Consider the following 71470-nt stretch of genomic DNA (forward strand, 5'->3'; position numbering starts at 1 on the left):
TGATTGATTGATTGAAATATGTATTAACAGTTTGCAGAATTACAGTACATTTCAAGCACAACTCAATACAAAGGAATGACCCAAAAGCATTACACTTGTTTGCAAGAGGGTCCACCTTGTTCAGTTTCGAATTGCAGCCGTCCGTAGGTGCCCTTTGAGAGCGGTTTTGAAGGAGTCAAGGGATTTGCATGTCTTAATGACTGTTGGTAGGGCGTTCCACATTTTGGTGGCATAGGAGCGAAAATAATTTAGTCCCTTGTTTGTGCCGTATCTGGGTTGCACATGGTTTGTTGCACTCCCTCTGGTGTTGTGGTTGTGGACTTCGTTAACATTAAGGAAGTATTATTTAGACAGGTACATGGGTATCTTGGTGGTGTATCGAATCTTGTGGACCAGACCCATTGCAAGATGTTGTAGCCTACTCTCCCTCTGTCGTCGACCCTAAGCCATTCCAGCCTGTCAAAGTAGGCAGGGGTAAGGTGGGTTCGGGGAGTGAGTCCAAGTAGGAGCCCCCTGATCAGTTTGTTTTGGGAAGTCTGGAGCCTTGTTTTAAGGGCCTTTGAGGTGCTTTGGTGTGCTATGCATGCACCTCTTGGTACAAGAGGTACATGCATAGCACAGCACACCAATGAAATACGGTAATACGTTTGTTGACCATGCAGTATAGCCTACAAGTTGGGACAATAAAACGTTATTAAAACAGTGGGATAACTAAACTTCAACTAACTTACCAATACCAACCCCTCAATAAATTGCAATAAACTGCTATTTATCACCATCATCCTGTAGCCTATGCCATTGGTTCTCAAAGTGGGGTCCCGGCGAGTCCCCAGCGAAATGCATTAACACAACAGCATCAAAATCAATTTAACCATAACCACTGCCAGCTGTGAGCTTGGAAATCTGCTATTTAAGGATTGTAACAACACATTAATAAAGTTTGAGAACCAATGCTGTATGCGCAGCCCAGTATGCGCAGCTATTAGCGCAGGGTCGATTCTTGAACACGCCGGTGTTACGCGCGTGTGTGTATCTTATAACTCTAGTCTATGGTGTGTAACTGTGTATGTGTGTGGTGATGATGTCATCGAAAGAGAACACGCGTGGATGGCGCATGGTTTTCTTGAATGCATTGCCTTCTCTATTTGCAGCCGCACAATCTAGATAATCACTAGTTGTTTTTGTTTTGTCGAATCGACTACAAAACGTGGTGTGCAACCCTCAATGATATTGTCAATGGCCTGCGTACACATTCACAACACACACACACACACACACACACACACACACACACACACACACACACACACTATAATAAACGACCTCCATAGCATTCCACTGAACAGAGGATTGTAAACTAACCCGTTGCATGCAAATCCTGGCAAGGATTTTCGTGGAATTTGGATTCCCATCTGGTAACTCTATGGGTATTACACTTATTTGTTCTGCTCTGTCTTGTCTTGCCCACCAGGTAGTCACAGAGACTTTAGTACATATTCATAACTTGGCATAATTTCACTATTCTATTTATTTATATACATTTGTCAGGGAAATTAAATTAGATAGATAGATGTAGTGATATATGTAATGGTATCTTTGGAGAACATCTGATCTGATCTTATGATGAATTCCTGTTCTGTTCTTTGACTTTAACTATATAGAAGTGTCTATTTGTACGTCTCTAAATGTTTTGATGAATTGAACAAGGTGGACCCTGTTGTAAACAAGTGTAATGCTTAATTGGGCCGTACACTCACAGTTAACAGTCTTTGTATTGAGTTTGTGCTAACTGCTAATACATATTTCAATCAATCAATCAAAAAAAGACACAGACCTGTCAGTCACTGTTCACAATCACAGTCATAGCATTGTTATCCGTCTAGAGACCGGTCTGATCTATTTAATGTGTGAACTGTGAAGCTCTTGAACCACTAACTGATCTCAGGACAGGTCACGTACACGTAGAGTGGACACTTGAGACGTCTGGGGAGTCGGACCCCAATGTTTGTTTTTGTGCTGATCGACCGATTGATTGAAATAGCCTACTCTATGACAGTTTGCAGAAAAAAGAACAGGAAAGTACAATTAAATTGTACTTTCAATACCTTGTATTGTTCAACAATACAATTGGTCTCTGATAAGAGGATTTATTTTAAACCCAAGAAGGCTTGTTTCCAGGGTCCTTCACATGAGTTATATTTTTCCCCAAAATGTAAAATGAAATAAAGAATACATGTATGCTTTATACAATAATTTAAACATGTTTGTTGTTTGGACAAATAAGTGAGACCTATAGGCCTTAAAATAAGTCAACAATTTGCTACAAATTTCCAGAGCCCCTGAAACTCCTATCCGTGCTTTTTCAAAGAGCCACAATTTACAACCTGCCATCGATCTGCGTGTCAGGGCCCTGCGGTGCAACCAACCATTTCTACGGACTATTTATATTGTTGTTGTCATTGGTAAACACGACCCAGCCTGCCTGCCCATGGTCGCCTATCATTGGTCGGACGCGACGCCCGTCGCGGTATTTCCGCCCGTTTGGCCGTTTTTGATTGGCCGATGCCTCTTCTCTTTCTCTCTGTCGCGGCGGTGGGTCGGAGCCGCTGTGTGTCCCCGGTCTGGCACGTTCCTGCTCTAAAAATTGTTCAACGGATTAAATTCGGATCCCCCGTTTTTTAAAAGAGCCCCCTAAAAAAATATTTACTCCCATCCCCACTAAATTCCGAGCACGTGCTCACAAATTGTGGCCTCTATCTTCCCATATTCAACCTAAATTGAGAGCAGCTAGAAGATGGCGGTGGTAAGCGGGATGTCGGGGTCGGCAGTAGCCCGGCTCGAGGGCCGAGAATTCGAGTACCTGATGAAGAAAAGGTCGGTGACGATCGGTCGGAACTCGTCGCAGGGCTCGGTGGACGTCAGCATGGGACACTCCAGCTTCATCTCCCGGCGGCACCTGGAGATCTTCACCGCGGGGGAGGACGGCACCGGCAGCGGGGATTTTTATCTCCGATGCCTGGGGAAAAACGGGGTGTTTGTAGACGGGGTGTTCCAGAGACGAGGGGCTCCACCTCTCCAGCTGCCACGGATGTAAGATTAAACAATATATACATTGATCAATTGTTTGTGTTTTGGATCGGAAAGAATATCAATGAGCCACGATCAGAAAAACGGCGTGCGGATCGAACGTCCTCTCTTGTGTTATTGTTGTGTGTGTTGTTGCTGTGCCGCTGCACGTGTTGTGTCCAAGCAGCAACACCCAAACACGCTAGCCGGAATGCTAACATAGTAGCAAACAATTGAAGCTGTTTACTTCGTGTAACTAACTACTGACCCGCTGCTGCAGTAGTAGTAGTATTTCGTTTACACACACAATCACATATCGTGATTTAACGTTGTGTAGTGTAGTTAATAGTAAGCCGCGTGCACTGTGTTCTAGCGGCTAGTAAAGGAGTGCAGTCAGAGTCAGACAGTCAGTGTGTGGACCGTGTGTTGAGCTGGCTCAATGTCAACCCTGGCCTCATGTTGGCTGGTGGAGTGTTTACACTGCTGGCTGCGTCCTTGCACAGGAAGCTCCTAGGTTCATTTTCAGTTTCAGCGGTGTGAAAGAAGGATTGATTGAAATATGTATTAACAGTTTGCAGAATTACAGTACATTTCAAGCACAAACTCAATACAAAGACTGTCAACTGTGAGTGGACGACCCAATTAAGCAATTAAACGTAAAAGTAGACCACAGTGCAAAAATACAAGTAAAAGTCCCCCTTTTTTTAGTATTGGCATCAAAATCTGTATCTAAAGACTAAAGTAATATGAAGAATGTCCCATTTCACAATCGCAATGTAATTATTGATGGGACCTTGACGTTGCAGCTGGTAAAGGCAGTCTTTGTGCTAATGAATAGCTTAACCAGTAACAACAACAACAACAATGCATTGTTTATCAGATAATGTATGTTTTATATTCATAATTAATCTGCAGTGTAACTACATTTGTCAAATTATTGTAGTGTAGTAAAACGTACTACATTAGCCTCTGATGTATCCTAGTGATATTGTAGTATAAACATGAACGAAACATGGAAATACTCAAGTAACTCAACTAGAGTCATTGCACTTGTGTACTTGCACCATTGGTTATTTTAAATGAGAGTTAATAAATGTGACCAACATTTTAATGTGCATTTTAATTTATTTTCTTTTTTAACCTTACCCTTTCTTTCTTTTTTTTATTGAATCCCTGCAGTGGAAGTATTTTGCTGTAACATGAATGCCACCAGTCAGCAAGTGGTCCAAATATATCCTATTAATAATAAATAAGACATGTTTAGACATGGCTTGTTACATAACAGCTGTGATGGACATCCATATTTAAATCCTGTCCAAATGCCCCCCACATAGCTTCTGTTGACACTCAACTGGCTTACATGTTGCCAGTGATATCATTAGGGTAGCTCTGGTCCATAGCTCTAATGCGTTGCATTTAGAGCTATGTTACTATCGACTTCCGCCGCGCACATGAATGCAGACCAGTCTCTCGTCTTTAGCGTAAATAAAAAAAACGTTTTTGCTACTCACCAAAACAAAGGCGGGTTGTGTCATTAGAGCCCCCCACCACACGTATAAACGTAACTTTTTGGCCAAAGGAGGATTTTGTTTCCACCGGGAAAAGAATACTTTTAGTTACTCCACTGCGCCTTCTACCGATATTGCCCAGAGTATTGCCTCATAGAGAATATTTTTCCTCCAGTGAAAAAAACCCCCTTTCTGGCCAAAAAGTATGTGTGGTGGGGGGCTCAGAGTTGCACACTTGCACACAAGATTTAACATCTTGTACATCGATTTATTAAAAAGAAGGTCAATGTTTCAGTTACAATAGCCTTTTCAAGAAAAGTCCTTCTTTTATGCAGGATGGGCTTTTTTCTTTGGAAATGGACCTTCGCAAACAGGGTTTGCAAGGGCAATATTTAAATACTATATCGATATATCGTAATATGGCATAGGTGTTGGTCTTTTCCTGGTTTTAGTCACTTATTTTATACTTTAACAATTGTAAAATAGTCTTGTGATCTTGTAGACCTGCTAATGTCTGAAAGTCTCATTTGGTCCAAAAATATTGTGATATTTGATTTTGTTCATCACCCTACTGACCCTAGTGTGTGTTGTCTTGATTTGTGTTGTCTAAATTAGATTTATCAAGCATATAAGCATTTTGTGTGATTGACTAAAACACACGTTTAATCTTTTCATCCCCCCCACCCAGGTGCTGTTTTCGGTTCCCCAGCACAAGTATAAAGATCACGTTCACAGCCCTGTCCACTGACAAGAAGGAACGAAGGAACGTGCCGGAGTCGCCGGTCAAGCCCGTCCAGCCACAGATTTCACCGCTAACCATCAACATTCCAGACAACATAGCCCACCTCATGAGCCCCTTGCCTTCACCAACCGGTACCCTTAGGTGAGACTGAACAGAATTCTTAACATCAGATGGAAATGCTAGCTTTCTCTGTGTGCGTCACCTCCTTCATTGTGCCACACACAAGTAAGACTCACAAGGGACTCTTGTTCATTTCACAGTGCGGCAAACTCTTGCCCCTCAAGTCCACGGGGGGCAGGACTGTCCAGCTACAGGATGGGCCGCGTCTTGACCTCTGACCTTATAGGGGACAACTCCCAATCAGAAAATGACAAAGAGGCCTCAGGTGGAGACAGCCCCAAGGTATGAGAGGAACTGCTGTGGTGTGAATTAATCTTCCTTCATATGTTTGAAGGGGTTTAGAATGTGTGTACGCAATGATAATGTGAAGATATCAAGGGACATTGAATGTGTGTATTTGTGGTGACATTGAAGTCTAAATATTACCCAACACCAGTGAAAACCCAGACTTTGGAGCACAAAGCCTAGTTGATCTTTTTAACTGTGCGTAAATGAATGTGTGAGACAGTAAACTTGTAAACGTTTTTTAACATTCCCTTTTTTTTTTCTTTCCACAGGATGACTCCAAACCTCCGTATTCATATGCACAGCTAATAGTTCAAGCTATCACCATGGCCCCAGACAAACAGCTGACACTGAATGGAATATACACTCACATCACCAAGAATTACCCCTACTACCGGACAGCAGACAAAGGCTGGCAGGTCAGTGTCTCCACTCTGCTAAGTCACACTTCTTCCATTTTCTTGTGGTACAGTGAGCTATTTCAGTGAAATGCATTGATTTTGGGGCCTATAGTTTCTTAAATGTCTGATGTGCCAGGCTCTGTCGCACTTCAACATTCATCCAGTTGTCATGGCTTTCATTAGATCCCATAATTAATAACAGTACGTGAACATGTTTTGAAAAAGATTCTTCCCTGGGGTATGCTGACTGGACTCTGCTCCAACCATGCAGCGTCCCCAATTCAAAGACCAGTGTTACATTTCTCACTACTCTTTCTTAATTTCCTGTCTCTGCTGTTCTATGTTAAAGAAAGAAAGGGAGGAAAGACACAGAAAACAAATAAGACAGTCAAAGGATGGCGTAGCCTCCCTGCCCAATCTTTTACTGTGAGTGCAGTTGTTGAACACAAGTACAACCAATAAAATCACAATGCAGTGGTGAATCACACCTGTGTGAACTGTATAACTATACGTTATTGTTGTAGTTACTGTATTGTCACTGTGCTCTGTACTGTATTGTAGTGTACTGTGCTCTGTATTGTACTTTGATTATATTTGGAAAATAAATCTTTGAAAGATGACAGTTACTGGGGGGATGGCCCGGCTCCGTCAAGCCTTACCGCGTTCGAAACGGTCGAGAAATGACATGTTTACCGTGTTGCCGCTTTCCATGCTGGGACAGACAAAGGGACACACATAGCTGCGTAATGGAGCGGAGGCACCGCTCAAAAACTGTCTTGTGTGCATGTCAACTAGTGGGACTGTGCCCGTCTACAGTCCCGCCCCCTTTCAGAACGACGAGGGCCCAGGAAATAATTCCCCATTAATTTTTCCCCGTAGACATAAAAAAAAAAAATACAGTACAGTACAGTAGGTAACTCTGTCCTTTCTCAACCGTTTCGGATGCGGTGCGGCTCGCCGGAATCGGGCCGGCACCCTTGGTGCGTTCCAGTGCGTCAGGATCTCACTGCTTTGTATATATGTAACTTCCGGTGCGAGATCTGGGTCCCATGACAATTAAATGAGGACAGGAAGCGAAGACCGTATGGTGGACTCCATGTTGCTCCCTGGAAGGAAAGAAACATGCGCAATTGAGACCAAGGAAGCTGAACACAGAAGTGTTGGCTGCATATAGCCCATTGCGCATGTTTGTTTCCTTCCAGGGAGCAACATGGAGTTCACCGTACGGTTTTCGCGTCCTAACCGTGGGTTTGTGCAGACTTCATGCTGCATTGACGATATGGCCATCTTGCCAGCAAGGTGCTAACTAGGTGCAACTTCCCATAGACAGTCACAGCCCATTCATCCAAACGGAAAAGTCCTATCTAGAATTCACAAACATTAGAGCTGTACAGAAAGCTTGAATTATCCTCTTTCAATCTGTAAAGTTTTTGTTTCATAAATTCAAATGTTATGAGCTACTTCCTGTCATGAAATTCCGTGCCGGTTCTTTTTTGTCTGAAGTGTCAGAGTTTGGGAGTGCTCGTTGGATATCGCTCAACAGCCATACCACCTGTTTTGAATTTGCACATAATTCAGGCTTTACTAAAAACGAGTGCTTCAAAACTCCAATACTTGTGTGAATGGGCTGTCTATGGGAAGTTGCACCTAGTTAGCACCTTGCTGGCAAGATGGCCGCGGTCTGAATATTGTCAATTGCCTCTGTTTCATGATGTCGTGCACACAAGTGTCAGGAGCTGTTATGGTCTACTGTCAAGGAGACCGACAGACGGAACAGTTAAAAGTCTTGGCCATGCCGTGAAGAAAAACATTAAATGATTATGTTTGCTTGTTTTTTCCTGGTCTTCTAGAACTCAATTCGCCACAACCTGTCCTTGAACCGTTACTTCATCAAAGTAGCGCGGTCCCAGGAAGAGCCGGGTAAAGGCTCGTTCTGGAGGATTGACCCATCCTCCGAGAGCAAGTTGATAGAGCAGGCTTTCAGGAAGCGCAGGCCTAGGGGCGTACCCTGCTTCAGGACTCCGCTGGGACCCCTATCATCCAGGTAAAGCTGGAGTCACCCGTCTGGTTAAAATAAAATAATAGTGGGGAAGAATGTCAGCGTTGTGGTTGCTCCTTGTGCAAAGAATCAAAGCGTATCTCAGTTTCTTTTTGTTTCCCCCCCTTTTCATCCCAGGAGTGCTCCTGCCTCTCCCAACCACACAGGGGCGCTGTCTGCTCACTCCAGTGGGGTCCAGACCCCAGACAGCCTGTCCAGAGAGGGCTCCCCAGTTCCCATGGAGCCAGAGCCCACCCCCCCACCGCCAGCACCCGCCCCAACCACTACAGTCCAACCCAAACTCGCTGTCATCCAAGAGGCTCGCTTCGCACAGAATGCCCCTGGTAAAAGACCAGAGCAGTACCCTACCCTGCATGCCATACCATTTATACCAGACACACGCTTGTTTTTGATTTGTGGTCACAAAAATGGTTGGCCACGCTATCCAAGTTGTTTCCATCATCAATCGTTCATGATTTACTTTATTTTTTTCCATGTGAAAAAAACAATCAAATCTGCACACCATCACCACCATACCTGCACCATACCCATCGCAGGTATTTTCTTTTATTGGTAAATAAATGATACCCATGATGTGTGCGGATTTAATTGTTTTTTGGGATTTTGTGACCACACATTATTTCAATATAACTATACTTTCAAGACTATGAGTACTTTGTGTAGACTCATTTCCCAATACAGAGGAATATTCTATACTCCAAAAAAATATGCTTTATCTACCTTTCAACCTGGTGCCCCTATTTTAGACGCGTCATTATAGATGTCATGAACATTGTATATACATTTTTATTTTTTTTTAATATCAAAGAATTCTGAAATGTAAAGAGAAAAAAAAGGTCATGGCGCGTTGCGAGCATGTAAGATCTATTTTGACTATGAATGAATACATGGTGTGCCTTGATATTTTGACTTGCCCCATTGGCGAAAAAAAAGAAAGTTTGAAAACCAAGCATTGAAACGTGTGTCCTGTCTTTTCTGTGTTGAATACAAACAACATAGCCAGACCTCTTCTGGAATTCCTTACTCCCTTCCCTTCAATAGGCTCGACGCTGAACAACCAGCCGGTCCTGATCGCCGTGCAGCGCCAGATGACGCCTCAGACCGCCACCATGAAGCCTGTGACCTACACCATGGCCACGCCCACCATGGTCACGTCCGCCAACTCCAACTCCGTCATGCAAACGGTGCACGTCGTCCACCAGATCCCCACGGTCACCATGACGACCGCCGCCATTAAGACGGAACCTCAGGAGAACGGAGGCGGAGACCACAAGGATATCAAAGGTTTGGTTTGGTTCCATCTTCCTTTTCTTTTTGTTCCAAGGGGTGGTCCGGTCACGTTTTAACCCGAGTGGAATAGTAAGAGAGTGGCGACACTAGTGTAACAATAGAATGCGGAAGTGCTCGAGAACAAAGCGTGTCGCCACTCTCTTAGTATTCTCGGGTTCTAACTAAGTGTACTGTTAAAGCGTGTCGTCATCCCAACTCAAACACTGCATCAGCCGACGATTAGTCACTAATTAGTTTTGTTGTGTCACAGAGTAGAAATTGGAGCCTGACCAGATGAGTGGTGCAACAGCGCCTCCTGTTGGTACCTTAAACATACATAGGGACACCAGGGTCGGACAAAGCTGGGCATTGGAGTGGTACTGTCCCTGGCGTCTTGGTTGTGTGTAACTTGTTACTGAAACGGCACTTTTTGGGCAGCGGTGTCTTGCCCCAGTGGTTGCACATTCTGGATTTCATACAGTCGGAAATGTTTGATCGTATCGCCAACACATGGGTGAATAATTATTATTGTATGTTGAAAGGTCTTGGTTTTAGAGCTACGACAAGGGACTTATTGTAATGAATAAAGCATTTTAAACGATGTGTATGGGACGGTATGTTAAATACGATATACCTACTATAATGCAGCTGTTGGTGGTCTCCCTACTGGTTGACCGTGTCGTTGTAGTTTTGGACATCATTGCAATTACCTCTGAATGATAGAGCTTCAAACCGTTTGCCATCGACTTCAGTTGCCACATGCAAGTCATTCTAAATCTATTTCTCTCTCTCTCTCTCTCTGTAGTAAAAGTGGAGCAGGTTCCAGCCATCGCTACCTCTATAGGTGGAGGTCGCATCATCCAGACCTCTCAGGCCACACCTGTTACAACTGTTACCATTGTGCAACAAGCCCCGCTTGGCCAGCATCAGCTTCCAATAAAGGCCATCACACAAAATGGGACGCACCTGGTTCCCATCAGTACTGCTCTTACCACAGGTAACAAACGGCTGGAGGATTTGGATAAAGCTGTATGTCTTGTTGACCGTACTTTAGTACGGTAAATAATGTGATGTCACAAGACCACTGCGAAAGCAATACATAAAACGTTAGACAGTACTTTGCATGCACATGCATTTTTATCAATCCGTTTACCGAAAACTAAATGAAGTGCTTCTTATTTCACTGAGGAAATTCTTCATGGAACATGACAGCAATTCCTTACGCATGCCATGTTGCAGATTGCGGCCTATTTATTGTGAATTTTAGCACCTGACACCATGTCTTATACTGAACGGTAGTGGAGAAAATTTCAAAAACTTCAAAAATGTATGTCCAAACGCTGGCTGCTGTAGTCTGTTCTAGTGTATATATAAAAATAAACATTTTGTTTTCCTCTGCCAGCCGTGGCGAACCCTCTCCATCTCCTGGCGACCCACGCATCGGCCTCTGCATCCCTTCCTACCAAGAGGCAGAATGGAGACCAACAGCAAGACCAGCCCGACAACAAGAGGGTCAAAATGGAGGATGCCGGGGCGGATGTAACCCCCGCGATTAACGACAACCCCGACACGGACAGAGACGGAGATGGGAGGGCCAGGGAACAGGCTGTCAACAACTAGCTCCTCTGACCTCGATACTGACCCCTGCTATACTCCTTTGAGCCTAATGAATCTACTATTCCATCTTAACTCACTCTTCAGTTCTCAACCTCCCTCCCTCTTCCGACCCTTTCCTGGCTTTCATCTACTCCAAGGTGCCAAAAGGAGAAGACGTGCAAAATAGACCTATGGACTACAGAATGTGTGATGAGCCGCCCCCCCCCCCTGGGTATAAAAAAAAAGACATGGAAAATGGAAATATGATGCAAGAACTTAAGACCAAAATGAAAAGTGAAACGAAACAAAAATGAAGAACGAACGAAGTTGCTGATGTTTGTGACCCCCCCCCCCCCACGCCGATCTTCGAGACTTACCGATAACGAGAAGCACAGGTGGTTTCAATAAAAGAAATAACTTAAAAAGAGAATGAGACTTAACACACGGTTGTAGAACAACACAAAAAAAAGGACCTGACATTAGTCATGTAGCCAAGCATGGTGCTTCATATATACTCCATCGTAAGATGGTGTCGCTCGAAAAAATAGATGATCTATAACTCCGAAGCGCGTCGCAGCACATTGAGGGCCTGTAGATCGGCTATTTCCGGCAAGTGGCACATCGTATGACGGAGTCTAAACGAAGCTTAACGATTCTCTCTGCCGTCCCCGCAGAGAGAGGCCGACTTGGACGGTATGGTTTCCATGTTTTTTTTTTTGTTTTTTAGTTTTTTTTCTTTTTTTTTTACTCAAGACGTGCTCCCCAAGGAAGGGAAGGACCCAAAACGCCATCGTCCCGGTAGCATTGCGGACGAGCGCTGTGTGTGTGTGTCTGATAGAGAAAGGAAACAGAAGACTGGAAATCAAAATGACAAGTGGTGCGTTCCGCAAAGGGAAGCGTGTGTACGTGAGGACATTCCCATCTTCGGCAGCTAGTCTCCATGTTGACCTACCTAAATACAGTTGTGAGTAGATATGCAGTATTCCGTTGTACATGTGTATCTTTGGATCTTTTTTGAGTGTTTCTCCGTTTTTTGTTTTTGTTTTGTTTATTCTCCCCCAGAGGCACAGATATTCTAGTAATAATTAAGACGACACTATCAGCTATAAGTGGGGGGGTCTTAAAAAAAAATCATTTAAATGACACCTGATATTTTGGGATCTTTTTTTAATTATTATTTGTATGTGGACTCTTTGTTCAGTGAAATGAATGTAGTCTCCTTTTCCTTAAAGAAAACACTATATGGAGTGGATTGTTCTTTTCATATATTTTTTTTCTTCTGCTCAGTCAAATGCAAAAGAATCTTTATCACTGTACATCTACAGATTTTTTTCATATTTTACAAATATCCTAAGAGATAAAAAAGTATATTCCCATGCGTATTTGACCATATGCTTCTTTGAGCTTGCATGTTACGGATCTAGAGACTATGTACTTGAGCAGATAACTGAATATGGAACTGAAGATTAGACTGAACCTATGCTATATGATTCTGACCAGTGCTGCACTTACCCTCATTGTTATTTTTCTTTGTTCTTTCTTTTACGTTCTCCATGTCATCGTTGGCTATTTTGTTTTTTTCTTTTGTTTTCTTTTGTTTTTTTTTCTTCTCTTTTGGTGTTGAAGCTGGAAGTCTCCTTGTTCAGTTATTTTATTCTGTTCAGGCTAAGAAGTCTATTCAGATTGTATTCTATGTTTCACAAGGAAAACAAGTGATAGATGTTTGTTCTGCTTAAGTGGGTAAATGCTTTTTTTTATAAATTAATTTAAAACATCTATCGCAACTTTGTCTGTGTTATTTATTTGCACAAACGTACAAGAGGGAGGTGCCTTTGCACTACAAGTGTGAAAAGATGATTCTTAAGCCCAAAAGGGTAAAACGGGAGTAAATATCCTGTTCTTTAACCTTCCCTACAATTTACCGGATTGAGAAATCTTCTAAAACCTTAATGTTTCCAAAATGGTGAAAATAGCAGAACTACAAGCTACACTGGGAGCTTGTAGATATTCCCTATTTGTATTATTTTAATACAAATATTTGTATTCTTTTAATCCAAATAGGGCTTTAGCACTTTCTTTGGGGGAGGGGGGGGGGGGGTCTCGACAGTTGAGCTGAAAACGTTTTGAGTACCACTGTTCTAAGCCCAGACTGCTGTAGAAAGCAGGGGACGTAGGAGGAAGGCTTTTCTTTGCATGCCAGAGAGGTTGAAAATTTGTATTTTGAACTTAAATAGCATTTGCTGTTCAATAAAGAGTGAACAAACTTCAGCAATGAGTACTATCGGATTGTAGAGCTCTTTAAGATTCATTTTAAGGAAGCCCTTTTAAGCCCCATTTCTTCTTTGTCACACTATTGACATTTTACTTTTTGTACTGCTACTTTAAATGTACTTATTTCTGAGATGTAGTGGAGTAGAAGCAAAGGTATTGAATATTGAAAATACTTAAGTAAAAAATATTTGTGCTATAAAGTACAGTAATTGAGTAAATGTACTTGGAAATTATGGAAATTGCGGAATTATTTTTTCATTTTTTTCAAATCCTCAAAAATGATGAAAAACGGCGCGCTATAGTATGCCGTACGATATGGGCTATAGCCCATGGTCCAAAATGATGAGAAACGAGGATAACTTTTTTTTCAAAATTTCAAAAAACATGGGCTATAACCCATCGTTTTTGTCAAATTGCGGAAATGGTAATTGCGGAAATGGAAATTGCGGAATTTTCTTTTCATTTTTTCCAAATCCTCAATGATGAAAAACGGCACGCTATAGTATGCCGTACGATATGGGCTATAGCCCATGGTCCAAAATGATGAGAAACGAGGATAACTCTTTTTTTCCAAAATTTCAAAAAACATGGGTAGCCTTTTTAAATTATTGGGAAAAAATTTGGAAAAATACAAATTATCATGGTGTGGCATACTCAAGTGTACATGGAATATCCTTAGATGACTTTTGTACAATTGTAAAAGCAGACATTGCAATTTTTATTGGAATTTAAATGTAGGATCTTACAATCATTTATGAATTTGTCACAGAAATGTTTTGTGCAGCATCATTACAGTAGTAGCCAATGACCGCCAAGCACTGTATGAATATTGTGTAATATGTAGTGTGAGTTAACACTTGCAAATGTACAATCTAAAGCAGAAAGCAACAAATAAATTGCATTCCCAGAGCTGCTTACCGTCCAACGCACAACCTTTGATAAAAAAAAATGAAATGCTGGTACGTTGCGTAGAACGTTTCGCTTTAAGCGGAACTAAAAGGACATGAATATGTGAATCTTGTATTGAATCTTGGTTCACTGGACGGGGTCCTTTCTATGACTACTGGCTCGCATAAAGCCCTTCAGACCCCCCCCCCCACCCCATTTAATTAGCTGAATGTGTTAACCACTTAAACCCCATGGTTGAGCGGAGTCCACCAGGGCTCTATACTAGGCTATTTTCCGTTTTGTTATTGTGGGGAAGGCTTTTGCTGAGAATAGCCGATAGACATTGCAAGCTCACAAACTGAGCATGCGAAAGCATTCCCCATAATAAAGATGCTGGGTTTTCAGTGGCTAATGGCTGTCTAGAAGAAAACCAGCTTATCACTTACCGGTATCTCAGTATCAAGACTTTAAAAAGAAAATTGTAAACAAATAAGAGTGACATCATATAATTGAGTGGACAGCTACTTCTGGCCAACAAAGCTACGTATCAAAAAAGGGAACAATCAAGTCACACGCAGATATCTTTGATTTAATCAATCTATTTAGACCAATTACCGGTTCAATTAACAGTGAATGAACACTGCAAATTATTGAAAAGGTATGGTTTGCAATGTTACCAAGGTTTGTTTTCTGGTATCTATATGTTTTGCTCCTGATGGGACAAACTGAAAGAATGGTTGTTTTTGGTTTGTAGGCCTTCCCATTTAGAAAGCGCTCATTCTTAAGATCCCCAAAAACAAAACAAAAAGTGTCAAAATCAATTAAAGTGTATATTGCACATAAACAGCAGACAAAAACAAATTGTTTTTTTCCTGTTAATATTCTGTACAGTTTTAAGCAGTTACATGGTCAGTCTGGCCGCAGTTGTGTTTATACAGTAAATATAAGCAAAAATGTAATAATACTGGGATTTGGATTTTACAAAGCAGAACCACCCGAGTCATTGGACTCGGGTGAACAATCTTAAGAGTTAACTCATATTTTGAGCCAAAAGTGTGACTTGGTCAATGGAACACCATCAGAATAGAAGGAAAGGGGGCCATTTCAGGCAGTCAGTTAATTCAGGTGCAGTACTTTAGACAGTTTTTGGTTTAGACTAAGTCATTGGTTTAGACCAGTCATTAGTCCTACAACTACAACCTATCTCAAACACTCACCCTAAACCTAACCTCCCATGGGGCAGCACACCTAAAACCTAACCTTAACGCATGACTAACCAATGACTAGTCTAAACTAAGTATGCACCCCAGTCAGTTAATTCTAATGGCCCATTTATTCTCCAATAAAGAACTCTACCGTCAACTCTACTTCATTTTTATCCGCTAGAGGGCATGATAGAGTAACAACGATCCGGTAGCATTTGGCAGTGTCCAAAATCACTCAATATAGGTGCACTAGGTATATAGTGATTATACCATTTGGGGTGTCCAAATGTATCTAGTGATAATTACATGTTACTTAGTAGTGGACTCATCGTATCCCACAATGCACTGTGAAAAGTAGGATACAACCGATGGTCACTATTGCGAACTCGTTAAGAAGAACAATGCCGTTCATAATTTAGCCGATAGTCCCCGGACCCCTACATAAAACTACCTATATCGTTTGGGAGTAGAAGTAGTGAATGAGTGACTTCAGACACTGCCCGTCTGTCTTGCAGGGATCACCACTTCCCCCACAGTTTGCTACGGACGGGGTAGAATCTTATGGATGCATTGCATACATTTAGCATTCGTAAGCTTTCAGACAACGTTCAGAGAAGGATGAAGTAAGTGCAGTATAAATGGGCCTTAATGCTGCATTGCCAACCGCTGATGTCGTACAGTTACATTTATTTGTATGTATATACACACGCACGCACACACACACTTATATGGCAATATATGTACACGCATACATCCAGTCTCAGCTCAGAGGCACTCCCTATAGTTAGGTTAGGTGGTGTTAGTTGACAAAAATCTTTTTCTCCTATATATTTCTTTTATCCATCTACCTATTAGAATCTACAATATGATTAAAAAATAGCCATAATAATCCATTGCAAATTCCAGTCCGGAAGACTTATTCAAAAACAAAAAAAAGCAATACTTTGTCCTTTCAAAAAATAAGTTTCCCTCTTCTTCTCCCTCTAGTGTTTTATTTGGGAGGTTTAAAGTCAGTGAGTGTTTGTATCCCTGTTGTCTTCCAGAAAGTCAGGGTTCCAGAGGCAACTTATCACATCAGTTCACATCCGCGAAAATCACCAGTTTCTGTTGCCATGTGCATTCGTCCTTGCAGTGCACATTTACTCCACAGCTGTGCTTCTCCTGTCTTTAGTTTTTCACCCCAATCTGATGCTCTTCTACAGAGTCAATTGAGATGAGGAGGGATGCGACACACGACCTCTCCTCCCTCCAAAAACAAAAAGGAAGAAAAGTCAAAGGTCATATCTTGTCATCCGTCATCTCCAGGAACTGGGCGTAAACATCTCTGGAACACTCCCCTTTCTGGTTGAACAGGAACTTGTAGTAGCTGCCATCAGCGCAAATGGCTGAGGAGGGAGAGATAAGGAGAAGGAAGAATTAGGTTAGCCCAGGCAAGCGAGTAAGAGTGGAGACTAAAGCACTTACGCCAACAGACGGTAGACCAGACACAAATCAGTTTACGATTTTGATTACTCCAGCTTGGCCAGGCGCTCCAACAAACACAATTGTGTTCGTGGGTGGGACGACTGGGATCCCAACAGGGCTGAGTGTTCCGTCTCTGCACTTGCGACGACTACTACAGACCAACAAGAGGGATTGTCTAGACTCTGAACGTGCACACTTTGGAGGGCATTCCACATATCACCTAAATTCGGAGAAAAACGCAGCTAAAGATTGCATGCGTGCGAGTTTGGGGATTTTGATGACTTTGCTTAGCTCAGCCTAAAATATGGTAAATGTAATAGTATTAATTCTGGATTAATACTCATGTTTCCCCGGACTGGCCGGAAAAAAAGACTGTTGAAGTGCTCTTGAGCAAGGCACTGAATCCCTCCGTAACTGCTCCAGTGGAGCTGCTCAGCGGTACTAGGCAGCTTTTAATGTGTGTGCGTCTATGTAATCGTGCAGGACATTGCTGAAAAAGAGTCTGTGTGCTAAGCATACCTACACTGGGTAAAAAAAAATACACTTTGTCGTCCCTGTCAACAAATCCCATTCTGTATGACAAAAATGAAAGGTTGAAAAAAAAGGTTTGAAAAAGGTTTTCAGTTGAAACTCTGTCAAATTGGTTTAACAACATATGTAGCCATGAGAGTCATACATCATAAATGCCACGGCCTTGTCCCAACATGGACCTACCTATGACAGCATTGGGCTCTGTTCCAAAGGCACACACACAGGGGGAGCCTGACGGAACCTGGAATTTGGAGAAGCTCCACTTGGAGCTGAAGTACTTGGGAAGAAAACTGGCCGATGCCAAGCTGAAAATAAAAAGCAATTACAATTACACCCCACCAGGTTATGTTCTTTGCTGCTATTCATTATGTAAAGGATAATGTACAGCGATACAGTGTACAGTTGGCGATTTCAAAATAAACCCAACAAGGTGACACAGGACCAATGCAGTGCCACTTAATACATTTCTACTACTACTAAATCAATAATACTTTACACTTTACTTTACAAGCTTCCATAGCAACGTAAACAGAGGCAGAAAGAATTACACGCTGTGTATGAAAATGTTCTTCTCGATAAACATAATCAATAAAGTGAAGTAAAATAATCAATATTTGCAGCCCTGAATGATATGAATGAACCTGAAGGACCAACCTGGACTGTTTATTCCTTTTGGGGTCCTCCGCTGCAAAAATATGCACTGTGCCATGGTCACTGGACACACAAATAAGGGATGCATCCTGGTTGAAGTTAATGCTGTGTAATACAAAGCAGAAGGAAAATAATGACATCAGTCTACAGGCCTTCATCAGCTTATTCCTACTTTACAGCAGACATCTAACAGAGTAGTAGGGGTGGGTTCTGGGATTCGCAAAAAAAATACAAAAAATGTCTTCAATCCCTGGGGGTGGTTTGCATCAGTCGAATAAAATAAAATTACTTCAATTAATCAAACTTCAGGTTTGAATTCTATATTCGGAGTCAAGATAAACGTATCATTGCCTACCACAAAAAAGTACCTTGAATTAACAAGGGAACCTGGCTAACATGAATTCAAAGATAGCAGCCTAACCATAACATTATTATTACACAATGAATGAACTTTTGTATTTATTATTACACAATGCAAAATGATTTGAATGAACCTAACAGTAGACGAACCTATGTGAGGTGGCTTTGTGAACAGAATCTGTCCTGATACTGGGAAGTGGGAACCATTTCAATATTGGAACTGAGAGCTGTGTGGTGGTTGCAGAACCAAAATTAACCCATTTAGGCCTGACTTCGAAAAAAGAAAAGAAATCATGTTTAGCTGACTCATTGTCAGCTAAACATGCAATGAGTGAATCGCTACTTCCTGTTCTTCCATTTCAGAAGCAACAGATAAAGATGACAACATTTGGACTTATATTCGGTGTGATGAAGGCTGTATAGCCGAAACGTCTGTCTCTGCTATGTTGTAACATCTGTGCCCAGAGTCACATTGTTTATATGCATGTTTTGTTTGCTATGCACTATTTTCATGTATATTATTATTTTCACCAATCCGCTGCGCTATGAGTTTTTCCTAATTATCTGCTGGACTATATGCTACAAGAAGCCAGTGAGATGCATGTGTTGCCATAGCAACAGGCAGTGATTGAGAAGCCCCACAGCTCACCTGGCTGATGGAGTGATGGGCAATCAGAATCTTTGGGCCACCTGGAGAGATTGACTCTGTCAGTCCAGAGTGGAGGTGCAGAGAGACAGACAGGCTACTGCCGTGGGCAAGAGGAATATTTCCCAAGTCTTGCCAGTCTTTCCTTTTTGGATTATTCCCTTAATATTGGATTATACCTTTGGATTTAGAGACCTTCTTCCCATTCCTGGAGTTTGGATATTGGATATTCGACCAGACTCTACCAAGGAGTTTAAGGTGGCCAGAGGAGACTGGCCACACTCTAGTCTAGAGACTGGTTTGGATTTGCGTTATTTTTTGGACACCTGAGTTTAGTTTTGGACACATTGAGTTTAGTTTGGACAGTGCTAGAACACTTGGACTTCACACCCCTACCTTTTGAGAGTTTTATTTTATTTTGATTTGATTAAGTGAACATTTTGTGATCGAGAACTTGATTTTTCTTTTGATTTAATAAATCACAGTTAAGCTTATTTGCCGATTTCTTTAGTGATTCTTATTCTGAACTGACCCACCACCTCCCTAATTTTTGCTATAATTGGTTCCTTTGATTGTTATTATTGTAATCGTTATAATGTAGAAAATACAAAAATAATTGAAATTTACTTCACTGTGTGCGATCCATCACCTCCGTTTTTCATGATGTTATTTTGAGTGGATAACGCACCAGACGTCTAAGGCTGTCCCCGAACATTCGGGGTTCGAACCTTCACTCGTTAGGGTTGGCACTCGCATCTTAATTAATGGGCTTGAACCATTCAGTTTTTTTGGGGGTGTTTATTATAATTTTTCCCCTTTTTTTAACTCAAATATTTCTCGGCGAGAATGCGATATGCATAATACGAGTACTATGTTCATGTTGTGGTTACATGTTAAGATGTTATTAATAATCAGGGGGGCACACAACCGATGCGCCAGTGCGCATACGTCCTCAATGTTTTCTGCACGTAGATCAAAGCCATGCAAGGCGCATTTGCACACCAACAGCTGAGACAGTTACGTAGAGAAATCTGACAGGCATTCAATAGGGACTCAAATGTGATGTTAATGTCCTGTAAGTAGACTTAGAAATAAAACTACTGTTGACTAATCATTACATGCGTCTCTTATTTTGAAGAGGAAGTTAGTGCACAGGAAGTGCACAGGAAGTCCGTTTCAGTTGTAAACAAGCTACTATGACACTTTCCCAAAGTTACGTGCTTCCCCCCCCTCAATGTTGAGTGTTCAATACTCACCAATAAATGTTAGCCGTCTGTGAACCTCGTCTCAACTCCTGGATTAGCTGACCCGCGGAAGTGTCAAAGATTCTTATCAGAGTACCCTATGGAAAGACAATACATATGAATAAGCCACATCTCAGCGACAAATGAGATTAAGAACACAATAGCCTAAAACATAGAGGTGTGTGTGTGTGTGTGTTTAAAAGAATATCCGCCCCACAAAAACATGCAATTGCTAAGAATATTCCAAAGAATATTCCATGTTTGGCGTACTTTCTCTGATGCAGTAGCTATCCTTGTACCCTGCAGATTTAGTGCGATACAGCACAGCACCCCCTCATGGGCAGGGATGTCAACAGGGGGCTTTTCCGTATTGGCTAAGTCCACAATCTGCACGTGCCCAGAGTGGGTCCCAGGGAACGCCAGCAGAGAGTTGTTGCTATTGGGACACAGTACACACAGACCTGAGGAAAGGAGACGGAGGCAAATTTAGATGACGTTGGAAGCGGTTGAAGTGTATTGCGTTTAGATTTTTTTTTCCCCCTCCAAATACATGGATGGCATTGTTGTTATGCAGTGAACCCGTTCATCCGTTTACTCACTACATGGCTGTTTGTCGCATGTCTAAAAGAGGCCTGTACTACGAAGCAAGTTCAACATACCCAATCTACGATATCTTTTCGTTATCTGGCTTTACTAACCTTAAAAACCACAATCATGCTAAGCAGTCTCGCAAAGGTAGCTATCAACTTGGTAAGTCAACCCAGGATTTTCTCAATCTAGCCATAAGCGCGTTCACATAAAAAGGGGTCACGGGCCACGGCATATGATATGACCAATCACAAACATGGACAAAACTACTGGCAGTGGCAACAGAGAGGCATACTTCACAAAGAAAACTATAATATTAGCCAATTCAAACACAAGCCACACAGCTCAAGCTGCCAAATGTAAGACTGTGAATGCTTAAGTCAATAGGCTTGTAATGTCACTGCAAATAAGAAATAGCTAGATAAAGTGCTCCTCGGGGCACAGGTCTTCACCAGGCCAGGTCAGGTTGTGGCCTCCTGGTGGCGCTATAATAGGCCAATGTGAAAATGGTGCCATTTCTTCTTGCCTTGTAAGACGGCAATTGGATGATTTGAGGCATTATGTTCCAAAAATGTGTGTTTGCCAAAATCCACCTGTTGGTGGCGCTATAACAGGCCAATGTGAAAAAGGTGGGATATATTCCTCAGCCTAGTAGGAAAGTTCGTAAATTGCATGCTGCGTTCATGACAATAAAAGAAATACCAAGTTCCCATAACATTGGTGCTTGTTCAACACGAAAATGTAAATGAAATACCTTGTAGATTATAGTAGAAAGATCCACATCCGCATTTTTATTTAACACGTTTCAAACAACACAGCCTCTTCCACTGGCCCATCATTTAGCATATACTGTATGTAGATCTGACAAACTACATTTGTGTATTCCGTAAAATTAATGTGTGCTTAGAGACAATATACATATATTCTTATTCCTTCAGCTGCAAATCCTGGCCGTGTAAAAGAGACTTGGGCGGGAGCAAATAATACATAAATATAATCATAAGTAAAGCGGAACAAGTAGGCTTATGTCTTATAAGTACAATAGGGGTTTAACACTTTAGCAGTCTCTGTTGTGCAATGATATGGGTATACAAAAGCAACATGAAATGGTTTAGTTATTGCTGGCAGCCAACAGCTCATGGTTCAAGAACATGACACAGATAACCTACTCTCTCTCAGATTAAAATATTTACCTCTATAAGAAAAGTCACACCCGTGTGAAGTGAGGGGCGCTCTTATCATCATACATCATTTTAATGTTTGTGTAGGACAAGGTTTGTGCACACTGCACACACACCAAAAGCTGAACATAGGAGGGTCTAGCGGACTAGCGCCCCTCAAAAATGTATAGGAAAAGCAAAGGGTTTTGAGACCTGCACACAATGTGCGCAAAAGCACCACAGGATTGTCTATGAATGGTGTTGGGTATTCTCCAAGAAAACTACAGTAGTAGCCACTAGCCAGTGCTTTTATACATGTTTATCTGTTATCTCGGAGGTTAGGTATGAGTTACCATGGTGACGGTACCCCGGTAAGCATTGAACGCCCAGTCAACTCGTATTCATGAAAACCCAGGGTTAAACCCCAACCTGCCTGTACCCTGCCATCCCCAAATCCTACTTCGCATTACAGGCCTCGGGTTGTTTCGATGTTGGAGATGGGACAGCAGAATGGACTGACCTTTGGGGTTATAGCAGGTCTCGAACACATGCAGCTGATGGGGGTTGTGGGTGAAGGTAAAGACTTTTATCATTGAGTCTAGGACCACCACAATCCTGAGCACAAAGAAGCAGCAGTGCACACAGCATTTCAGACAAAATGTGTAAAGCAGAATGCACACAATTGTGAATTTTACTTTGGGTGGGATATCACCCAATTACAGCCAGAAGGGACTTTAGAGCAGTGGTTTTCAAACGTTGTGTGCCCAAGGCACACCATTGGGCAGCCGCAAGTCAAAATCTCAAGGGACGCCCGAATTCAAACTATTCATACCAAACACATGTCCAAATTCTATACAATGAACTGAATATTTTAATGACGCATCCCTATGATGTGTCATTAGAATATTCAGTTCATTGTATAGAATTTGCCTCTGTATTGGGAACGGAGTGTGCACAAACTACTGATATAGTCAATTAAAAGATAATAAACCTTTTGTGTAGTCGTATAAATATTTGCAATAATGTGTGGTTGTCACCAAATCCCAAGGCACACCCAGACTTGTTTCACAGCACACCATTTGCGAACCACTGCTTTAGAGGATAAATGATGAGTAAATTGACGTGGTCTGTGTATTCTTATATACATTATACAATATATATATCGTTATGGACACATTTTAAGGATAACACTATCAGTACAACAATGGACACAAACTGTCAATCTCTACGGATGACACTTTCAAATCTAATGGAATATAATGTTTGACAGTGACTGGGAAGTGTGTCTCTCAGCCAGGCTACAACGAACGTGCAAATGCAATGACAGATTTTGTTCCCAGATTACATTACAGAAGTCCTGCTTCAGTGGACGTTGGAATTGTTACTCGTCACAAATATTGATCACGTTCACTTTGATCATATAAAATGGTCTAGTCCAACACATCTCATCTGTATTATTACTGCATCATGGCCTAGTAATCTCAGTACTACACCACTAGTACAATTATTTGTAATAAATGGCTGCGGACTCAAAGTGTCTGAACAGATGCATGAAGAGGTTTGTGTCATTCTCTCCCATCTGTTGAATAATGCAAACACTTGGAAGGACAAGCAGCCCAATTATGTGGGAACTGTTACAAAACATCAGGGTTATTGGAGCGGGAGTTGTACCTGTCACGCCGAAGCTTCACCGCTTTGACTTCTGTTGAGAACTCAATCTCAATAACCGTCTTCTTCTTCAGGTCATCCCAGATCATCACTAGAATGACCAGAACCAGAGACATTAATTTAGTCATACGCCATAATGACACAGTTTCATCAAATGTAACTACTATGTGCCTGAACCAGCCTGAGGAGCTGCAAAGGGGAAGAAGAAGAAGAGGGGGGGGGCTAAACTAAACTAAAGCAAACCACTATAGTAACATACCTTTGTTGGGAGGATACTTGGGCTTTTTTCCTCCTCCAACAAGTGCTAGATAGTTACACCTAAATAGCATCTCCACATGGCCGACACCACCCTCCAGAAACTCTGAAAGACAAAAGACAAATGTTTCATTGCCAATCTCACGGTGACAAGCGAGCCCAGGCATTTTACAATCCAGGAAGCAACACGGCCAAAAAAAGAGATCAAACTGTTTGGAATTGACTGTGCCAGCCCCAACATCTAAATCACATTTTCAAACAAACGCTTATGATGATTTGATTGGAGGCATGAGGATTTTTTAAATGTCGAATTATCTCACTCTGCAGTCCAGACCACAATGACAAGTTGACAAACCCCTGAAACATTCCACACAATGAAACAAGCCTCTTGGTGTAAAGCGTGCACACAAGACCACGGGAAAAGAATCAGTTCATGCTGTAAACGTTTGACCACCAGAACCATCTGCATGTGAGTCAGCACTAAAAAGCCAGGGCTGCGTCTGACTACTAGCGTAGTAAAACTCCTCGCCTCACAGTAGTTTGTTAATTCCCCAGAAGTACATCGTACGGGTTACTTTTGGAACTGGTCACGTGCTGAGTCACATGTGCAGGCATCTTTTGTGGAATTATTAACTTCCCTTTATAGACTTAGAAATATCCAGATCAATTCTCATCGAGCACCGGAAAGGAAGTACCTTGTGTCTTGCCGGCGAGTTGCTGTGTTCCTGTATGCATCAGAATTGCCTGGTTTACTATTGTTCTACATACATACATCAGAAAGACTCTAAACTTAGCTGCCAGTTGCTGAAAAGGGCTGCCAACGACTAACAATGTTGAACGGCGTGACAAATTGTACTATTGTAGTGATGGAATCCGAAGGCTGAAAGAGCAAGCTCTCAATGCTGGCATGATCCTACTGGGACTGTAAATACTTAATCGCCGATAAGAAATGAGTCAGGACTCAGTAGTCGTTAACATTTAATAACTAATCGTAATTAATCGGAAAATTACGCGGTTTTATCATTGGGTGGTTTTCTGTGAATGTAATGCTGTGCGCAGACAGCATTACATTCACGAGTGGCCGAGGAACACACATACAAAGATGCCATTGCCTGGCCCTGTATCGTCAATGGTCAAATACATATTTGATTAAGGAATATAATATGTCTTTTGTATTATTTCTGTATATCAGCTAATGTAGATTTGTATGTTGGGGGATATTAAGATTCTTAGATTTTTTATTACAAAAACGCTGCTTATCAACTAACCGGTTAATCGATCGATAACCTTGTCAAAACTTATCAATTAACTATTAATGCATTAATCGATAATTCACATTCATCCTACACATACTGTGTAGGTACTCAAACTAAAATGTTTCAAGACATTGAATATTGTTTATGCACCACCAAGGCATCCCTAATTTGTGTATGTCATATAGGTAGAAAAATTCAAAGACATTTCAAAATAGCATATCTACAAGGTCAAACAACGCAGCATTATGATACGCTTGTATCATAGCTTGTAGACTGGCTATTTTTGCTTATTTTTTATTTTATTTTTTTGTACAATTAAGGATATAGTGCTTAATTACATGGTTAAACGTTTGCTGACAAATGCTGTGCTCTTTACCTTGTTTCTCCTTCTCTTTAAGAGGGTCCGTGTTGTACACACGAAATCCATTCTCCATTCCACAGGCAAAGCACCCTGAGAGCACAACATGAGATCAACCAAATCGCTTTTGTTATTAACTTTAAACGTTTGTCACATGGAAACAAACACAAACATGTATTCATCAGAGATTCATCGGTTTGCCTTCACCTATTAATTACTTAATATGTCAGAGCACTGTGATGCTTCAAGGTGGTCATGTGAGGTCACACATTTCACTGGCACCTATTTTTGTTTACGGTCATATACAGACTACTGCCACTGACGTAAATATATACCTTCTGCAAAGCACATATGGCACACAGCAGGGTTGGGTAAGGTGAAATTACTTGTAGTCAGTTACTGAATACAAATAGCATTCGGAATACTGAACATTACGCAATTGTTGCACCTTCATAGTCAAACAAAATGAATGGACGCAGTCTCACAACTTTGAGTTCCACAAACTCATTTTCATCTTTAAACATAACATTTTCAATGCAAATACAAGACATTGAATATGCAAGAACACATTGACTGTGCAATCTGTTTTGTGGGCCTTACGGGGCAGAGAAATCTTGCATGTCAGTTTCAATTATAATATAGGCATTGAAAAGATGCACTTTTCATGATAGGCTAGCATTGTTCATTGTCCAAGAAAATGCATCATGCAGCACAATACATTTAAAAGGATGTTGGACAAAAACAAAACAGTGAAAAGGTCTTTGGCATATATCTGATAAAGATATATATATATCTTTTCAGGTCAAAACATTGTAGGAAAAAGCTTTCGCACACCTAGAAATCAGGCATATGCACAGGTGCGTAGGCCAGTGGACATCAATGGAAGGAATGAAAATACACCCGCACACTGCATCTGCTCGGTACATGAGTATGTTCTTTTAATAATGCAACGTTTCGGTCCCTCCGGACCTTCTTCAGGCATCGGTCAAAACATTGTGCAATGAAATCCACTTGTTTGGGAGCATTTAATAGCACCGTTTATGTTTACCCCATAACTAAAGCGTGACCCATCAACATCTCCACCAGCAGTGACCCCTGAGTGGCTGAACCTTCGTCTTTCAGGCTAGGCTCCTTACCTAGGCTTTTGAGCCTAGGTAAGGAGCTGAAGAGGCTTCACGATGTCATCTGTCTATCTAGATTCTACTAGATTCTAGTAGAAGGGGTCATGGGTGTGGGGCCAGCTGAGATGTGGATATGATTATGGATATGATATTGGGAGCAGCAGGGGTCTGCATTGAGAAAGAGGACACAGATTTTCCTGATGAGCTAGTCTCAGTGGGAGTGGGTTGAAAATTGCCATATTATAAAGTTATAATAAAAATATGTAATCAAACTTACTTGACAACGTCATTACATATTTTTAGTTATGTTAATTGGGCTGATTATTGTTACTTATTTGTGTCATAATAGCAGGCTAATCCTGATCAACCCAACACTGACACAAATAAAAGTGGCGAGACAACGATACATTTCAACTGTAATCACTAGCAGACACATTTAGACAGTAAGTATCACACTAAAAAGGCAAAAAACTTCACTAAACACTAAAACTTCCATTTAAAAGAAAATCACGTGACACCCCCCGCCCCCCCCCCCTCCACACGTACTAGTTCTGCTAAAAGAGAGCCAATGTTAGCTTGTAAATTTACATAGATTTACAGTGTTAACATTCGTTGTGTGTGCATATTATAATCTAGGATCAACCATCACCGAACAGAAGGTAACAATCCTGGCTAGCAATTGTAGCTAATGTCACACTACTACACCGACTCGATTAAAAACTAAACTAGCTTTGGTTTAGGGTTTAGCTAACTGACCAAATTGCTTCTGAACCGTTTTGATGTTGCCTAGTTTCTAGTCAATGTTTATATTTTTTACATTTTACATAGTATTGTGTGTGCGTTAACGTTGGGTAGAAAACGACAAAAGAGATCATGCTAACTGTAGAGTTGTTTACCGTCGGACAAGGATAGCAGCTCAGCTGTCAAAGCAAAATAAGATTAACAATGGCATATGGATTAAATGCGTTAGGCTGATAGGAAACAGTTTTTTGTTTTCAGCTGTTTAATTGTCTGTATCTCTTGGCCAGCTAAGTAGCCAACCAGCCGTTGAACCTGGCTCATGACATCAACCATGAACGTCGACTTAGCGTTGTTAGCTTAGCATCCACGACGCTGTGCCAATCCCATTTATTTGGAAAGATAAATGAACGCCGCCCCGACTTCTCTTACCATGATCCTGGTTAAATCCGGCATAGAGGAGCCCGTTCCCATGCGGGTTGGACGGTAGTAAATTCATTATATGCGACATATATAACTCGAAATCCGCGACAACGTAATGACAAGCGTTACCAAATGAACTGGCCGGTGTTGCCAACCATTCCTCCAGTCCACTGTGGCTCTACTCTGCCTGCTGCTTGCTGGGTGGAAGCGAGGAGGACAACAACACTGCTGCTACTGTCGAGTATCGAGTGACTCGATAACATTACTAATCTACACATTGAAGTAAGACTGCGTTACCGAAGACCGAATAGTACTGGGTTAATATGAATTTCATATCATTTCAATCTAACAAACTTGACCGATTTATAAATTGAACACATTTATGTGACGACGGACTTCCTAACCAGGAGAATAGATTTATTCTGTCCATGATCGTGACATGAGTAGTTAACGTTTATAACGAGTTAATGAGCCTGTTCAACTAAGCTACTACCACCAGACTCAACACGGAAATTGGGTATTGGCTGCTGCAGTGGATGTCATGCAGCTTAGAATTCTTAGATTTAAGTGGGGGAAATGTTGACTTGACATTCAGAGCTGGAATGAAATTGCAGTTGCAAGGTAGTGTAGGTGGAGGCTAAGCCCCCCCCTCAAAACAAGCCCAATTGACTGACTTCTATGTAAACCAAGATTCATTAGCCCCCTCTAAATAGCCAGCACCCCCATAACACCCCCAGTCACAATTTTCTGGAGCCGTCGTTTAGTGTAACATGCTAGTACTACTGCTGTTACTCTGTTATAACGCAGTTATAACACTCTTATTTGTGTGTTTAAAAATATTGCTTTAAAAGTAATCAGATCGAGCCCCAGTGGCCTAATGGATAAGGCACTGGCCTCCTAAGCCAGGGATTGTGGGTTCGAGTCCCATCTGGGGTGATAGTTTTTCACCCAGTCTGGAGTGACACTCTCACATAGTAAAGCATACCATGGAAATACAGAGAGGTTTCCAAATACAATATAAGCTGATAGCAACACTCACTTGACTCTATCAGAAGCGAAGAGGGCCTAGAGCTATTTCACCCCTATTTCAGACCCATTCATCCCCACTATCAATAACACACATAGAACATGCATCTTGTATCATTTTGTGCATAGACGGTCAGATAGTGTTGATGGTCATCGGTTAGACTAGTAATGGAAATTCTGGAATTATACTTTAGTTTAGTACACTGACCATCACATTCACATCGCAGGTATCAAATATGCTTACATAGATGAGTGATACGATACACCACAGACCACATACTGGGCCAAGCAGATAAATGTCATAAATATATGAATACCGGTATATAGAATATGTTAATGAAAGAAAAACTCCCTCACACTGTCCTCAAATGCAAGAAAGATATTCACTAGGTTATCTTAAGGTTGTTAAGAAATTCTACCACCAAAAGCAAACCTTGACATTCTGCAAAGTGAAAACCAGTCTGTCTTGTTAAGCATACATTGCATTATTATGGCATACATGTTGTTTATTACCAAACAGATTGGTCAAAATACTGTACAAAATCACGTTCATGGATAACATCTTTAATTTGATACTGAAGTCAAACTTTGCCCCAAATCTGGAGATGACTCACTGACGTCATAGTACAAACGTCATAGATTGAGCGCATACGTCCTTCTTGTTGTGGTTTAATGTTTATATTAAAAAATATCTATAAAATCGGGTGAATTGGTTCCATGGTGTAATGGTTAGCACTCTGGACTCTGAATCCAGCGATCCGAGTTCAAATCTCGGTGGAACCTGACTTTATGTATTTTTAATAGTATAATTCTATTCCGGTGCTTTGTTATTATTTTAACAGCTCAAACAGCGTTTGTAAAAATGTGGATAGTTGGAGAACGCCCCCCAATAGGAAACGCCCCCTTTCTGACTCTGGAGGGTTGCGTCACGCTTTGATCACGTGATCATTTAAAATCCAAGACAGCGTTACGACAACTCCATTCACTAATCACTTCATGGGGCCAGTCTCTTCTACACAACCAGAAGTTTACGGAATGCATTGGGGTCTATGGGCTCGCGCGAGTACATGAACCACGTGACCAGGCTGTTCTCTGCCCCTCAATCTCGTAACTCTGTTTTACTCTAGTATACTGTAAGGTTTTACTCTATGCCCCGGTGGAGGTTCGGGGGAGGGTACTTAACCCTGACAACAACAACTGCTTGGCGAGTCGATTGATTCAACATGGCGACGTCCATGTGTATAAACAGATTGATTAATTTTCAAGTAAATCAAACGTGTGAAAGAAACACTCTGATCAGACGTTGCATCTATCTAAGTGTGGTTTGGTACAGAAACCGAGGAACACAAGATACGCATGAGGTACCAATCTGTGAACGATATATGGCAGAAGAAGCTACAATTGCCTAGCTACAGCTGCTACACACAATAATTAATGTGCAGACAGTAACAACTGTTTTAGGCATGTAACCTTGCCTGTAATTCTTTGGCTATTTAGAAGTGTATTTGTACGTCTCTAACAAGTCACAAGTGTAATGCTTTATTGGTGTTTGGGTCATCCACTCACAGTTAACAGTCTTTGTATTGAGTTGTGCTTGAAATGTACTGTAATTCTGCAAACTGTTAATAGCCTACATATGTCAATCAATCAACGTGAAGCAACTGTTTAATTTTTCACTGTCTGTCTTTATCCTAGGATGCCCAAGTTCACATTCCAGTTGGTAAATATAAACACATCTTTTGTTTTGACAACATATTGTACTTTCATAGTAAGAACATTTGATTTCAGTCAGTTGCGTCTTCCAATAGTCTGCTAATGTACTCCTCTCATTCTGGGTTAATTAGATCGGCTAACAGTATGTTACAGCCGAAGCAGTGGTCCAGGGGGTCAGCATGTCAATAAAGGTAATTGTTTCTGTTGCCTGGCAGATATTAGCAGTACAGTATTATCCCAATCAAAACTAACTAATTGGCTAATTGATAAATGGTAATTTACTGGAATCACACTGTGAAACTATTACTAATATACACACAGAAAGACATGAAATGTAAAATGTTACTGTTTCCTGATACAATTCCCACTAAAGTAGCATGGTATGTCCCCTAGATGGCGATAGACATCCACAAATTATAGTCCTTCTGGATACAAATGGGTACTAAGTTCTGCTACTGTAGTTATTGAATAACTGGCTATATCATCTGGCTATTTAGTCCACATGAATTGAATAGTGGGACCAGTGGGAGATACCGTAGTCATGGTAGATATGGGAATTTGGCTTGAAATGAGGTTGAGGTTGATGGGAAAGGATCTCTGAATGAATACTAAAGGGCCAGGCCCACCTGAAGTTCTGAATGAGTGTACAATTGTCTAGGGCTCTAGGCTTATCTTTCAATAAAACCTGTCGGTATAAATGCACAAGAAAAACCATGTCCCTCTCTTTCTCTTCCCATTACATAGTCAACACAAAAGCACAGGTGCGATTCCATGTGAAATCAGCAGACTGGATTGCAGAAGATGTCAGACAAAAAATCCTTGAAAAGGTTTGTATTGAAATATGACAAACTATTTACAAGCTACATTCAACACCCTATATACACGTATATGCCAATGTCACCATTGAACCTTCTGTTATGTGGATCAGGCTTTTAGCGAAAGTCAAGTCTGCTGTAACCTTTAATGATTTTGAACATCTTATACATGCTTTTATCTCAACCCGACTTGACTACTGTAATATGTCTGTCTGTCACAACTACAGTTAGTCCAAAATGCGGCCGCTTCAACTTGAAACTGAAACTGATCGACAAATTGCAAAATGAGTGAGAATCAGTTCACTGCTCGTCTCAAGTTGAGGTTATTAAAATAAATGACAGAACACTTTCGGTCAGGCTGCAGACACTAATATTGGCCATCACCTAAATCTGCTGTTCTATTACACCACTACAACTGTGAGAGGAAGCATTTGATTGCAGTATTTAATTAGGTAGGCCTCTTCATGTCTAAGAATTATGTTGGTTCTTATAGAAGGCTATAACAATGTATCAAATAGTATGAATTGCACTAACATGACAGTGAGCAACAGTCTGCAGACTTTGCACTTTTGCATTCAAAGCAGAGTATTTATGCAATATCAAAAATAATTCTGCATTTCTTGCCAGAACAAGACGCGTATCAACAAGGCAGGGGAGCTGCTGGTGACCTCAGAGCTAAGTAGGAGTCAGCAGCGTAACCTTGGGGACTGCATAAGGAAGATCTCTGACATTATAGCTGAAGCCAGTGAAAAGCCATATGAACCAACTGCAGAAGAAACAGCCATTAGAGAATCCAGGTATTGGTACAAGAAGCGCAATTTTGGTACTATTTGGCTAAACTGGTGGTGAACACGTTTGTTGTAATATGGACATGTCTGCTGTGCTACAGGCTTGACAAGAGCAACAAGGAGCGGCTGAAACAGAAGAAGATGCTTTCAACAATCAAGCAGAGCAGACGAGTGGATTTTGACTGAATTATTTTGAGTTGTTCGTTTTATTTATATTCATTTTTGTATAATGTATTAAACTTTAATAATACTGCAGTTCAGTTTGATATAATTTTGTACCGCTGAATACATTCTTTGACATAAATCAAGTTTGACGAAAGTGTCCATCACGGGCCGGCACAGTGAGTACACTTTGTTTGGACATTCATTACCTGCCCTAATTACTGTAGGAGCTAAAAACACAGCATAGGTAGGCAGGGGTATCAATGATGGGAAGGGAATCCATCAAAAAGCATTTATGGCATTGAAAGACGGGTCTTAATGGCATTTAAGTTAACAACGGGACAGGAAATACTTGTAAGACTGAAATAAAAGTAACAAATCAAATCTGAAGATGAAAGTAAAATAAATGTAGTAGACGTAGGCCAACGTACAGACTGACGGGAATAGCGGTGTGCATGGGGTGAGCTGTGGCGTCATCAGCTTGTGTACCACAGCACCTCAAAAGGTCCTTAAAACAAGGCTCCAGACTCTCCAAAACAAACTGGTCAGGCTACTACTTTGCCTAACTCCCAGAACCCACCTCACCCCTGCCCACTTTGACAGGCTGGAATGGCTTAGGGACAGGGTTGACGACAGTACAGCATCTTGCAATGGTCTGGTCCACAAGATTCGATATACCACCAAGATACCCATGTACCTGTTTAAATACTTCCTTAATGTCAACTAAGTCCACAACCACAACACCAGAGGGAGTTCAACAAACCATGTGCAACCCAGATTCGGCACATACAAGGGACTATAAATTCATTTAGTTACTATGCCACCAAAATGTGGAACGCCCTGGCTACCAACAGTCATTAAGACATGCAAATCCTATGTCTCCTTCAAAACCACTCAAGGGCACCTACGGACGGCTGCAATTCGAAACTGGCCCCGTACAATCTGAATCCCCCACCCACCCCTTTTCCCACTGACTGTTTTTCCCCTTTTTACCTCCTCTGATTTCCTATATTTGTACTCTCTAAATGTTATGATGAATTGAACATGGTGGACCCTATTGTAAACAAGTGTCAAAACAGCTACAGGCTCATTTTAACAGCATTGCTGTTTTTAACAAAAAGGAATGTAGGGCTGCTTGGACCACTCACTGTCTGCACACATACTGTACAGGCCAGGACTTCCTTGCAAAGAGATTTTCTAAATATTAAATTGTGAAATAATATAAATTAAAAAATATATATGTCTGAGCCACGTCAGGAATTGGAAACAACAAAGATTTTATCCCCCCACATAAGAGAATAAAACGTTGCAGGAGAATGCTGGAAAGTGGAAACACCAGCATTCACACATATATAATTAAAAGATATACATGTCTGAGCCACAGCAGGAATTGGAAACTACAAAGATTTTATCCCCTAGCCTAGGAGAATAAAACTTTGCAGGAGAATGCTGGAAACACCAGCATTCACACATATATAATTTAAAAATATATATATGGCTCTGAGCCACGGCAGGAATTGGAAACAACAAAGATTTTATCCCCCCACATAGGAGAATGCTGGAAACACCAGGAGAACAGAGCGCTGCAGCAGGACATTAGAGAAGTGGCAAACACAGAGAACACAAAGAACTGGGTTTATATAGACACGGGGATAACCAGACACAGGTGAACACAGCCGGCAATCAACACAGGAATTGGCTCTAGGGACGACACCGGTGAACGGGGGAGTATAGTTGCAAAAGTCGATGCTTTCTATTTCTACTGATGTATACACTACAAAAAACAATACTAGCATTGGATCAAAACGATCTGTATTTAATCGAGTCTGACTTTTGACTAAGGAAATTTCAGACGGCTTCTACCAAATAATTTTCCATTGGCATTTATACGCCTGACATCTGTGAGCGGGTATTCGGCGAGAGTCTACCGGCAGTCCGGCGCACATAATATGACATTTTCTTACTTCTTTGACAGATTAACACATAATAGAAACAAAGAAATAATGGAAATTGTAAAACTAGCAGAGGATGGTTTCGATCCATCGACCTCTGGGTTATGGGCCCAGCACGCTTCCGCTGCGCCACTCTGCTGCATATGACGTTCTCAATTATTAGACACTTTCACATAATAGAAGCGGGGGCAAAACCAAAAAAAAATCGCAAAATTAGCAGAGGATGGTTTCGATCCATCGACCTCTGGGTTATGGGCCCAGCACGCTTCCGCTGCGCCACTCTGCTGTATACATGCCGAGCTCTTCTGTTTGCTATTTATTGTAATCCTCCATTAATCATGAGTTTTTGACGTATAGAATTTGTTACGTTGTTGGTCACGCAGTTGTTAATAGTCATCGTTAGTTAAGTAGCCTACAGTTCATACACGTATTCACTATTCAGTGTTGAGTACAAAATAAATCCACGGCCGTGAATGCCCATCGTGAATTTAAGGTAGCATTCGTTGCCAAGCTAGCTACTGCCAAGCTAATAATGAATCTGAAGAAGACATATCGGTCATAATAAACTCATAATGAAATGACCGTCTTGGGGTTAGTTCAAAATAGTCTTTGCCGGTTCCGCTCTCGGTGTTCGTATGCATCTTGTATCAAGGCTACGCCTGCCGCAGCAAAAGACGACCACGAAGGGACTCGAACCCTCAATCTTCTGATCCGAAGTCAGACGCCTTATCCATTAGGCCACGCGGTCTGGGTGCATTGACGGTGGTGGAGTCCGGTATTTAAAAGTATCAATTATCAAGGTTTATTTCTATTATAGTTAATGTTTACACTTTACAGTTTTGTAAAAGGCCATAGCATTGCCTACTGCCATAAAATAGTACCACTTTTGTTTTGTTTTGTTGTCTTTTTCTACTACAACGTTGGAGGCAGAGCCGTCTAGATGAGGGACTGAGGGTCTGTGTACTGTAAGGCAAGCTGTGTGATTTTGTCCCGATATATATATATATTTTTTGAAATACCGGTACTTAACTTTTATATGGATGTGATGTCGATCAGAGCGTGCTGAAACCTTGCCAAATATAGATGATTCCACGTAGGGGTGACCTGCAGCCATTACTGAGGTCCGTGTAAATTCAGCACTGATTAGCTACACCTGGCCAACAGGGCACTGAGAGTGGCTGGGTTCTTTGGGCTGGATCCAGGCTAGACGACCCCACCAGCCACCAGGAGTTCTGTTCCATTCTCAGAATCCCACTCATGTGAAACAAATCAAAATCATTCAGTTTGGTAGGTTATCCTTATCCCTGATATTATTGTTTTGAATTGTGCAGTGTTTTACCTTTCAAATTCAGGGTCTCAGCTCTCCTCCAGTTAGTTGGTCAAGTTCAACATATTGGCCACAAGCAAACAGATAGATAGTCCTATATATTGAATAATATAGCGGTCAAGAGGTGCACTAACACATCCAAACACTTTGAGGGGTGCTGCCGTGCTGGATCAAAAAAGTACTCAGCCTTGAAAAGTACTCATACTGGCTGGATCAGGATGATGGTATACAGCGCACTTTCATGGTCCAAACCTAAAGGATGAACCGCTGCTGTCTGAATGTCGTGGTAACCCTACCCCGCTCCGTGAAGCATCAAGCATGCATGACGGACGAGGACTAACTTGCTCCAATGCTCCTGCATTAAGCCGGGCCAAACCACACCAGAGGGTCGCCAGACTCGCCATGCAACTCCTTGCAACATGCAACTACTTGCAACCATTATTCCCAATTAATGGCAGTTGCAAGGAGTTGCATGGTGTGTTTTGTTTTGCTGCAAGGAGTTGCAAGTAGTTGCAAGGAGTTGAAACTGGGCAATCTTGGGCAAAGACTGTAAAAAATAGGGTTTGGGCCAATTGACCAAAAATGTCCCAACAATAATTGCACAATCTATGTCTAATGGGCAGATTTCCATGAAATTTACATTTCCGTTGGGGTTACCAGTGTTGGGCATCGTTACTTTCTAAAGTAACGTCGTTAGGTTACTGGATTACTGCCCATGAAAAGAATCCCTTACCGTTACAGATTACCTTCTGAGAAAAGTAACAAGTTAGATTATTTTCCGTTATCAGACAATTAAAACCCATTTTTTTTATGCTTGCGCAAGTTGGTTACATTGTATTAGCCCTACTGCCTACCGTCAATGCGCCGCATTATCACGGCCCGGTTAAAAACGAGAATGATACACACCATGAACTGACCATAGACAATATCCCCTTTACAGCTCTCTTTATTAACGAATATAAATCGCCACAATCGCCAGCCTATACACGTAGGACTGGACAGAAAGAGCTATAGTGCAGAGAGTACAGACAATACCAGACTAGGCTGTTGCGCTGCGCTCTGATGCCCTCTCCACGCCGCGCACCATGGCCCATGAACAACAATAACAACTCCACGTGGACCCACGACGACCCACGTATGAATTAGATAGTTTATAAGAAATGGCACGGCGGCCATCCTTGCAGGCAGTGACAGTAACATAATGAGAATCCTGTAGGCTGTGTAACCTGTTCATTTTGGGGGGCATCATCAACAACAGCCTGTTGATGATGAATGATACTATGAAACTTAACAATTAATGTACTAGTACTCACCTAATGACGCCAACACGGAGGATATACCATGTTTGACGTAATTCCAAAGTGTTTAGCCTACATTGTTTAAGTCATAGACGCATGCGGTTTTTTTTTCTTTGGCTAAAAGCATGTTGTTTTTATTATTCCACCACCCGGCAGTGCCGGCCCTTCTAGTCGACTGTCATGGTAGCTGGCTAGCCTACAACCGAAATAACTTCCTCTTCCTCTTCAAAATAAAATCTACTTGTAACAATACTTTTATTTCTTAAGTGAACTAGAGGATGTAGTAGACGCAGGATGTATAGTACATGGTATAGTGGGTTTGGAAGGATAAATCACACAGAAGGCAGGAGAAATAAACTCCGCAGACAAATCTTGCCAACAGAATGAACAGGGACACATTATAGTAACGGGATTACTTTGTTGGAAATGTAACTAAGGAACTAACTACTAAATTGCAAAACTAACAAGTTACTTTATTCCGTTACCAATAAAAGTAGTCCCTTACACGCCGTTATTAATAGCGCCGTTACACCCAACACTGGGGGTTACCTTTCAAGAGAGGCATTTGTTTTTGCCCTAATGTGATCTATCTGATCAACATGAAGTCAAATGATCTCCAAAGTCATATCAATGTCGGTCTACTGTATAGAGAACTTTGCTTCATGTCATCAAAAGTCTTAATCCAACACTTCTGTGTGAGATTTAAACACAACACAAGAGGCATAAATAATATCAATGCTTTATTAACATAGCTCAGTGATGAAGAGAGCTAACATACTGTATGACCAATCGTTGATGCCAGTATTCTATTAACTAATAATACACACGTTTGAACCGGATGATATACGTAAGTAAAACAAATTAGGTTCAATCTAAGAATATGTTAGTGACATTCGCATACAGGCACCAAAACAAAAATAATAAAACGTTATTTAGAACAATGTTATAACATTCACACACAAATAAATAGATAACTATACAAGTCTTCATATGCAAAAGATGACATTTTCAAGTGCAATAGGTAAGACATTGCAGCACATAAACCTATAAGAGCCATTATATTAAAAGACTGAGATAACAGGCTCATGGGGTTTGGCATCATTTACTCCAATGGCTTGATGTATACTGTTCCTCACTCCTTGTCACATAAGACTGTGGTGCCACTGCCTACATACATACATTACTGTCATACTATTACAAGTGACTCAACAACGCAACATATTATCAACAGTTTGATTTGTTGAATCTGGCATGTGGGTGTTGGTTTCCTGTGAACTCAACTCTACACACAACAGTCCTAGTCCGGAGCTAGGACTGAACTTTGTTTCAACAGTTAAGACAGTTCACTTCATCACAAGTCCCCCAGTCAGAATGCGTTGAGAGACCCTGAGAGAAAACAAAAGGATTCTTGGACTTTCCAAACGGCAATAAAATCCATTCTCTACTTAACTTACATTTCACATTACCACACATCACACTACGCTTGAAGCATACATACGCTATGTCCTCAAACGGTTTTACTGCAGAATTAGATATAAAATATGCAACATTCATATTAAGAAAGTTCTAAATCTTTAATTTACCCAAGAAAAAGGCATAGGTACATACTGTACTGTCTATAGTGGAAAAAAGGTGCAATACGGTTGCAGGTTTGTTAGTTTTATATCATACTGTTATAGAAAGGCTCAAGCTAGAATCCTTATATGGCATAAGGGTGACAATTCTGTTATATGTCCCTCTATAATTAGAGAAAAAATATCTGCAAACGGCATTTTGACCTCTAAGCTCCTCTTTCTCAGGAACTATCCATATTTACTGTACGTTCCCAAGCCTTTCCTTGTCTTCATAAAACGGCCAGTAGATTATGTTTTGACCATTATTATCACAATCACAGTTATGCCTGGTTATGTTTATTTATTCATTTTTTGGTTTTGTTTATTAGAGGTGAGGCAGCAAAGTACACCTCCTTTCCCAACAGCGTAAACGGCTTATACTGTATGTGGTCGTTTCAGAACAAAAGACAATAAAAATACACTTAAATAAGCAACATATCTATTTCACAGCCTTTAGCATTTAATATGCTCTTGCATGAGTGTTCGTAATACCTAGGGCACAGAAAAGGCAACAATCTCCAGAGATTGTTTGCGGCATCTTTATACAAAGATAGAGGACAGCAGCTTTTGTTCTGCTAGCAGTTAGTGGGTTTATCATTCCGCGACATTGAGGACTCAATGAGACAGGACATTTTGAGAAATAAGAAATAATCTTCTCCCCAGCGTCATACTTAAATGTAATTTTACTTGCCTGCCTTGATTATATAGAATTGCTACTCATGAATGTTGATAACAACTCCTGCACAGTGGCCTAATGGTGATATGCTCCCTTTAGAGTGAAGTAGCATGACACTGAGAATTTCACAGTGGAAGGATAAAGTTCCTTATTCAAACATTATTTCCACAACTGTAAGTGCATAAATAGGATTGTGGATGCCTAAATAACATTAACTTACTTAATCCTCTATTGCATTTGAGCACTGGGTTTCTAAGTACGGTGAGGCATCCCTAAAATATAAAATACAGTATCAAGGTCACACACGGGCACGCACGCACACACAGAGCAAAGAGCAGTGCGCCATAGTAGCAACATGCTCCAGGCAAAAGGTCGTTGACGATTTATAATTAGAAAATGTAATTTTATAGATATACTGATATACCAGTTTCTGAATTATTAGCCACTCCAGCTCACTCTTGAAGATGGTTGAGAAGAGTGGAGACTAACTGAACTATATACTGTAACTGTATGCCGTAATGGATTGATTATATAGATCTCAACAATGTCACGTTCCTGTTTTAATCTCAGATAGACAAATTTAATCCATGTTCTTTAGCGGATGCACATTTCTAGAGGCAGGTTTAACCATTAAATGATTTTGGTGCAGTGTGATGGTGTGAGAGGCATACGGCTGTTATCTTCTTGGCTGTATCTTGTTAATGTCGTTAGTATAGCTGTAAGTCACAATTGCTCTAAGTGTTGTTTTGTAGCAAAATGCAACTGACAATTAACATAGTTCTTAGGTAAGGATAGGCAGAGAGTACATGTTCAATTGATGCAATTGGTGCCACATCTAAAGGTGCAAAATTTGATTGCTGTTTATGTCTTATAATTAGGGCTGAATTTAATTGTAGTCATTTAAATTAATTTCATGCTAATTGGATTCTACCTTATTTGACTATCTTATTAGACACGGCCCATAAAGCATTTTTTTGAGCTGCCATTGCCTTTCGGCATGCATTTCTATATGAGAAAGCCATCCTCTTCCCAGCACCGTTCGTTTTAGTGCTTTCGGCAGCTCGTGTCAATTTTGACAAAATGCTCTGGGCACCTCGAGTATAAAACAGTTCAACATTTGGAGAGGAGCGCCACTCGTCAATGCCGGGACAAAAAACGATGAACAGACGTGACAGAGAGAAGGGAGGTTGATTACAGCTGCGCAACCACACACCAAATCATCTGATCGATCCTAGCAACAATAATTTGGAAAGGCTCTGGGTTCACATTTCATCATCATCATTTTTGACATCCAAAGCGCAAAAAAGGGGGAAAAAACACAGCCTCTAACAGTGCTCCATTTCAGTCAGGGAAAAACTCAAACTATGAACAAAACAAAGCAATCCCATAGCAACTCTCAAAACCCCAGGTGATTATTGTTTACTAGATTTGCCAAACTTGCTAGATTTGCTCGTTTTAGAAGCTTTGGTAGCTTTGATGTCAGTCTTGGTCTTCTGGATACGAGAAAAGATCTCTTTAAAAAGGGCTTTGTACTCTGGAGTATTCTGGCCCAGTCGCTTATCCACAGCCTCCACCTGTTTGCTGATGCTCTCGATGGCCTCCGGGGTGGAGGGGGACAGGGTGGGGGTGGGAGGAGGCGCCGGCGTGGGGCCCATGGCACAGTCTTTCATGGAGGGGTCTCTGGAGACGGGCCGAGAGGTCTGTACCCCGGTGTGACAAATGCCCTCCTCGTGGCGCCTACATTTCCCCAGCAACTCCTCGTACTTCTCCAGTAAGGCGTGGTACTGCTCGTCCACCTCCCTGAGTATGGACATCCCCCTCTTCCTCACGCTGTTGGCGTGGATAGCGTAGCTCCCCCTCCGGCGGCCCGAGGCGTCGCGCGCCACGATGGCGTTGAGCGCCGTGTCGCTGCAGCTCTTCCTCACCGGGCTGGACGTGGGCAGGGCCTCCCCGCCCACTCCCCCGCCGCCTTCCGTCTCCTCCCTCACCCCTCCGCCCGTCTCCGCCCCCTCCGCCTCCAGGAAGGTGTCCGTCTCCGGGGTGTTGTTGAGGAGGTTCTGCGTGAACGCCAGGCCGTCGTCCTCGCCGCTCAGGAGGAACGTCCGCGCGCGCCGCAGCTGCTGCAGCTCCTGGAGCTCTACCTCCAGCTCGCGCACCCTCACCTGGCAGCTCTCAGCGTCCTGCCGGGGAGAGAAACATTTATTAAAGCAACAAAACAATCCCACGACTGAAACATACTGTGCAATTTGTGAAACGGTGTGAAAGGAGCCCACCTAGCGCCGTTTCCTAAACAATTAACACATAATGTTTTTGTTTTTAAAAGCTGTTTTAGTATTTCTTCACCCAGCCAACCGGGTGAGGAAATCACAGATTGAGGCTTTAACCATTGCTTTTATATGAAAAGCAAATTAGGCACGATTCGGTTTTTATGGAAGTTGCTTCTGAACATATTGATAGCTTGACCACTTCAAGTGCTCTAATCTTAAAATAACAACAGAAAATTGCAGTAAAGGCATGCTGGCGTCTATGGAATCCAAATGATCAGTCGACGCGACTGAGGACATGTATATGTTGTCACATCATGTGACGTGTCACATTTGGGTACGGCGTATTAAGTATTCATTGGAGCTTGAGGCCTATATACCTGCACCCTTTTCTCCAGGCGAGAGAACTCCCCCAGGAGAAGGTGGCACTCCTTCTCCGCTCCCTCCCTGCGTCCCCTCTCTGCCCGCACAGCTGAGCGCAGAGCTGACACCGCCTCCCTCAGTCGCTCGTTCTCTTCCTCGACTGGCGGGCGCTTTGCTTCCACAGAGAAACTCTCAGCTCGGCCCACCACAAACCCATCCTCGTAACTGAAAGAATTACGCACGCGTCGCACACAGACACACACACACACACACACACACACACACACACACACACAGACACACACACACACACACACACAATGTTAGCTAGTCTTTTTCAAGGCCGCAAGGTCTTTCTTCGGTGAGATCCATTTTTGGACAAAAATGCCTGACTGTACATTGTGCATTTATGTTGCCTAATAAAATATTCAATCAATCAATACTAAACAAGGTACTCATTATTAATACTAGTAGTAGTATTTTATACAATATTTATCCTTTTTTATTTTTTATTTTTTTTATATAAGTCCCACGATTTTGTAACCCATTTTTCACCCCTGTGTAAATTATCTAATGTGATCCTGGGCTCTACACACCCTCCGCTAACCTAGTCCCCATATATGGGGGACATGGGGAGAGCAACGGTCTTGAACTCATGCTTCCTTCATGCCTGAGTGTCCAAGTTGCTCCTTTACACCTGACAGGGGGGAGTTTCCCTGGTTGGACGTAGCGCGTGGTTATTCCAACCAGTTCCTTTCCCCTCCATCAGGCGCCCCGGCTGGCCAGGGGGAGGCAGTTTAGAGACCAGGATTACTGCATGTTTTTTGTGAGGGCACCTACCCTAGGGGACATTTATCCTTTCTTTAATCACAATTCACTTCACCATATTGTATGATTTTAAAACCATAAAATAGTGTCACCCTGACCTGGGTGCTGTACAAAGCTCCCTCAGGCAAGGGAAGGAGTGAATGGTTTTGCGGCGTTCCCTCTTCTCCCTCTTCACACGGAGCTGTTCCATGGAGCGAAGCTGCTCCACCTGCCCTGAGAGAGACTCCACGTGGGTCTGCAGAGTCTCAATGGTCCCTGTCAACCTGTCAGACACAGGAAGAGAATGGGTTAGGAGTGACAGCGCATGGTTGCATGGTTGCACTTTTTAGCCTGTGACACAAAAGAGTTATAATTAGTTGTTTATTAGATAATTAGATGTTTTGAAATAAAAATAATTGTTGTAGGAAAATGAGGAAGAAAGGAAGAATGGAACGTGGGAAGGAAAAGACAGAGGGAAGTAGGGAAATAAAAACAAGAAAGAGAGAGAGGTTTACAAAGAAAGAAAGAAAGAAAGAAAGGATTTGGAGCGTGCTCCTGGTGTCTGTCACCTCTCGATCTTGTGCTGTGAGGTCTTGCTGTCGGTCACCAGTGTGCGGTTGGTGAGTTCCAGTTCCCTGGCGGTGCTATCCAACTGCTCGTACACTTTGGCATGCTGCTCATTCATGTCCCGCAAAACGTCCAGCTGCTTCGACAGGTACTGGAGGGCACAAATGAACATAAATGTATTTGTTGTGATTTTGGTCCCTCATGAGTCTCTCTTTGGTCCCTCATGAGTCTCCCTCTAAACCAAAGGGGTGGCGGGTGAGGATCAGCTGAGTGAGTCGCACGTGCGGAGAACATGTGTCAACACCAGGACGCATTGCACTTACATTCTAGTTTATTAGACACACACACACACACAGAGAAACTGTGGCTGTATGACGTGCCTATAGCAGATATGGAAACGAGGACAAGAACAGAATGAGCAGGAACAGAGCACACGTCTCATATCATTGTCCGTCTCTCTGATACAGTAGTGGACAGTCATCATATCATGGATATCAATATGCTTACGTAGATGAGTGTTTCGCCACTGAGCCAAGCATAAACAGTATTGACTTGTCAAACTGACTAAACTGCACATAATGCACAATGCACATACACACAGTGACCACACATTCATTTGATTTTGATATTGACGGGGATGCCAGGTTGACACTAAAGTGGTAAATCATATACAACACGCACCTTACACAGGCAGGCCCTCACATGCATGGGGCTTATACAGGAGACACCTCCTTTGTGTCCCGAGTCTAACTCTCATTTCTCTCTCATTTCAGTTAATAGTATTGTTTAAAATCAACCACATGAACCCTACTGTCTCTATATTGATCATATCAAGCGAAGATTCTGTGAAAACAGTTGATCTACACAAGCTGACAATGCAATACGCTTTTGCCAAGTACAGACCCTTGGGGGATCCTGGTCAATGAAGTTGAAGTGGTTTAATGGCTTATCGTCAGTGAGGAGGGAGGGGAATGTGTTTCCTTTTCCTGCATCTCTTGATTGAATATTTTTTTCCCCCCTACACTGATTCTCAGTTTCCATTAGACAACTCATTACCTGGCTTACAACTTGTTTGTTGCTGTTTGGCCAAATGCTCAGACTACTGGGCGGCTCATTTTAATACTTTAGCTATTGAAAAATAGCAGATCTACAAGCTCATAGTGCGGCACCGAGTGCCGCACTACGAGCTTGTAGGTCTGCTATTTTTGAGAAATCATGAAAATGTGGCGCAAATCTTTGTATCAATATTCTTTCAGAGCGAACGTTTTTTAACTCAAATCTTTGCTTCTGGGTGGTCCCTGGAACTACATATTTTCAGATGGGGGTCGGCGGTCAATTGCATTATATTTTTTGGGGGTCCTTGACATGAAAATGTTTGAGAACGACTGACATAGAAACATGGGGTTTTTCAGAAAACTGTCAGGATTTAGAAGGCATTTGTAGAATCGTTTCCCAGGTTTAATGCCGGCCCGCCGGTAAGATTGTCATCCGTCCATACCTCGATCTCCTGCACTTGCTCTTCATTAGTGATGTACATCTGCTGTAGGGAGTCCTCCAGCTCCTTGTTCCTCTCCAGCAATGTCTTGCCCAGCTCGGCCGCCAGGTGGAGGTCTGGACAAAAAGGGAGCCGAGACGGAGAGCGCGAGAGAGAGAGAGAAGGAGACATTGAAGATACATTGATGGGAATGGCAGTGATACCAGAGAGCCAAGGGGCCAAGATATAGAAGCACATTTCAACAACAAGGCAATTGAAAGTGCTTTACACAAAACATTAAGACTCAGTAAGACTCATTACAAATGACGATTACAAACAGTTATTTAGGAATTCAGAAAAAAAAGAAAAAAAAGAAAAACTAAAAACAGGCAAATAAGAGAATTCAATTTCAGTGCAGAATGAAAATGAAAAACCTCAGGAAAAGGCAGTGGCAAACAGAACAGTCTTCAGCTTTGATTTCAAAGAACTTGATACAGATGTGACAAGAGACAAACTGTCCGCCCCTTACAACAATGAATACCTACCCCCCCCCCCCCCCCCCCTGAGACAGAGTGGTATAGATACTTAGATGTAAGAGGAAAAGGAGGACTAGAGGGAAGATTGAATTAGACTGAGAGAGGATGGTGGATGAACAATCGCAAGGATGGAGGATGAACAATCGCAAGGATGGAGATGAAAAGCGACATTTAGGAGTTCATTATACACAAAGTGGTGCAGTGGCTTTTCTTATCTAGGCTATCTGGAGGTACAGTAGAGGTCTGGTATAATGTATGCGCTCAAAATTAATGGAGCCCATTGGTCTACTTTGGGAAAGGTTATTAAAAAGGTGTCTGTCAGGACGGGTACGGCACTTTATTTTAGTCTGGAATTAAGCAGGACAGCTACAGGGAGAGAAAGAAAGAGAGCTGTATCCAGAGAGAGAGCATCCACAGTGCATCCCCCATTGCAGACGCTGTATGAAGGTCAATGATGTGTGCCAAGATAATTTGATGAAGAGGAGAGCCCACCTCGCCAATGAGATGAGATGAGATGAGATTCAATTTATTGTCAATGTACAGTACAAGTACAGCACAGCGATCAGGACCAAAATAGTTGGAGATTCATAAAGCATTCCAGTCAGTGAGCTGCTCCTCGCAGCTCGCTCACAATAAGGTCAGGGGGAAAACATCCAATGTGCCTCAGATATATGTGCAATATGCGTGTAATAGAAGATGAAGATGAAAAATATATATTACGTAAAGAATAAAGGTAAAAAATGACCTCTTTCTTTTACAGACCAGTCCCATTTGCACTGCTTTGCGTTCAAAGAAAGGTTGAAAAGAAAGAAAGTACCGGTACCAACAGTGTTCCACAAAATAATTATATAATTATAATGAACAATTATAGAATCATACCATCAAATCAAATTATGGACTTTGTGTGCCGCAGGATGTACATTTTTCCTTCTTCTTTTTGCGATGCATAAAAAATAGGTATCGAGTATCATTATTTATACTATTATTGTGCCCCCCAAAGATAAATAAATAATATATATTGCATACAGTATACATTATACATCACACACACACACACACACACACACACACACTCCACAGCGTCGGCCGGGGGTCGTAAAACAATGGAAGCACTTAAGAGAGCAGCCGTTGCTTCGCTCTTTATTGCCTTAATTTGTGCTTCCAAGTCATTGCAGGCCGAACTGGATGCTGAGTCACTCTAGTCTCCGCTCAGCACTGACAGGTATCTGTGCGGTGTGTACATATTTTGCTGGGTCTGATGACTCAGCAAGATGTGAACCGAAACAGAAAGGGAGACGGGGCTGCAGCTGCAGCTGCAAAAGCCAATAAGGTCGTCACGCTGAGAGAGACCAGTGTCTGTCTTCAGCGATCAATACAGCGATCACTGGGAGTGATTCCAGAGTCAGACGTTGATTGCTTTCGTTAAACGCTGACCTCTGACCCAACCGTGCATTTGCATCAGGGGCCTAAACATGAAATAGCATGCAAGTCAGCAGCAAACAATATGCCAGTCAGCAGCAAACAAGCATTTATACTGTACTGTACTACCTGTATACACACTTGATGTTATCCAGGGGTTGATAAGGTCTCGGGGGCACACGTACAAGTCATGTTCTACTTGCCCAAAGGTCATGTCCACTTTACAAACCGTAATAGGTACAATTTCAAATTAACCTTTTTCTTTTTCTTTGTTCAATTTACTTTTCTGACGTTCGAAATGGACATACCTCAATAATAATATGCATGCCAAATATCTCAATAGCTATACAATATGACTTATTTTACTATGACTAATTTTCCACAGACTGTTTGTTGCCCAATGCCCATCGTCGGGCAACCTGAAAGCAAACTCCACCGGCCCGAACGTTTTGTTCACTTTCCACGTGCAGTCGGGCAACCGTTAGTGTCGACTAAACCCGTTATTCCTCATCATAGGCTTTCCCACCACATTGCCTGCACAGATAGACACTAGGGGGTGCTAGAGCACCACCTGCCCTTGCCCTGTAATATATTATTTATGCCCCAACATCTATAAATCTCACCCTATTAAGGCAACTGGCCGGTTCCACGAGCTGCACAAGGTGTCCTTTTTTCACTTGAGCGCCACCTGCCCCTCTAAATGTCTGTGCACGCCACTGCGCCTCTTCCTGTCTTTGCTCAATTAAACATGTGTACTGAGCAGTGAGAATACTACAGCATAGCATGCTGCTGTTCACAGCTGCTGCACATGGGCTAATTCACAGGCTTGCTTCCGCACTGACAGCTTAATTAATTCCCGTGTGGGTTTGGCCACACACAGGTAGGCTACAAATGAACGCAGCAATCCGTAGAGTTAGGCTTGGTTTATATGCCGTTACACAGAGGTGTGGTGCAAGAACTGCTGATCTACTAGCCAGTACAACGCATAGCAGTATGACGCGCTGTGGGCTTGTAGATCTGCTTTTTTCGGTGGCGCACAACTATAAATGCTAGAGTTGTCAATGGTGTGTCTGTCTAGCCAATCTAGCCATCCCTATCTCCTATTGACCAGCCAGTGAGAAGAGGTATGTGGAAATGAAACTGATAGGCTTCATTTTCAATGTCTCTTTCACAAGTGATTTATGTTTTTGTCTTAGTTCTTCTTGGCACATGGCTCACCAATAATTAGTTATTCTTTCATAACAAGCGATTTTCTTTCTCCCACCTCCAACACAAGAATGGGTTCGGTATAGTTCTAAAATCAACTGTTCTTCTGTTATTCACCATATGGGGTTGAATAAGGCTCACAGCTTCAATGTAAAGCTGTGTACTGAGTTGTACAGCCATGTTACTCACCGAAAATAACTGATTTTGAATGCCTTTTTTTTTACAGTTGAAAATCAATTATTTTCAGCGAGCAACATCATCATATGACCAAGTATAAATTAGGCTTAAGACAGCACTGGAGACACTGCTAGAAATGTCAATGCTTAATAGAAACACGACACTCTGTGCTTGTCTTATTTCTGATGTAATGATGCCTTACAAGCCGGCACAGCTGTGGCTTTTACAGCCACTTGGATGGTGTTGCTCCCATAAATTATCTGTTTTCCTCGAGAAAAAAAAGAGAAACTGAATTACATAACAAGCAGAGAATGTGTACCGCTTTGGCTGAGGTCTGCCGACAACTGACCACCAAACCCCTCTCTAAAGCTAAGGGCGGGTTTGAAAACTCCCAAACCAGACAAAACCAATAAAACACGGACAACCACAAACAGCGTCTGTATTCAGAGTTCATCTATGAAGATTAGTATACTGGGATATATCTTTTGCAGAGAACAGGTTTACTCAATATCCCCTCACTTCAGGGACAACATAAACTAGGGAGAGGGAAAGATAGGAGAAGGCTGGGCTAGAGGACTGAAATTGAAAGTGAAGAGATAAATGTTTAAAGTTCCCCTCAGTATAGTAACCACATGAACCCTAGCGTCGCTATTCTGTGCAATGTCAAATTGACAAACACAAACAGCGTCTGTATTCAGAGTTCTGTCTCTCTATCTATGATGATTAGTATACTGGGATATATCTTTTGCAGAGATAAAAACAGGTTTACTCAATATCCCTATTCTGTGCCGTGTCAAATTGACGACTAGCATTCAGCAAAATAGGCAAATCCACAAGCTCACAATGTGTCAGCTATTGTCGGCAGTGAGATTTGGTGTAGAGTTAGTAAAAAGGGAGGGGACCAAGTACAGACCCCTGGAGGACCCCGGTCCAAAAGGTATATACTGTAGGTTTGAAATGGTTAACCATGCAATGCTGGCCACCAGCCATTCACAGTCTGCTTATCTTAACTCTGTGTTGTAGCCCAAGGAGGACGACATTGTCATTTGTCATCGTCATCTCAGGGTCAGTGCCTGTACATCTTCTGCATGTTTTAATAAACAATGTATACAGTAATGCACATGCAATCTAAAAAATGCTTTTGTGCACTGAGCACACACAACGTTGCTGCATGTGTAAGCAGGCCAATCTGTGCCCCCTATTCCTGCATGCATGTGGAATACCGGTACACATAGTGATCTTCTCAAGCAAAGCAGCACAGGAGTTGTTTTGTGGTAGGTGCGTGTCTCTCCTGTGAATCATTGGAATGTGGAAGAAAACATTCCATTTCCTGTCCCCTGACCTGATCTGTGCGACAGACCCACTCTGAGAGAGCAAACACAGTCAAGTTTATAGTGCTAGTGTCTTCAAGTGGCGCAAGCACGTTATAGCCTGTAATAAGAGTAGACTGCCCTGGAAGCTACTCATTAGATTAAGCCTTGATATCCAGTGGGTCCTAGCTAGCCTCCTGTCTCAGCTGGTCTACTCTGGGCACATATTTGCGTCTTGGACTAACGCCATTACAGGCTCTGGCTGACTAACAAAGGGCTTGAACAAAGAAGCATCCCATTCACACGTTTACTTTGCACCCTTTTTAGTCTCTTGACTCTTTTTGTTTCAGTATCGGAAAGACGGAAACACAAGTACATCGGCAAACATACTCCCACTTCAGACTTCACATCATTCAACATTCCACGTTTCACATCTGCTGAATTTCCAGGACACGGATGCAGGATAGTTTTTTCTTTCCTTCCAGTGAGCTTTGTTCGCCCAGTGATCCTAACATCAGGGTAACTGGAAGGCTCACCCCAAAACATGCTCGCCCCCATTTCTTTTGCGGACCCCTCGCCCCCCAACGGTTAATGTATTTGTTTCACTGAGGATAAGGTTATAGAAATAAGTTTAGGGTTAGGCAGGTTAGGGGTTAGGGTTAAGTTTAGGAATAAGGTTTAGGTTTGGCAGCGTTTTACTTATAGGTTACATTTAGGGATAAGGTGCAGACTGTTCAGAGGTTGTCGCATTTGCTCCAAAGCGACTGCGTTTTGGGACAAGCGTTTTGGTATTCCACCTCAGTGGTTCCTCTGCAGCTAAAAGGTACAGTAATACAATGCCAGTGGTGTCTCTCTTTCTGATGGAGTCATCGCACCTGGCAGTGTCACACGTCTGGCGGTGTGTTGCACAGCCAGTCAGCACTTTAAACCCTGAACCATATACCCTATACTCGACACTGTGGGCAACTGGCAGCCCGGGGGCCACATGCGGCCCCCACCTTCACTTAATGCGGCCCGCAATACTGATATAGTATTGATTTCAGCTGTTACAATTCCAAATCCAGCTTTAATTACTCCATGACTAGTATTACATGACTAGTACTTAATGACTAGTATTAAAATGTTATTGTCTTTTTGTGTCCAATGTAGTTATGTTAACAGTTCATAAAGTACTGAGAAAACTGCCTTTCTTCTTCTTTTTTTTCAAACTTGACTACAGTAGCGGTGGTCTCAAAAACATAAGGGAAACTTTGACAGAAAAAGACTCGCTCACCGTATAGAAAATAGAAGTAAAACTCCTTAGACTGAGACTTTTTTCTTTTATTGTATCATGCTCATAAAGTGCTCTGTGCTCAAAGTGCAATTAAAAAGCAGCGTTTTAATTGCACTTTGAGCACAGAGCACTTTATGAGCATGATAAAAGAAAAGACATTTTATTTTCTTAAGTCTCAGTCTAAGGAGTTTTACTTCCAGTTCATAAGGTTAACATAACTATAACTACATTTGAAATTCAATAAAAAAAGGTAACTTTTCAGGTTTTCAATTCAGATATAGCAAAAATAGCTGATCTACAAGCAATGCGACGCGTTTTGAGCTTGTAGATCGGCTATTTTTGCTACGACAGTAATATGCACTGTGGCCCTGTGGAGTGAGTGTGGAAATATTTTGGCCCTCGCCATCGTCAAAGTTGCCCCCCCCCCCCCCTGACCTAGGGGGTCAGGACTCGGGAGTCCTCTCCTCTGTGGAACAAGCTGGTCAGGAAAGGGGCAGTGCAACATTGAGATGGATGAACAGAAAAGCAGGACAAATTGTTCTTCAATATGCAAGAATGCAGTCCTTTCTAGTGCTGTCTATTTCACACGCATATCTCTCACAAGATATGTTGTATCTGTACCTCTCTCCACTGTCATTTTGCAAATGATACAGTGAAGAAGAATACCAATGCCATGTGCCATGCTAGTTGTGTGCATGTGTGTGCGACGTGCGTGTGCGTGTGTATGTGTGTGTGTGTGTGTGTGTGTGTGTGTGTGTGTGTGTGTGTGTGTGTGTGTGTGTGTGTGTGTGTGTGTGTGTGTGTGTGTGTGTGTGTCTCGGCATCAGCTCATTGCACCAAGCTGGTTGTGTAATAACTGCTTTGGCACGGACTAGGTGATAGATTAAGAAGGCAGGAGATGACAATTGGTGGTGCAAAGGGAGAGGCGGTGTTATGTGTGGGTGATTCTGTCATTTTTCTTTCTTCTATTCATCTCAAATGTTTCAGAGAAATGGCTGCTCGCATGGGAGCAGACTGGCTGTGTACTAGTACCACACATATTTCACTCTGGTTGCAGATAATGTAAACCTTTAAACACCAAAAGACCACCTGAATACGGAAACATATAACTACCTTTCTAAAGAGCATTATGACATTTATATTCAGGGTGTTTCTGTTGTTTAGGACGGAAGGAAATGACTCGTGCCGTAGGCTATAAATATAAACCTATTATCAGGACACACTCAGGATGAGGTGAGTGGCTAAACACTATACCAATGCCATCCAATGGAGTCGAGAACTCCAAGAACTCCAGATATTTAAGCAACCAATACCAAACAACAACTGCATCCGACTTGCAGTTATGCCATGGTAGGTGGGCTTAATGGAGAGAGTTACTATCTGAGTTTCAGGGTAGACACCGTTTTTTGAGTACTCCTATAGACAGCTATGTGTGTCCCTGGCTGGCTGGGTCTGTCCCTGCCTGGCTGGCTGGCTGGGTCTGTCCGAGCACGAAATAGCCTTTGGTTAGTTTTCACAACCAAGTGTCACTGTTGCGCAGCCTAACACATATAACACATATTAACTGTATATATGATGATTTGGGGTGTTACAGTACAGCACAGTACAGTACAGTACAGTACAGTACAGTACAGTACAGTACAGTACAGTACAGTACAGTACAGTACAGTACAGTACAGTACAGTACAGGGACCCCCACACGGTAACTCTGTCATTTCTTGACCATTTCGGATGCGGGCGGCTCATCGGAACCGGGCCGGCATCCTGGCCGCGTTCCTGTGGGCCTGGAACTTCCAAGGACCCCCCCCGGGGAATCCCACACAGAGTTGAACCACTCCCTTCACACGGGTGTGATTTTAATTAGTCAAATAGAATAGGCCTACTTCCATGTACACTTGTAAAGTGTATAGCTTTTATTCCAAAATGCAAGGCTTAAGTAAACTTCATTATAAGACTTGAGTCCCGTTATTTGCCGAGGGTTCTTTGTGCTTGATAGTTTACCAAGTTTAATAAGCAAAGTTATAGACTACTTCAAACAGATCGAATACATATTTTTGATCACTTCGAAAGAAAGCTGTCCTCCCGTTGTCGGAACCGTGACAAATCTACTGGTTGCTGGCAACTAAGCTGTCAAAGTGGCCTAGCTTGTGCATTATATGATACAAAAAAAAGTACATGCAAATTAAAAGCAAATTGTGTGTAGGTGACATCATAGCTCTTGCATGAAAAAGACCTTTGTGCAGAAGAGAAGAGCTGCGCTCACCCAGCTCAGCCAGCTGGGATGCTGCATGCAGAGGGCCGTGCGTGTAGAGGGTGTGAGGAGGGTGTTTTGCTTACCCTGCTCGAGATCGTGCTGGTCGTACCATGGCTCTTCCTCTTCGGTCACGAATTCTTCCATTCTCCCTGAGCTTAGCAACATGGATCATGAGCCACCTCCACAACACCGCCTGAAGCCTGCCCGCGATGAACTGCAGGATCGAACACGCGCTCTCTCTCTCTCGCGTCTCGCCCTCTCTCTCCGTGTGTGTGTGTGTGTGTGTGTGTGTGTGTGTGTGCGTTCGCGCGCGCGTGTGCGCGCCCCGGACGCCGCGTCCTCACATGCACAAGGAGGATGTTGTACAGTCAGTATGACGTCTGCTGCCTAAACAAAAGACATCCAGTTTGGTCCTCTCTTAGCACCCGGCGACGAAAAACGGACGCCCTCCCCTATAGTAGTCTCCTTATTATAATATCGAAACACAAATCCACTTTATGGGCGCCTTTTGCACGCAGTCTCCACACCCACTGGGCCTGATTCTTCAACGCGTTTACGCTGATATAATGACGTGAAGCTAGCGGAAAGGCATTTACGTGGATTTCCCACATTAATTTGGAATTCATGGAAATGGCCGTGAACTTGACGCTCACGTAGGTTGGTCGGAAACTCCGTAAAATCCCACGGGACCTCTTTAGGTGGCGGACGAATTTACGGATATATTCAGAAGGCTTTAGTCTTCATGCTGAATCAATAAATAGTTCCCAAATCACAGATAAAATATGTAGGCATGTGTCCCGACCCTATAACATTGTTCAGCACATAAAAAAATGATATATAAAACTTGCACTTGTATGCCTATGCATGCATTCTAGAGGCAAGTCCCATAAGGAAACTGCCCCTGCAAGCGACACATTTTTATTTATTTATTAGGATATTTCTATAGCATGCGCGATTGCGCTGCTCACTTGACAGCCTTCTCTAGGCTACTCGCAGTGCAACGTACGTGTTGTGAGCTTGTAGATCGGCTCCCGTGGACTCACGCTGCATGTTAAAAAACAAACTCACAATTATAATAAGAACATAGGCCTACACTTATCTGCATTCTGCACTGTACGAATCCAACATTGTTTAGTGTGTGTTAGTGTTATTTAGTGAGTCAGTTCTCTGACTGTCGGTGTGTGTGTGTGTGTGTGTGTGTGTGTGTGTGTGTGTGGGGCGGACAGCAGCATGCGGCCGCTGAACAGAGTCCAATCTGGGTGAAATTTACATTGGAAAATTAATATAACGGCGCGGTGAGCCCGGCAAGGACAGAACACGGCCCGGCCCGACTGTTATATGGTCTATCTATGGCATTCTATGGTTCACAGACATGCCGGTCTGACAGACAGACAGCAGTCACGACGAGGGCTATAAATCCACATTATGGCATCAGCGCGTGCAATTTGGCCAGTCAGTTTTAAGCCAGCTCACCTTAATTAATTATAATATGGGCAACGTTGTAGCTGTGTAGGCTATATGCTGTAGGCTAGCTACTACATTGATCTCATCATGAGATGAATCAAGTTTGCCGTGTCCCGCGAATCATTTTAATATGACGACATCATGAAATGAATTTACATCTGATACATCGGATATCTATTTTACTTCTGCAGGCGAGTGTTCTTTCTTTTTTTATAACCCTGCAGTGCATTCATCAGTATCATTGCCGAGTTGTATATAGCATTTGGTCGTGTGGTGAACAGTAGCCTACAAATTAACTTCTTTCTCATTATGTGAAAGTAACTGTAACATATCAGTTAACTCTGACATTTAAGGATCGAGTGAAGCAATGCGTGCCAAGTTGGCAAGTTTCGTTTATAATTATTTTTATACATATAACTCGCGCTGTTTGCTTGAAGATCTGTCCGTGCAGAGAACCTCCTGTCAAAATTAACTACTCTACAAGCTCATCGCGCTGTTGTATAGAATTTAAAGTTTGGGAATCCTCTGTGCCGGCTATGATGACGTATTTCGAGATTTCCTGTTGCCTTATATGGTGTAGAATGGGCGTGGATGTTCCAACTAACCAGGCGACAACAGGCGAATCGCTTGGGGAAAATGCGGAAAGGATACACTCAGCGATCCGCATAAATGAAGTGATTACACCAGCTTCTCTGAATAACACGTCATCTCAACGTAGCTTGATCGGACGGATAAATACGATATCTGTTTCCGCCACAGTGCAACGGTGGCGTATTTCTTTTTAATGAATCAATGTCTTTATTATCAACGTAATAAACGTAGGCCTATACGTCTGTCTGTATCTATCTGCACTCTGGAAGTCAGCTGTTGGAAGAAGAAGTGTTGTTTGGCTGTGTGTTTTCTATTTCCTTCCTCCGTCACACTCCCACCTCTCCTCTCATCCCCCCCGTCCCATGCTGTTCCAGGGACCGCTGCTGTGCTGCAGACTCACACACACACACACACACACACACACACACACACACACACACACACACACACACACACACACACACACACACACACACACACACACACACACACACACACACACACACACGCACACGCCCAGACAGACAGACACACTGCTAGACGTGGCAGATGATGATGGTGGTGATGTTGCAATAGGCAGCAGCACTTCCTCTCTCCTGCTGCTTCCAGCCTCCAGTGTCCATCTCCCAAAATGACTCTCATCACAGTCGGTACCAGTGTTGCCAGATTTTGCGAGGTAAACACCAAGCAAAGGTCTAGTATGAAAACAAGCCCAAAAGAAGCGACTAGGCCAAGAGCACTTAAAAGTAACCTATATAATATAGCCTAGCCCTAGACTAGACAGACTGTAGATAGATTATAAAATAGCCGATACTGTAGACTACAGTAGGCTATATTGACTATTTTCAAAATAATCTTTAGTGGGGGAAAGTGTTTTTTTAACAACACAAATGTATTTACACTTACATTTATTTATTTTAATATTATTTTATTTTTATTTTTTGGGGAGTAGAAAATGTTTGAGGGACACTTGTTTAAACAATAATCTAAATAATTTGGATTTAACCACCAATATTTACAAGCAACTAACTTTACAGACAAGCCCAAGGTCGCTTATAATAAACAGACATGGCAACACGGGTCGGTACTATAGCCATCAATCAATGTCAATGACCAAAAACGTTTTAGGGGGTTTGACTTGGCTGATTGATTGATTGAGGACGGTTCACAATCACAACCCCATGCGGTCCACAGATAAATGAAGCTCATATCGAATATAGAAATGAGAGATAATTTGAGCAACCTGGACAGTGGACACCTAATATTTATTCTTTTAAAAACACACGATTCAAGCATTTTTCCAAAAAGGCCGATGATACATTTTCTTTGTTTCATCTTAATGTACATCTCAGCTGGGTCCAGAGATGCCATTCTTGTCGATTATACATTAGTATAGCACAATAATGACGATTGCTACAGTGTAGATGAAGATATAGGACAATGAGTTTAAGCATGGTAATTCTATTACTATATGGCTTTGAATCTTATCTCCTGCAGTAATACTGTACATTTAATACGTTAAAATACTTTTTAATTTAGCACAGACAGTAGTATGTTTCTACTGAACACTAGAGGGCAGGCATGAGCTACAAACCTTTGAACAGCCTTCTGTGATTCCCCTTCTCTTCTCTCTTGAGGTGTAGCCTAATCATATTTCCCCATTAGTTCGAGCACTTTGCCCGATGAAAGCCACCAGTATGTACAAGCAGAAGCAGGAAGCAATACGTGGAGGGGGAAGGGTGGATTTAGCTGGTGGTGTAAACTCATATAGCATATTAGCAGCAGTGGTTCTCAAGCTTTTCAGGCTGTGGCCCGTGACCCCCCCAAAATAATCATATTTGAACTGGGGACTGATAAGCACTTGGAATTGTAGGAGTTGAGATGCGTCACAATTATAGTTTGACTCAGTAGTTCCACAGATAACTCTTCGGGCGCTGTGAGCGTGTAGATCATCTATTTTCACAACCTTTGTCTCTTTATATTATTTGACAGTTTGGCCAATGTTTGACCAGTGTTTATAGTATAGTTCCTACTTTTGATGCAGTAATGGTATTTTTTGTCTTTCTGGTATTAAAACGGTCTTTAAGGTCCTTCAATTGTCACTTCGCTGTCATACGTGCGGGAGTCCCGACCCACAGGTTGAGGACCACTGGTTACAGTAGCCTATAGTAACCCCCGAAAAGTGAGCAATGGGGTTATTATTTTCAGTCGGGATACTGCTGGTCATGGGGTTGGTGGCGATGTGACAGGATCATGCAGGCTCCTGTTGAAAAAGACTGAGAGATTCAGCAGAGTGACTCAACCACAAAGAACAATGTCACAGCCCACCTCCACAATGCCACCAGGATGGTAGAATCTGACAGTACATGTGTGTCATGCAGCATTTCTCATCTGTGTGGGTGTACACTGTGCGGTTGGTCTCTAGTCTCTAATAGCAACCTAAAACATGAACCTTGGTTGAAAAAAACTAAAGTTGTCCTTTAAAGTAAGAAATGTGTGTACCTTTTTCCCCACCACTGTGTGTGTGTGCGTGTGTGTGTGTGTGTGTGTGTGTGTGTGTGTGTGTGTGTGTGTGTGTGTGTGTGTGCGCGCGCGCGCGTGCGTGCTATAAGTTGAGACATTTTAGTTTCTTCCATTGTCACTTCACTGTCACCTTCTGTGCCTTTTTTGGACCGATTGGCGACAAGGAAGACATTGAATGAATTCACTTGACTGGCAGCCTCACGTATACATTCCTACATTGCAATATTGTAATGATGATAAAGCACAGATGGGACAGAGACAGCCATGTTGTGTTTATTCGTGATGATGGCGCAAGTGTGGGAAGTGTGACAATATGACGGTGTAGACACTCATCGACGGAACAGTAGAACATAGTCAACAGTAACACCCTCTGTTGTTGAATCAGTCTCTCTCAAGGAGTTATTTCACTCACTCACCTGAACCTTTCAGACAGAATAAAGCCACCAGACACTGTAATATGCTATTAATAACAAAGGGTAACCCAGAGGTGTACATAGTTGAGGCATGAAATGTCAAAGTTCAAATGTCAATTTGCATAATTATCTTATAGGACATTTAATGCAGCGAATTGAAATACCTTGAGTTGAGATAAACTTTAAAATGCAATCAGTCTTCAACTACAAGTACCGGTATTAAAAATGTATGTAGCCTACAGCAATGTGTTTACTTGAGTTTTATTCTATTCTCCTGGCAGCGAGGCGTTTCACCAGGACAACAGCAGCTATTTCATGCCATCTCCCTCAGATCCCTGATGAACAGGCACTCCGACCAAACAGAAGGGGTCACTAGCATGGACATGTTTTTCTTACTGATTTCCCGCCTACAACACAAAGTGCCTCGCCAAGATAGAGTAGACGCATCACTGTCAGCAAGAACAACATGGGCTACTCAATAACTGACCTTCTTGACCTTGAGCTTTGACCACCAAAATGTCACTTATCAAATCTGATTAATTTGCAGATCTAATATATTAAGTTTCATTGCCTTGTGTTTTGATATCATGACTATACAGTATAATATCTCCCTTAGAGATGTGAGATACAGGGTGAGAAGTTCAGTCACGCGAGAAAGACTCGGAGTAGAGTCACTGCTTCTTCGCCTGGAAAGGAGCCAGCTTAAGTGGTTCGGGCATTTGGTTAGGATGCCTCTCGAGTGTCTCCCTAGGGAGGTCCTCGAGGCACGTCCCACTGGGATGAGACACCGGGGCAGACCAAGGCACAGTTGGAGGAAATACATCGACTCACTGGCCGTGGAACGCCTTGGGATCCCCCAGGAGGAAGTCACTAATGTTGCTCTGGAGAGGGAAGTCTAGAGCTCTCTGGTGGAGCTGTTGCCCCTGCGACCCGTCCACGGATAAAGGAAAGGAAAGGTATTATGTTTACCCAGGGTAACTGGACTAAGCTCAATAACTTGTTTACAGCCAGGCCCTGCTCATAGAACATTTCATGGTAGGGGTTCAATGCCTTGTCCAAGGGCACTTCAGCGGTGGTAATTTTAACGTGCCGGTCCGGGGATACGAACTAGCGACCTTCCGATATCAAGACCGCTCCGCAAACCGTTCGGCCACCACTGCCCCATAAGTGGTTGATGGATGAAATGAAATGCATGGATGGAATGACAGTATTATATAGAGTCATTGCAGACAGAGTGACATACACAAGAAAGAAAAGATTTGATTAAAAACAGGCGCTTCTTCTTAGCATTCAGAGCAGCCATGTGTCTTTGTTGACAGAAGAGCAGAACTGACTAGCTTTGCAATTCAAATGGTAGTTTTGCATAATGAAAGCAGTGTGTCATTTGCTGTCATACATATGTATCACCTACTCAACACGGACCTAATGGATGCTATTAAGCATCTCCTTCACATCTCTTTCTGGTCAATGCTAATTGATTTTTGAAAGACGGATAACATTATGCTAGATGGTTCTCACTAATTTGTTGTTATACTGTATTTGCTCTAACCACTTAAGCCCTATATATTTAGTTGTAGAACGAATAGCAGAAATAGCCAAACCACAAGCTCACAATGGGATGAGTTGTGACCTTGTATATTTGTATTTGTTTATGAAATGTTTTGCATATTTTGACCTGTGAACATTCAACACACCTGCATGTGCATTGTGCACAGATGAAGAACTTTGGAGCATTGCAGTCTCCATTTTAGAGCAAGCGCTAGAGTTACCTGCACAAAGACAGCCTTTCTATGACCCATAAGCCCACCCCTGCCCTACAGTAGAGGTCCCCGCCCACACATGGCATGCACAAAGACACACACATCATACATAAAAATGCATAAAGCCATACACGCTCAAATACAGCACTACGTGTCTATGCCCCTCGCCACACATCCAGCCCACCACACAGCCTTGGACGAATGCCATTGGAGTGCAGGGTAAATACACCACACACACACACCCCCACACACCATACGGCCAGTGCAGTCTGTCTCACAGAGGCCCTGTTTCTGACAGCGTCAGGGGGTCACAGTGGTTAAAGCCCTATCATGTTACACACAAGGTCTGGCTGAAACAAAAGGACCGACTCAACAGGCTGCCACCTCGTCCAAACCTCACCACGTCTGATCACATGGGGGGGAGGGATGCAAATCAATCCATTGTTACACCCAATGCTTACAACTCGTCACTGACATTTGAACACTTCAATCTATGCAAGCAGCTTCAGAATGGAAACGGAGCCAATTGTCTTTCTTGAACGTTCGTCGGTCGGCGTGATCACTTCTCTGTTGCCGTGTGCTAGACAAAGTTGTGTAGTTTCAAACTGTCGCAGGCCACAAAAAGACAATCGTCTTGCGTTTAAATGAGATGTTAGAGAACAATGTTTATTGTTGGTCTTCCCCTCTTCTCGGCTGACGCAGTGTCTGTTCTGTTTAATTAGGAACAAGTTGAGGTGGCACCGTGGCTGCCAAATTTGCAAGTGATGAGTGCTTATTATGGCCGCATGCACATTTGAGAAAACATGCTCACACAAACACACACACACACACACACACTTGTACCACCTCTTTAAGTTCTCTTGGATTCGAGTGGCACTAATGGCATGTATTACTCAGTCATGATGGTGTTGTACGGGTGCCATTTGGTCAAGGCTTTACAGTTCATCGTCATTAGTGTGGTTTAAACTTTAACGACCCCCAGTGAGACTCTCATTCAGATGCAAGAACTCTTTGTGCCCCTTTTTCTCCTAAGTTACAATAATGTCCCGGGAACTGAGCTATGGTAATTCAAATGGTTTGACTGAGTTGGAAATGAGTTACTCCCCAGACACACACATTCTGTGCACGAACGCACACGCGCGTGCACACACACAAACACACACACACACACACACACACACACACACACACACACACACACACACACACACACACGCACACGCACACGCACACACACACACGCACACACACACACACACACACACACACACACACACACACACACACACACACACATTTCCTTGCAGCTTTGTTTCAGACAGCAAATCATTCTGAAGACAAAGGTAAAGGAACACTTGTTGTTTTTTCTTGGTGGTACCCTTTCCGTTGAGGGAAAACATACCTCAGATAATAGCTTTGAGAGGGAATTTACAGACAGAAAACGTGCTTCAAATAGACCAACCAAATAAGAGACCACTTGTCTCCAAATCTTTTGTTCAGCGTCTCTATACGTGCATGGTAATTTAATTCGACTGAATTTCATTCGACTGAATTCCAACACAAGCACACCGTGACCTCATGCTACTTAATGAAGCACTGATTAGGTGAGCAACTACTGAACCAAATCTAATTTAACCACATGAACCCATAGGGCCCCAATTCTGGGCATGTCACATATTAACTCCTGGGTTCCCGAGCTTGTAGATCTGCTATTTTTGGCAAAGAGAAGGTCTTAACCGGCCTCGTAAGTCTCCTAACCTCATATCAGTCTTTAACCGGCCACGTAAGTCTCCTAACCTCATATCAGTCTTAACCGGCCACATAAGTCTTCTAACCTCATATCAGTATTAACCGGCCACATAAGTCTCCTAACCTCATATCAGTCTTTAACCGGCCACGTAAGTCTCCTAACCTCATATCAGTCTTTAACCGGCCACGTAAGTCTCCTTAACCTCATATCAGTCTTTAACCGGCCACGTAAGTCTCCTAACCTCATATCAGTCTTTAACCGGCCACGTAAGTCTCCTAACCTCATATCAGTCTTTAACCGGCCACGTAAGTCTCCTAACCTCATATCAGTCTTTAACCGGCCACGTAAGTCTCCTAACCTCATATCAGTCTTTAACCGGCCACGTAAGTCTCCTAACCTCATATCAGTCTTAACCGGCCACGTAAGTCTCCTAACCTCATATCAGTCTTTAACCGGCCACGTAAGTCTCCTAACCTCATATCAGTCTTTAACCGGCCACGTAAGTCTGCTAACCTCATATCAGTCTTTAACCGGCAACATAAGTCTTCTAACCTCATATCAGTCTTAACCGGCCACATAAGTCTTCTAACCTCATATCAGTATTAACCGGCCACATAAGTTTCCTAACCTCATATCAGTCTTTAACCGGCCACATAAGTCTCCTAACCTCATATCAGTCTTAACCGGCCACGTAAGTCTCCTAACCTCATATCAGTCTTTAACCGGCCACGTAAGTCTCCTAACCTCATATCAGTCTTAACCGGCCACGTGAGTCAGTTGACAACGCACGCCGTCGCTGTCAAAACAGTAGCCGAAACAGTTTCCCTCCTGGCTGTGCCTTCGCCATCTGTTGCGGAAGACACAGTGGCCAGCCAGCCAGCCCCATCCTTCTCTCCCTGACCTTGTCCGTGACCTGTGGGAGGTTTCTGGTGTGGTCCTCTCCTCTCATGTGACATCAAGTGTCATTCGTAACATTCTTGTGTAGACAACACCCAGGGCCTTTTCCTGACTATGTACTATGTGAGCGTCCATGGCTCGGTCCCGTACAACAGTGTGATTCTTGTACTCTAGCCACGAACAGCCGCCTCTCGAGGTCATATCTCCCATCTTTCCACACTCTCCGCATCCTGTACAAGGCATTCCAGGCAAGTGCCCTCCGGGCACAATCTGCATAGTCAAGGCCGAGGATCGGGACACGATGTACTCCCCGAAGCTTTTTTTAAAGTAGATGCAGGTTATCACTGCTGACAGGTTCTGCACCCTGATGCTTTCCAGTTTCCTCTTCACAGAGCCACTATCTGAAGTGTTGTGATGTGCGATGTGTGATGCATGGGCCGAAAGCCATCCTGTGAGTTTCTCAGCCAACGGTTGATGGTTTAGGATCGTCTGGTTATAACTGTCTGAGTCCTGAGTTCAAGCTTATGCCCCGGGTAGCTTGGTAGTTAAATAAATACATATTATTCCACTAAACTATTGAGTTTTAATATTTGCATTACTTTAGACTTTTTAGTTGTTTTGACCAGTTTCATTTCTACAAACGGTGTCAATATTTGTACATGGAATTTGGGAGAGATGTCATCAGTGGTTAATATAATTAGAATTAATCAGAGCTACACACACGCGCGCCAACAGGCATGCGGACGGACGGACAGACACACACACAAAACAGACATAGCTGGATAGATAGATGGATAGCTAAACAGATATAGGTGCCCATTGGCATTGTGTATCAGTGCTGCGTGGTCAGCAGATGGACAAAGCGCGCACACACAGACACATACATACACATACACACAGAGGCATGCACCCCACCCCCTACTCCTACTCCTGCTCATGTGGAAGGAGCCTGGTATCCACGGTGACCAAAGACAAAAACGGAGGCCTGGCTACAGGAGCAGCTGCCCTTGAGAGAGAGAGAGAGAGAGAGAGAGAGAGAGAGAGAGAGAGAGAGAGAGAGAGAGAGAGAGAGAGAGAGAGAGAGAGAGAGAGAGAGAGAGAGAGAGAGAGAGTGAGAGAGAGACAGAGACAGAGAGACAGAGAAAGAGAGAGGGAGGGAGGGGTAGTGGAAAAAAGCGTGAATGAGAGGTAGGAGACAGGGCAGAGGGTGGGAACTAGAAGGAGAGAGAGAGAGAGAGAGAACACATGCAGTGAAAGCTGTGGAGAAAGCAGGAGGGAGGGAGGCCTGGACATGCAGGGAGCGAGGGAGGGAGGGAGGGAGGGTGAAAAAGAGGAGGAGAGACACACAAACTCCTTCCAAACACAGGAGTTACTGACACACAGTGTTGGAAAGTGAACTTCAGTGAAACAGACGCAGAGCAGGAGGAGAGTACAAAGAGACACTGCTGTGCTTTCTACACGCAGCCCCACAGAGACGAGCCTACACCAGTGATCGACTGAGAGAGAAAGGAAAAAGCACAGACCATCATTTGTCATTAGCCTGTCTGTCTGTCTGTCAGTGCCCGAATTGGAGCCAGCTAATTAAATGAGAGAGTCCAAGAACCACAAGAAAACAACTGGGATATAGAAGGAGGGGGAGGGTGCCAGGCAGCGAGAAGGATCTTTAAAAAACATCACATACAGGGGTTGTCTAAGTTTCTTCTCTCTACTGGAGAAAAGCTATAAATGCTCCACTGCACTCCACTCCACTTTATGTGAACTTGGACACATTCCCCTCCACAGGTAAGAGAGCCAGTCTTAAATGTTTTCTCATTCAATATGTTCAATGCAAATTATGTCATTCAACGGATGACAGGGGACAGACGTCCACACTGGTACGCAATAAGGTTTACAGTATGTCCTGTGTCAACTGTCAATGTTATTTACATTTGTTGGAACACAAATCTTTATCAAGCTGTTAAAGAGAGGTCAGCACTATACATATTAAATGATGGATTATACTAACATAAAGACATTTAAATGGTACATTTGAGTTCCTTGCTCTGTTCTAGCCACCTGTTTAACATGATCTGGGACTGGTAGTGTGGGTGGTTGAGGCACAAAGAGGAGCAGAAATCGCAGTGTGTGTGTGTGTGGGGGGGGGGGGGGGGGAGCAGCAACAGAAACAAAACAACAGAGGTCAGGTAACCCTGAGACAGCTGGAGAGGCTCTCCTTGAACACGAGACCCAAACATGTGACCGTGTAGCCATGCGCCGTATAGTATACACAAAGAGACACAATTGGTCTGGTCCCTGCAGCAGAACTGCGTTGATGTGGCATTATAAAATATAGTGGATCTTGAATAATGCATGTTGATAATGAGCTTTTTCACTCAGTCCTGTAGTACCCTCTGACTGCAATCACTTTTGAGTGGGCGGAAAAAAACAGTGTCTTGCCAGTTTGGTGTCTGAGAAACTTCCTGTTTTACTGGAAATTAACACGGTTCTTCTCGCTGGTTTAATAGCACCGTCTCTTGTATCTGCCTACGATAAGCAGCCCCCTCACAGCTGTCTGGGAGGTGGTGGTGACAGGCCCTGCTCTGAAATACCAAGGCCTGAAATAGTCTGGCATGTTTATAATTACACTGTATGGACAGGACGGTGCTCCTGCACTGTATGTACACACAGGTCCAGATACTGTACACTCAGACTCTGGCAGAGAGCCAGTCATGCAGGCTGTCCACACATCAAGCATACATAAAACGGAATTCATGTTGTCGTCAAATGACGTGTACACAAAATAACTGACTTTCTTTACCAGTTCATGGTGAGCGATGAAGTATAATTTTGACTATACGATACGGTATATACACACTGGCATACATACAGTACATCGGCATGTGCAAAGAAAAGACACATGCTAACGCACACATGTACATGCACACAGGGAGTAAATCAGTGGGCTAATTAGAGGTAGTGCTCTACTAAAATGAGCAAGTGCTCCAAAAGACATAGAATTTAAGGATCTAGGGCATATATGTGCACACCAGCTTTGAAGAGTAATTGCAGTGTACGCAGGGAAAATTGCACAGTGGCTTCGGGTGGAGGACATGGGTGGAGCTGGAGATAAATATAACGAATTCATTTTTTTTTATGATTACTATACACGTGTGCCAGGCCTGCCAGCTTCATTTGAGCTAAAGTGCTCACAAAGTCAAATCCTCTGTGTTCATTTATCTATGATTATTATTTAATCAATTATTAAGCAATTATCTAACCAAACGGTTGCATACATACACACACTCTCATAGTTAAGTGTCTTTGGGATTTTGTTCTATTCAGGGACACTGACCCTGCCGTGAGTCTCTCCCTCTCTCCCCCCGTGAGAGGCCTAGCTACGCCTGCCTGACCTGCACCATCAGGATGGAGGTGAAGGAGGAGATGATGGACATCCTCCAGAAGGTGTGGACCAAACTGCAGGGTCTCCCCCAGGCCAGCTCACTGGAGCTGGGGGCCTTCGCTGTACTCATCCTCTTTGTTGGTGAGTAACTCGGAAAGCAACTCGTTACAACGTTGCTATTGTTCCCGTCACTGAGGAGATTTAGATTAGTCATGTTGTAGCACACTGAAAAACGGAACACTGAATGTGTTCCCAAAGCAGTGATACGTTCATGACAGTGTAGATGTTTGATCCTATACTCGACTGCTTTTTGGAAAGGCAGTAATTACAGAGCAGCGTATGCAGTTATCCTGGCATGGCTCAATTGGGAGTTTGTTCTATTTAAGTTGGCATAGAGAACCTCATTTAAAGGAGTAGTTACCCCAGAAATGTAATATTTTCTATCAATTACACACCCCAAGAAGCCTTGAATTCATGGAAATTGTTTTGTTTATGTCGCATTTCTAAGCCAATAATCTGATGACCGGCTGAGCCTTCGGTAGGCTTAGGAATGTGACAAAAAACGAATATTCTCCATAAATCCAAGCCTTCTTGGGGTGTGTAATTGATAGAAAATAAGTAATTTTTTTGTGATGAACTACTCCTTTAAGTAAGTAAAGAGCATCACTGAATTGGGGAGTGATTGGTTGGTAGGGTGAATTTATTGAAATATGGTTATTATGGTCGGGATGCCATATTGATTGGCCCCTCCACAGTGACCATATAACTATTAAATAAGTAACATGTTACTTAGAATAGTAGCTGCTTTTATACTTTTAGACGAAAATCGACACTATAGCTGAATATAGGAGGGGCTAGCGCCCCTCAAAAGCACACTGACAAAAACGCTACACTACAAGCTCACAATGGGCTATTGTTGGTGCACGACTCTGTCGTATGAAGAAGTATAAATCAGGCTTTTAACAGTTACAAAAGAGTCTGACCTCTCTTCCATATGCCCCCTCCCCTTTCTTGCGTACCAAACCACTCTACCCCCCGAACCCCTTTCTCTCCTTCCATGCAGTCACGTTTCTGTTCCTGATCGTGTTGTCCTGCGTCCACTGCTGCTGTTGTGGAAAGCCACAGTACCAGGGCTCCAGAGTGCAGCCTCTACAGCCCGTCTGAAGATGAGACAAAGAACTGATGCCTCTACTGTAAATGCATGCCACACAGGGACGTGCAGGGGCTGAAATCCCGTTAAGAGGGCACCTTTGGACAACAATAGCGAAAATAGCAGATCTACAAGCTCACAACGCGTGGTGCTGCGACACATTGAGAGCTTGTAGATCAGCTATTTTTGGGGGCAACCCAGCACTCTTTTAGCACGACATGGATTTCTAAACCAATTTGTTCAACGCCAAAATACTGTCTTCACGTTCTGGAGCAATTCTCCTGAATGCTGCCTTCCGGCACCGAATGGATAGGAGTGGCATTTGCATTTCTTTCACCATTATAAGTAAATGCTGCATTCGTGGTCTGGAAAGAGCAGTTGTCTTACAGATGGGGAAAAGTGCAGGGGCTGAAGCCCCCTGATGTCTTCTACGTGTGCACGTCCCTGATGCCACACTTCCCTCAATCCTTCAGACGTGTGTGAACCCAAGTGATGTGCCCGGTTTAGTGAGAGAAGAGCGGCACATACGTCAGATTTCTCCCTTCTCCCTCCAGATTAACGTTAGATCTGTGATCCCTTTGTGGAAAAAAAGGGGTATAAGAAAAGATGGATAAAGGAAAGCACACCCCCGGAAGATATTTACAGGCTATTTCCCACTAGCCGTGGTGGAGACTGGAAACACGCAGAAACAGAGGCCGCCGTGGTGGTGGTCGTGGACACAGCCTCGGGAGACAGCAGAGTGGTACAATCCATCAAGATTCATTTAAAGGACAATGACACAACTGTGCTGCAGATCTTTTCCCCAAGAACAAAACACACTGTGCTGTCAGAGGACAGATGGATGAAACAATGGGAAGGTCAACTTAATAATGTAACTCAGCTGCTCTTATAGGACCAACTGAGTTTGTAACTGGTTGATCAGTTGGCTGTGGTGGTGCGAATATGAAGAATATAAAATACTCCCAGTGTGTGCTCCAAGCTGAACATGTGGAAAATAGACTGAAATTCCAATCTGTTTGTGTGTGCCAAATATGCCAATAAATGTTTGCCAGTGAAAATGTCTCAATGTAAAGGTTGGAGTGCGCCATCTGCTGGTGTGATGAGTACCTAACCATTTTATAAAGTTTGCCAGTGGCTAATTGTATAGCAAGATGATCACTTGATCAGTGTTTCCTATAAGTGAAGGTTTTTGCCATGACAACATTGTAGAACTGTGGCCATCAGTGGCACTACTACACAGTAAAATCCTCAGTGATATATTAACTCTGGAGAGTGTGCAAATTGAACCAAATGGACCAGTAAGTGTCCATTTGATTCACACTCAAGATTTTACAGTGAACTGATGGTTCGCGTCTACATTGTTATTTAAACAGTGTTGGACTATAGTGATTCTTAGTTGTTACTGAAAAGTAACATTCAGATTAATTATGAAAATAATTCAATCTGTGATGTAAAATATTAAACACAATAAATATTTTTGAGATCATTTTTATTTGCTTGATGTTATTAACACTGTCAATTTTGTTTTCATACCCAAATATTGGGACGACTTTCTCGCTACAATTCTCTGTACACTTAATCAAGTCCAGTCAGTGAGTCGTTTTTTAATCAAAAACGAATCAGTAAAGAGACTGAACCATTGTATACATACCTTATCACCAGGGCAGGCCTCTCCCTTGACTCTAGTATTATGAGTAAACATTAACCAGAAAAGTCTGTTAGTCCTGCACTGCCTCAAACAAACCGACATTTAGTTTCACTCTGAAAACGCAAGGGTTTGGATATGAATGGAGATATAGAATGGACTGAGTGACGGTACCTTAAATAAGGTTTCCAGATATTCTGTCAAGCCACCATAGGACCGGTTCTGGAGCAGGAACTCAGGAAGTGAACTGAGAAGAACTCATTTCAACCATTGTAACAGATCTCTAGGTGACACTTGGCACAAAAACAACCTGGGAAATGGAGAGTGGAAGTGTAGAGAGGTAAGTTTTTCAAATGGGATTGTGTTGGTGTGTTACCCATAGTAATGTTGTAACTTCTGTCTGCTGATATACCCGCATGACATCTGCAGTGCTGCCTATATGAACGCAAAAGTAAACCATGAAGGATTCAGGCAAACAAAAATAAGTTTTACACTTTTACTCTTATGTACCTGTACACAAGATGTAACAATAAGGTACAACCTTGCACCTTGTTTAATTGCCAAACTAGACGTATCAGATAATGAATCCTTTCTGCACGACTTCTACCTCTTTAAACTGTGTGCTGATGATGATGTTGATTTACTACGTTGTTGTGTTGACTGATAAACAGAATGAGTGTGTTCAGTGGCCATTGGTGGTTATCAGTTTAACATTATAGTCCAGTCCTTTCAAACTCATATGATCGTTTGTCAATCTGCCAATCTCCCCAGTGTTCCAAATCGCCCAGACACTGCGGACTCACCTGAACAATGGTCACAGTGGATCCTGCTCCGTCTGCAGCACGAGCCATGGGCATTGGGTGGCATGGTGGTCATTGCATTATTTGTGCTGGGAACTCTTTCTCTGGGCATCTTTGCTCTACTATATGGATGCTGCTGTGCCCCGAGAGAGAAGAAGCAGCAGAAGATAAAACAGATGAAGAAGAACAGTGTGATTTAGATGTGTATAGGCCCTACGTGTGATACAGAATACCACGACGACTGAACCATGCATGTCTTTGAATGAATCAGGAATTTGGCAGCACCTATGTGTATCTATGTCGGGCCCGTCTTTTAGTATTCTGTAGTCTTGTGAGAAGATAGAATTCCTATTTTGAATGTAATTTTCTATTTTGAATGTAATTTTCTATAGTATTTGCCTATACTTTCAAAGGATTAGTGTTTGCTTTAAAGCCAGCTAGCCGCTTTCTCTCTTTGTTTAGTGTTATTTAGACTTGCAAAATTTCATTTTTTTTCTCAAAACATTTGTGAAGTGACTGAAGTCACAAGGTCCTGTAATAAATCAATTGCTAACAAATAATGTGTTAATATAATGTATTTAGTGGTGACGATTCAAAGTTGTACCAAAACCAGCAGCACCCCAGTCCATCATCAATGAGAGAGAGAGAGAGAGAGAGAGAGAGAGAGAGAGAGAGAGAGAGAGAGAGAGAGAGAGAGAGAGAGAGAGTATAGCAGCATCGAAGACAAGCTGGTACAGCATCAAATGATAAATAATGTAATGTGTATTATTCACATGTAGGCTATCTCTTTAATATCAATCAGAATTTGTTTTAAGCTGAAACACAAAAGACTATCCTCCTGTAAACACCTTTACAATTTTACCCCACTGCCCCAAGGGCAAACGAATAAATATAACAGGCAAATACCCATTTAATTCATATTTCTTACCATATTGGTCATTCACCATTTCTTGGCACATGCACTATGCCATTCTAATGATTACCGGTATTTTATTTGACATGCCGTTTTTCAGCTTTACTAGCCTACTGTCCTTTTACATTATAATGACAATTTGAACCCCAACAAGAAAATAAAGAACTTACCTAACAAATAAAGACGTTATAACCATTTAGGCCCTACAATTATTCTATTTTAATAGTAGCAAACATTGTTCAAATGAAAGAAAAATATAAACATCAAGAGTCAAGAGTAAACTACATTTCCCAAACAAGAAATGAGCGCATCATGCGTCGTCCGTTTTCATAGTCGCTGACGCCATCACTGTGCGACCCTGTTGCATTTCGTTTATGCGACGCGTGTAAGGATCTAGAGACAGAAATGGCGAGTGCTAAAAGGAGTGCACTTCTCTCATCTTTAGCGGCTTATGGGGATGATTCTGAGCCCGATTCAGAACCCGAAACAGACGATCCAGGTACATAATATGAATTGCAATCATCTAATTCAAGTAAACTGAAGTCAGGGGGGAAATGAACGTTCCCTTATCGCCCAAATCGTGTTAGCTACTGCAGTGCTAGCTAGTTGCTACCACTCACAAGTCACAACAAGTCATGTTCGTTTATTATTTCATTGTTCTTTACACAAAACAAGAAGACAATCAAGACATAAGAAACAAACGCATTACAAAAGGACATTTTATTACATTTCAAAATGGTTATTATTAAACAGTTCAGTTAAGAGAATAGAATATGTATCTTTCCCCTTTTTGCTTATATATGATGAATTCCTGTTCTGTTCTTTAACTACATAGAAGTGTCTATTTGTATGTCTCTATATGTTTTGATGAATTGAACAATGTGGACCCTGTTGTAAACAAGTGTAATGCTTAATTGGGTCGTCCACTCACAGTTAACAGTCTCTGTTTGATTGATTGATTGAAATCTTTATTAACAGTTTGCAGAATTACAGTACATTTCAAGCACAAACTCAATACAAAGACTGTTAACTGTGGGTGGACGACCCAATTAAGCCTTACACTTGTTTACAACAGGGTCCACATTTTGAGTCCACATTATTGAGTTTGTGCTTGAAATGTACTGTAATTCTACAAACTGTTAATAAATATTTCAATCAATCAAAAACAAGGTTTGATTGATTGCATTTTTATTTATTTATTTCACAGTATGTAGAATGGGTACATTTCAAACGAAAGCACAAGTCAATACAAAAACTGCTACTTTGTGGACGAATCCATGAAAAGCACAAGA

The 71470-nt window shown here is 42.4% G+C and overlaps 5 protein-coding genes across 13 annotated transcripts in view; 3 read left to right on the top strand and 2 right to left on the bottom strand.

Annotated features, from left to right (window-relative positions):
* The first annotated feature begins 2418 nt into the window (after positions 1-2418).
* LOC308333409 (forkhead box protein K2-like) lies at positions 2419-12822 on the top strand. Of its 2 annotated transcripts, none has more exons than XM_080789800.1 (9): positions 2419-3090; positions 5263-5457; positions 5577-5718; positions 5994-6140; positions 7973-8166; positions 8299-8504; positions 9223-9465; positions 10256-10447; positions 10853-12822. In XM_080789800.1, exons 1-9 carry the CDS (start codon positions 2795-2797, stop codon positions 11068-11070), a joined length of 1833 nt encoding a protein of 610 aa, XP_080645926.1. In that variant the 5' UTR covers positions 2419-2794; the 3' UTR covers positions 11071-12822. The 2 variants fall into 2 exon arrangements, with proteins under 2 accessions (XP_080645926.1, XP_080645925.1); XM_080789799.1 differs by having other exon boundaries at positions 2420-3090; positions 9181-9465.
* Positions 12823-14001: 1179 nt separating this feature from the next.
* wdr45b (WD repeat domain 45B) lies at positions 14002-28143 on the bottom strand. Of its 2 annotated transcripts, XM_080789801.1 has the most exons (11): positions 27883-28143; positions 25610-25684; positions 24673-24702; positions 23982-24083; positions 23726-23813; positions 22575-22669; positions 20577-20767; positions 20319-20404; positions 18060-18161; positions 17589-17710; positions 14002-16795 (listed from the first exon to the last, which is right to left on the bottom strand). In XM_080789801.1, the coding sequence occupies exons 1-11, from the start codon at positions 27959-27961 to the stop codon at positions 16689-16691; spliced, it is 1077 nt and encodes a 358-aa protein (XP_080645927.1). In that variant the 5' UTR covers positions 27962-28143; the 3' UTR covers positions 14002-16688. The 2 variants fall into 2 exon arrangements, with proteins under 2 accessions (XP_080645927.1, XP_080645928.1); XM_080789802.1 differs by lacking the exon at positions 24673-24702 and having other exon boundaries at positions 27883-28140.
* Positions 28144-29830: 1687 nt separating this feature from the next.
* Positions 29831-32464, top strand: mrpl58 (mitochondrial ribosomal protein L58). Its single transcript, XM_080789803.1, has 6 exons — positions 29831-30260; positions 30595-30619; positions 30744-30803; positions 31357-31439; positions 32055-32224; positions 32317-32464. Exons 1-6 carry the CDS (start codon positions 30123-30125, stop codon positions 32399-32401), a joined length of 561 nt encoding a protein of 186 aa, XP_080645929.1. The 5' UTR covers positions 29831-30122; the 3' UTR covers positions 32402-32464.
* A 5217-nt stretch (positions 32465-37681) lies between these two features.
* On the bottom strand, positions 37682-53420 carry LOC308333492 (cerebellar degeneration-related protein 2-like). Its single transcript, XM_080789937.1, has 6 exons — positions 52977-53420; positions 44743-44855; positions 43247-43395; positions 42797-42961; positions 41888-42095; positions 37682-41423 (listed from the first exon to the last, which is right to left on the bottom strand). The coding sequence occupies exons 1-6, from the start codon at positions 53056-53058 to the stop codon at positions 40656-40658; spliced, it is 1485 nt and encodes a 494-aa protein (XP_080646063.1). The 5' UTR covers positions 53059-53420; the 3' UTR covers positions 37682-40655.
* A 17133-nt stretch (positions 53421-70553) lies between these two features.
* sap30bp (SAP30 binding protein) overlaps positions 70554-71470 on the top strand; it is a 22778-nt gene continuing 21861 nt past the window's right edge. For 5 of the 7 annotated variants that reach the window (XM_080789419.1, XM_080789421.1, XM_080789422.1 and 2 more), the window contains exon 1: positions 70554-70677. In XM_080789419.1, coding sequence (XP_080645545.1) covers positions 70584-70677 — 94 coding nt within the window. In that variant the 5' untranslated portion in view covers positions 70554-70583. The remainder of the gene's footprint in view (positions 70678-71470) is intronic. The other 2 variants (XM_080789420.1, XM_080789425.1) reach the window with 1 other exon arrangement.

Source organism: Protomyctophum bolini, assembly GCF_963924005.1.
Source record: "Protomyctophum bolini genome assembly, chromosome: 18".
NCBI classification, from domain to species: Eukaryota; Metazoa; Chordata; class Actinopteri; order Myctophiformes; family Myctophidae; genus Protomyctophum; species Protomyctophum bolini.

What these genes read in the sequence shown, in the direction of transcription:
- LOC308333409 (XM_080789799.1), top strand. Translation starts at nt 2,795, where the DNA reads ATGGCGGTGGTAAGCGGGATGTCGGGGTCGGCAGTAGCCCGGCTCGAG. An exon ending in CCTCTCCAGCTGCCACGGAT is followed by an intron (nt 3,091 to 5,262) that starts GTAAGATTAAAC and finishes CCCCCCACCCAG; the next exon opens with GTGCTGTTTTCGGTTCCCCA. An exon ending in TCACCAACCGGTACCCTTAG is followed by an intron (nt 5,458 to 5,576) that starts GTGAGACTGAAC and finishes TTCATTTCACAG; the next exon opens with TGCGGCAAACTCTTGCCCCT.
- wdr45b (XM_080789801.1), bottom strand. Translation starts at nt 27,961, where the DNA reads ATGTCGCATATAATGAATTTACTACCGTCCAACCCGCATGGGAACGGG. An exon ending in CAGACGGCTAACATTTATTG is followed by an intron (nt 18,162 to 20,318) that starts GTGAGTATTGAA and finishes TGTATTACACAG; the next exon opens with CATTAACTTCAACCAGGATG. An exon ending in AAAAGGAATAAACAGTCCAG is followed by an intron (nt 17,711 to 18,059) that starts GTTGGTCCTTCA and finishes TTTTATTTTCAG; the next exon opens with CTTGGCATCGGCCAGTTTTC.
- mrpl58 (XM_080789803.1), top strand. Translation starts at nt 30,123, where the DNA reads ATGGCGACGTCCATGTGTATAAACAGATTGATTAATTTTCAAGTAAAT. An exon ending in CCAAGTTCACATTCCAGTTG is followed by an intron (nt 30,620 to 30,743) that starts GTAAATATAAAC and finishes TGGGTTAATTAG; the next exon opens with ATCGGCTAACAGTATGTTAC. An exon ending in ACAGCCATTAGAGAATCCAG is followed by an intron (nt 32,225 to 32,316) that starts GTATTGGTACAA and finishes GCTGTGCTACAG; the next exon opens with GCTTGACAAGAGCAACAAGG.
- LOC308333492 (XM_080789937.1), bottom strand. Translation starts at nt 53,058, where the DNA reads ATGTTGCTAAGCTCAGGGAGAATGGAAGAATTCGTGACCGAAGAGGAA. An exon ending in GAGCTTTGTACAGCACCCAG is followed by an intron (nt 42,096 to 42,796) that starts GTCAGGGTGACA and finishes TAATTCTTTCAG; the next exon opens with TTACGAGGATGGGTTTGTGG. An exon ending in GCCTGGAGAAAAGGGTGCAG is followed by an intron (nt 41,424 to 41,887) that starts GTATATAGGCCT and finishes TCTCCCCGGCAG; the next exon opens with GACGCTGAGAGCTGCCAGGT.